The 72,089-nt window shown below is 39.0% G+C and overlaps 1 protein-coding gene across 1 annotated transcript; it reads left to right on the top strand.

The window, feature by feature from the left end:
• The first annotated feature begins 33,565 nt into the window (after nt 1-33,565).
• On the top strand, nt 33,566-36,853 carry LOC132607922 (uncharacterized). Its single transcript, XM_060322003.1, has 6 exons — nt 33,566-33,715; nt 33,985-34,185; nt 35,204-35,649; nt 35,913-36,056; nt 36,244-36,376; nt 36,704-36,853. The coding sequence occupies exons 1-6, from the start codon at nt 33,566-33,568 to the stop codon at nt 36,851-36,853; spliced, it is 1,224 nt and encodes a 407-aa protein (XP_060177986.1).
• Nucleotides 36,854-72,089: the final 35,236 nt, after the last annotated feature.

Genomic DNA, 72,089 nt, shown 5'->3' with positions numbered 1-72,089 from the left:
GTTAGTGATTCTTGGAGAAATCATGTTACGCCTTCGGGTATGAAGTTGAGATGGATTACCTAGGTTGGTGTTGTTGTTTGATTATGGGCTTGTTGCGTTATTGTGATCTATTGGCTAGTTTCCAGGTGTTTGATACTAGACTTGGTACTTAGTTGCTTTATCATGATTGTGAAACTGCTATCCCTCACTTATTGGGTATTATCTTGGATAGAGGAAAAAACTTGACTTATTATTGATACTGAGGTATGTGTCCATGTGTAGCGCGATTGATTTTGATATGTTATCATTCGACATTGATATTTTACATAGCACTCTCTCTCATCTTTCATGATACACTGATATGAGCTGAGACTTGATACTGATGATGATGAGAGAGATGAGAGGCCGAAGCCCGAGGTCTGTATTGGGATAAAGAGAGTGTCCGATGCCCGAGGTCTTTATCGAGATCGCAAGAGTGGTACATGGACTTCTTGGGTCCCCCATGGGTCATGACTGACGAGGCGTGGAGTTATTCACCGGAGCATATGTGTACGTAGATTACATTGGCCATTTCATATCATTGCATTGCATATGCATTCATTATTACATTTACTTACTTGTTGGATTCGGACTTGATATTTCTGTACTTGAGTTGTTATTCTTGGACTGTGTTGTGTTTATACTTGAATGTGAGCATGTCTATTCTTCAGTCTTTTCCTTTATATATGTTAGCTAACTGTTGTCGGCGTATGATACCTACTAGTACATAGTGTTTATACTGATACTGTTACACCCCGCGTTTTCAGAGCAGGAGTATGACATTTACCTCACCGTAGTAAGGGAGTGTCGGAGACGTCCCATAATGTTTTGAAAAGCACAAGCCATGGAAAGTACGTAACAACGAAGAAAGAGGGTGAATTACAATCTTGTAAGTCGTAATCGGGAAAGAGTAGTTTGAAACACGAGAACAAGATCATTATTAGTATAACAAGTGATAAATATCATGTATGGAGAGTTTCGGAATATTTCGAGATCGAGCAAATTGAAGAAAATAAGTTCGATGAAAAATTTGAGAAATGCTGGAAGGATTTTTATTCAACTTTGGAGGGGTATATCTCCATGTATAGTTGGGGTTTTAAGGCGTTTCAAAAGCCAAAAATGCAGTTCGTCGAGTCTAGTTTATAATGTAACAAACCGCTCGTTGATAGGACCTCGGAGGAGAGAATTATAGACGTTACAAACTGAACTGTCACGCAGAAACAGCACTGCTACAGTACCGCTACAGTACTGCAGCAGTTCTGTAGCTACAGTACGCCGACCCAATTTAATATAAAAGGGGCAAAACCCATTTTTTCTTCATCAAAAACCCCTGAAAAATTCCAGAAAGTTCAGCCATCAAAGGGCTCTCAAATCTCATACAAAATCAAAGATTTTGAGCAAAATTTCAAGCTACAAGTACTAATCGAAGTCCGGGCAACGCATAGTCACAAATATAATTTCATTTTGGAGTTGGAGGAGCTTGGGAGCAAGTGAAAAATTGAAGATTTTGTTACTTTGGTAAATACAAGGTATGAATCGTTAAATTTCTTTCTTTATCAACATGGATTAAGAAATAATTGCAAGAATAAGGTGATAGTTTGTTGTATTGATGTTGTTGAATTATGGATTGAGGTTTGAAGAAAATTTTGGATAAAATATGTATATAATCAACTTGTAGAATGTTGAAGATGTTGTTATTGATGTGTTGGCATTAATTTCAACTTCCTTACGAAAGTAAAGATTATTAAATAGTTGTATCACAAGTGGGTTGGTTGAGAAATTTGGAAAATAGTGTGTGGGTTGTTTTATGGCATATGTAGTCGTGTATATGTGTTGAATTGTTGAAGAATAATGAGCAAGTTATATTTAGTGTTTTAGTTGTTGTGTTGTAGATTGCATATAGCAAGTAAAGACTTGATAAGTGTGGTAAAGTATTGGTAATCAGAAGATTATGTATATTGAAGAATAATGTTCTTGCATGGATAGTATGTAATGATATTGGTATGATGTCGTTGGAATATATACTATAAGGTTGTTATCGTGTTCATTGGAGTCGGAAGGTTTTGAAGAAGGTAATAAATTGAAATCATGCATCTTGGATGAAATATGTGAATTGCTAGTGCGATTGTTGATTATGTTAATAGTTTGGCCGGGTTTGAATTCCCGGATTGTGTTGGTTGAGAATTTGGCTATGTTGAATGTTGAGGATGGTATATTTACAGAGGAAATGCTGCCGAAATTTCGGTAGCCAAGTGTTTCCTTAAGATTTCAACTCTAAGTATACTAATGAGAGTTTTGGTAAAAACGACCAATTTGCAGATTTTGACGAAATTGTGACGTGAATTCGGAATAGCAAAAGGAGCGGAAAGAGGTATGTAAGGCTTCACCCTTCTTTCTATGGCATGTCTTAGGTGTAATAAGTCGGGTACGAGCCTCGGGGACAACTCTGTTCCCCGGAATCCGCACCTAAAGTTTTCTCCTTTTTGTTCAATAGAATTGAATTAGAAAGTGTGCCAATTGTGGGAAAAACCTCCTAAACCCTTAGCACTTGTATAAATGGGACCCGATTACCCTAAGATCCTCACAAGTAACGCTATGACACGTAATATATGTAAATCGTATACGCTACCTCATCCGGCCCGAGGTGGGCCCGTTACTCTCGGATTTTCCTTATAGTCTTGCTTGACTTACTTGAAGTGAATCTAAAGGGAAACTTTAATCCCGATTTCGTTACCAAATGATAAGTACTATGACTCCTCTAACGAGGATACTTCCATGACGATAATGATAACAATGATGTTAGATAAGAGGATATGCCTATGATACGTACTACCAGAACGACTCTATGACTAAGATGACTAAGCTAAGTATCTTATGTAAACATGAAAATGATAAACTAATTTTCGAATCCTATTTATATTCCCTAGCTATGACTTCACTTTCTAAAGACTTCCAATCCTATGAACTGTCATCTATGACGCCCACGATTTAATTCTACGTTTACTTTAATACTATTCTCCGTTGACCATCTCACCTTAAAATATTTGTCCCTTCGAGGTGAGACAAGAGCGATCATGAGTATTCCATAATGTACTCGGAGGTCACCGACCTTACGTCACTCCGATGGCTACATGATTTTCCCTTGGGCTCCCTTGTGTGCTTATATGATGTATATTTATATAAAACACGTATATTTATATAAGATATGTATGTATATATATATATATATAAAACATGTATATGTATATAAGATATATATATATAAGTATATAAAATATGTATATGTATATAAGATAAGTAAATGTATATAAGACATGTATATGTATACAAGCTATGTATATGAATACAAAAATATGTGTACGTACATAAGATGTGTATATGCATACAAAGTACATATATGCAAGCTATGTATATGAACCTGGGCTGGGGGGAAGGGATACATGGGGGAATGGGAAGGGAAACATGTTTCATTGCTACCTGATCAGCTGGCTTATCATCCCGGACGCGGGGTGCCCGGACGCAGGATATATGGGTGAGCCGGTGTATATCGGCGCTATGTGGGTGAGCCGACATTGCTCGGCGCTATGATATGACCTACCATGTCATGACCAGACATGCCTTGATAAGATATGCTATGGTAAGCTATACTATGACATGATATGCTATGATCTACCACGACAGGACATGATATGACAAGCTATGCTATGCTATGATACGCTATGACATGCTATGGTGAGACATGCTATGACACGCTATGCTATGACACGACACGCTATAACATGCTATGCTATGATATGATGAACTATGATATGATATACTATATCCTGACATACTATGACACGATATATTATAACGCGATATGCTACGACAAGACAAGATAAGATATGATACGATATGATAATACATGACATGGTATAAGTTCTATTTTCTATGTCCTATGACTCCATGACATTATTAATTATACACTATGTTATTGCTTGTCCTATCTTCCATGTCTTACATACTCGGTACACTATTCGTACTGACGTCCCTTCTTGTGGACGCTGCGTTTCATGCCGCGCAGGTCGGCAGACAGGTGGACTTGATCCTTAGGAGCTCTACCAGCGGTACTCTACAGCGCTCCAGTTGTTCCGGAGCCTCACTTCAGTGGTACTATTTTGTGTATGTATTCTTGGGCACGACAGTACTCGACCCTTTCTATGTATAAGCGTACTATTTCTAGAGGCTCGTAGACAGATATGTACAGTCAGTCAGGTACAGTTAGATATATGGTGTTTTAGCATGTTAATGTTGTTGTATAAAGTGATAACGAAGTTTACTAGTCTATGTTCATAATGACGCTGCTAATGTTAATGTTCAAAAAAACAAAATATATATATATATGGCACCGTTCATACGGCTTGCTAAGAGGTAAAGGCAAAACGATAGACAAAGGGGTGCTCGGTACAAGTATCGGGTACTCGTCACGGCCCCTAGTTGGGTCGTGACAGATACTACCTTGCTGCATTCTTTTATGAGCGCAGAGTACATGACGAGCTCCACATCCATTCCTCGCGACTGATCCCAGGGACTTGCTGTCGGGTGTCTATGTTACACCACATAGTTTTGTATGTTGAAATTCATAGGTGTTGGCTGTTTTAAGTATGGACATTGGAGTTATCCCCAAGGATACATATATTAGATGCACTTATCTTATGTTTATGAGGGTTTAAGTTCGTATAATAAGCTACGGAAGGATCGGAGAGCAAGTGAATCAAGGAAATTAAGTTTATTGAATTTTAGACAAAGTTTGAGGGGGCAATTTAGGCCCTACGTGAGGAAAGGATATCTTTTAGTAGATGAGGAGTTTTGGAGTGAAACAAAAGCCTAAATTGAAGTTCGGGAAGTCTAGCTTCCAATGCAACAACCGCATGTCGATCCGACATCGGAATAGAGAATTATGAGCATTTTAAGACGGACTGCCAGTACAGGGCTTAACGTTGTGCGAACGAGCCAACAAGTGGCGCGAATGCCTAGAGTAGAACTGGCCAACACTGCGCGAACGCCCCCCAGGGCAGCGCGAAAGCGCAGAAGGATTTTAGAGTCGGTGCTAACCGACTCTAATCCACTATATAAGGGTTAAAACCCCCATTTTCCTCCATAATAATTTGCTACAATATTCTATAAAGCTCAGCAAACATATGAGAGCTCATATACAACAACAAAGTGAGGATTTTGAATAATTTCAAGTGACAGAATACTAATGGAGGTCCGGGTAACGAATAGCCGTGTTATAGTTTTGTTTTATGTTGGGGTTGGCTTGGTTTCAAAGAAAATATTGCAGATCTTCCTATTCTATTAAAGGTAAGGTATGAATCTCTCTTTATTAACATTGATTTAAGAATATTTATGAGAATAAGAGTTATAGTTTGTTGTGTTGGTATTATTGGCTTGTGGATTGGGGTTTGAAGAAAGTTTTGGATGGAATTGAAGTTTTGGATGGAATTGTACATATTTATCATGTAGGATCTTGATGATATTGTTGTTGATGTTGTTGGTATTGTTGGGAGGTGTTTTGACAGTTAGAGGAAGTAGATAATATAGGGGACATGCTGCCCAAATTTTTGTAACCCAAATTAGTCTGCGATAACTAGTACGAATAAGTGGATGGGAAGGTGTGATTAAAAATTTATTTCTCATTATATAGGTTCGGGAGAAGGACGAGCATCGGGGTAAACGATTCCTTGAGTGGCAGCTTGGCGAATAAGGTATGTAAGGTGTTCGTTTCTCTCTTTCTTTGGCACGAATCCAACTAGAATATGAACATGAGCGTTCCATAACAAATTCACTCCACTCCTATGCTTTGTATTTCCAATCTTAATTCCTTAATTATTTGATGATTCTGGAAATGTTATCATGTCTATCGTCATTAAGTTATTTCTTTGATGTGACACAAATTCCATAACTTGTTCGGAGGTTACCGACCTTATGTCACTCCGAAAGGCCGTTGTTACTTCATTGGTTCATTATGCATTATCTATCTATCTATCTATCTATATATATATATATATATGCACTATTTTACTACACCGAGCCGCGCTATAGTCGGCCGTCGGGTACAACACCTATTGTGCAACCACTGATCAGTTGGTATTACACACCGAGTCCTGAAAAGGCCGGGTACGTTACACACCGAGTCCCGAAAGGGCCGGGTACGGGTCACACCGAGTCCCGAAAAGGCCGGATGTGTTACACACTGAGGCTTGAAAGGGCCGGGTATGTTACACACCGAGTGTTGAAACGGCCGGGTACGTTATAATGATGATACTATTTATATATATATATATATATATATATATATATATATATATATGTATATACTTGCATATGTTTTTTAAACTCATGCATTGTATATGGTACGTTCTCAGATGGCAGGTTACCTCTATTCTCTTTATATCTCCATCCTACTTATGTTATTGATTCCAGCCTTACATTCTCAGTACTTTTACCCGTACAGACGTCCCATTGCACGAGACGCTGCATTTCGAGTTGCAGGGTCTGACAGAGTTATTGGAGTGAAACCGTAGTAGGACTTCCAGCTTCAGCGGTTTCAGTAAGTGCCACTACTGCGAACTTGCTATCTTTGGTATTTTTCTGCTAGCGTATTATATGTTCATATGAACAATCTTAGAGACTCATAGACATAGTGGGGTATGTAAGTATTGTGTATGGTCATATTGGCATTGTTTTGGTCTATGATATTTTCTGTTAGCCTTGTCGGCTTTATGATACTCGGGATGTTGTAGCGACCTTGTCGGTTCGCATATGTTTATATGTGTGGGATTATCGGATATTTCTATGTTGGGCCTTTGTTGCGTGCAGGTATTCTTTGAGTTACTATATAAATGTTTAAAGTAACTATTAAGTTAAGTGGTTCCCGGCTACAGATCGGAGCCCATCATACTCCTTGCCGGGGTGTGACAAATTGGTATCAGAGCAATTCAGTCCTAGAGATGTCTATGAGCCGTGTCCAGTAGAGTCCTGGTTATCGGTATGTCGTGCACCATATCTGTAGCTAAGAGGCTACAGGGCATTTAGGAACACTCATTTCTTCATGATCTAGATCGTGTGATAGAGCTAAGTAAGGATGACATTATCTAATCTTTTTGATGATATTATCTAATCTTTTCCTGTTTAAATTTCAGCGATGCCTCAAAGAAAGAAGAAGGACAGCAAAATACGGGGCGTCGCGGGGTAAGGCCCGAGCCGAGTATCCCTAGCCGAGTTAGGGCATAGTGAGGGCCAGATCGCTACCCTCTCGCATGCTACCTCTACTCCATTAGTTGCTAAAGAGCATGATAGAGCTCCAAACCCTCCGGCTTCTCAGCCTCCAGCTCCTCCCCCTAATGTTCCCGATCAAGACTTGCGAGATACAGTCCAGTTATTAACTAGATTGCTGGTTACTAAGACTTTCACACCCCTACCAAGAGTATGAGGGCTCCGACCCGTAGGCCGGGAACCACCTGACTTATCCATTACTTTGAACATTATAAACCATAACTCAAAGAACACCTGCATGCAGAAAAGGCCCAACATAGGAATATCCGATCATTCAGGACATATGTTCATATGCGAACCGACAAGGTCAACACAACATAACGTATATCGTAAAGCCCGGAAGGCTAACAGTAAAGTATCAAGGCTTAAAATAAGGCTGACAAGGCCACCAATATATTATACAACAATATGAACCGGTAGAGCTATAAAACATCTAACTGTACATACACGTCTACGAGCATCTACATATAATACAAATGATCATAAAGACAATACCAAATAGGCTGCAGCTCCGAAATAAGTGGGGTGCTCCTGAGAATCCGCTGATACAACACCTACAGGTCTGATCCATCTCCCTGCCTACCTGCGGGAATGAGCGCAACGTCCACAAGAAGGGACGTCAGTACGAATAATGTACTGAGTATGTAAGGCATGAGTAAAAACATAATATAGATATGAAAGGTAACATGGAATAAGAAAGATAACCTGTACATCACGATGCCTTATAAGGCGGATGTCATACATGCTAGCCTTTTAAAAATAAACATTTTTATACATATATATAGTACCATGCCCGGCTATTAAGGCTCGGTGTTGTATATATAGTATCATGCCTGGCCATTAAGGCTCGGTGTTATATATATGGTATCATACCCGGCCATTAAGGCTCGGCGTTATTATCACTAGCCCACGTCCGGGCCTCCGTCGTCCAAGGTGATATCATAACATGCCCACTGCAGTGGTGTACATATCTACGTGCCATGCCCGGCCGACTATAGCGCGGTGGGGTGTGAGAGCCAAATAAAAGCTACGACTCTATAAGAGTGACGTAAGGTCAGTAACTTCCTATTTATATTATGGATCAATCATCATCGCTATATCTCACCTTGAAGGAACAATTATTATAAGGTGAGATCAACAACAATGAATAAAATCGAGATAATCATGAAATAAGATCAATAATCTCATAATAGCATTAAAATCATAAGCTTTGGAATTTCTATAATTAAGTTCCTCATCATCATGTTCATCATAGAAAACATCTCATCTTTAGTATGATAAGAAGCTTTTAAGAATCATGAGCTTCTAACTTTTGGAAGTAAGAAGGTGATGAAAACATATATGGAATCATAAAATAGGAATCATGCCTTTTGAGCAAAATCATAAGATGAGATCAACATCAACAAACATAATCAAAATCTTGAAACCAGCTCAGTAATCTCATAATGACATTAAAACAATAACTTTGGAATCTCCAGAAATGGGATCATCATAATCCTCATCATGGTCCTTATAGAAAACATTCGTCTTTAGCATCGTAAGGATTTTGAGAATCATGAACTGCTAGTATTTTCAGAAATAAGGTATTATGGAAGGCGTGTATGCGTTCATAGGAAATGAATCATGCCTTTAAAAGAAAGAAGAATAGCCTTAACATACCTTTTGGTCTCCTTAACTACTCAACGTTTATCCTTCCAAGCTCGTAAATCTTAATGTAAACCATTCATACTATTGTTAGGATCATTGTCATATGCTTATCTTAAGCCTTCAATTTAAATCCATTTAGAATCTGCCGAAATTCGGGCAGTATCTCCCCTGTTTATATGTCTAGCCCGAAATCACAATCCAATGACCAAAAATAATACCAACATGACAATAACATTATCAACACCAACAAGCACCATAAAACATCCCACACGATGTTTTCCAATTTTCTCAACTATCCAACTTGTTATACGACTATTTAATAACTTTATCTCCGTAAATAAACTTGAATTAATATTAATAAGGAGAGATTCATACCTTATTCTTGCTAGAGCAGCAATATCTTCAATATTTACTTTGAAGCAAAAAACTATAATCGCGATTACACGTTACCCGGACCTCGATTAACACTCCGTCTCTTGAAATTACTCAAAATCCTCACTTTTATGTTATGTGCATGCTCTCATTTGGCGGCTGATCTCTCAAGAACATTTGGGGGAATTATTATGGAGAAAAAATGGGGTTTTAAACCTTATATTGGGTGTCCAAGTCAGTGGCACTGTAGCAGCACTGTAGTAGTATTGTAGCAGCGCGCCCTGCTCTGCCCGCCTAACTTGTAACGTCCATAATTCTCTATTCTGACGTCGTATCGATGAGCGAGTTGTTGCGTTGGAAACTAGACTCGACGAACTTCATTTTAGGATTTTTAAACACCTTTAAACTCCCCATATACCTGGAGATATACCCCTCTATAGTTGACCCAAAATTCTGTCCTTAATTCTGCCAACTTATTCCAAATTTTCGACAAACTTATTTTCTTCGATTTGATTGATCCCAAAATCTGCCGAAACTCTTCATACATGATATTTATCACTAATAATACTTGATAATGGTCATGTCCTTTGGTTCCAAGGTTGTCCTTCCTGGTTGCGACTTACAAGATCATGATTCATCCTTTACTTAAACAACATACTTAATAATGCTTCATTCCTCACACTCAAAAGTTGTTTTACCTAGCCATAACTCGACCTACTTACATTCAAATTTAACCGGTGCTTCTCCAAGGTACGGGGTGTAACACTGAAATTGCGGGGTGTAGCATTCTCCCCCCCCCCCCCCCCCCCCTCTTCAAAAACATTCATCCTCGAATGTTGAGGTAGAGTTCGCTTTGAGGTAGATGTCCATGTTCTTACCTATATTTGTTGGTATTTACTTTACTTACTTGCAGTATTACTTGCTCATTTAAAACTGAACTTATCTGAATTACGCAGTTTATCCTTCTTCTTTTGTGGCCAAAAATTACGCCCGTACTCAAGGTCGTCTCTTTTCTTATTATGTGTCTGTCTACTAATTCTTTAAGCTTTATTGTTCTCACTCTCTCTTCAGCCTTCGTTGTTTACATTCTTGTATACCCTTTCGTCCAGTACTTACCACACACTTTTATCCAATTTTTGATCCCATCTTTTTTTTTATTTAGAAATTCTTGTTCTCTTCTATCTCCATGTGCCTTTCTTACGTTTTACAGATGTCCCAGGCCTTTGTCTTCGTGGAGTTTACTTATTCTTATTCTTCCTCCCCTAAAGATAACCTCAAAACTGGTCACATTTTAGCATCCTTTTCTTTCCATAGCAATCGAATTAATCTTTGCGGTACTTTATCTTTCAACTAGTTTAACACCGAAATGTCTCACTTAATTTATCTTTCCTTCAATTGGACTTCTGGCACTTGGCTACCTAACGGTTATTCTTGTACTTATATCAAAAACATCTCAAATCTCTTTTTTAATGATTCGTTTCCTTCAATATACTCTTAAATTTTCTGATCCTTAGTTCGGCTAATAACTTAGGGGTGAATTCAAAAGTTTGTCAAAGAATAACCAAGATTCCTAGTCATGCAGCGAATTCGAATATTTTCATTTTTTCCTTTGTCTGTAACCTTCATTCATTCCTTTTCAGATAAGAGCCATCATGTTGCTTGTTCCACGAGGTTTCATTCTCACCCGATTGTTCTAATCAAACGCGATATCCTTTGATCATTTCCTTTGGGGTTCTCCTTCTACTTTTAACCTTTGACCAACTCTCACTTAATAAGTCTTTTCCATAGTCTGACGCACTTATCTGTCATTTCGGTTTATTATTCAAGCGGATCTCTTGATTCTTTAAATATCTATATCTTTTATTTATATCCTTGAATCCTTTTCCTGCAATCTTATCTTCATCTACTTCCATGACTTCACCATCCGTTGACTTAGTCCCTCCTATTTCGCAGCCCTCTATTTCTCTACTAGTGGACAACTTTCTTATTTAGATGTGGCACTTTTCCTTACTTGATTCTCTAGTGCTAATTTAGATTATCTCTCTTAGTACTAATCGATTGTACATACATATCATCTCATCTCCTTGTATATTCTTTTGTCGGACTCCTTAATTCCTTGCATTGTCATCATAGTTCCACCTATGGTAGCACCCATATGGTTTGTCATAGCATTTCCTGTCTAATGGCTTATTATTCTCATTAATTACTCTACTTCGGATTACTCATCTAATGCATCGAAAATACCATAGCCAAGGGAGTTATATTCAAATGGGACTCAATTCAACCCATACAACAACCTCAGCGCCACCCCTTATATACTTGTATACAACATTTTCTTATCATCATTGGTATCCCTCATAACAAAATTATACTCACAACATACTAATGATCATATCTCAAGCAAATTTACTATTCAAAATATCTTCAAATCCATGGTTGAATCTTTCCTCCAATTTCCTCTCATCTAATCTTAACATCATTACAAAATAACTTATAAGCATGAGACTAAAATAAAATATTACTTAACCACAACTTTCTTTCAATACGAGTGTTCTTCCCTCTTTAAGCCCTTGGCTCTCCTATACCAATGACTAATTGAGACTTAACTAGTTTCCATTCTTCTTCAAATATTTTTTGTCATCCCCACACCATTTTACTAGCCATTTCATCAGGACAATTATTTATATGGTCCTATGACATATGCTCTCGCAATTGAATATAAACGGTGACTGATGATTTCACGACGCAAGAGGTATTTTCTAGTCTCAGGCAGTACTGCTGTCGTGCTATCCATAGGCATACTGTCTTCCTTTATTTTAATGATCATTGAAATTCCTAACATATTCCTCTTTTAAAACCCCTACCAGGAATATGACGGGCTCCAACCCGTAGGCCGGGAACCACATGACTTATCCGTTACTTTGAACATTATAAACAATAACTCAAAGAACACCTGCACGCAGAAAAGGCCCAACATAGAAATATCCAATCATTCAGCACATATGTTCATATGCGGACCGACAAGGTCGCCACAACATAACGTATATCATAAAACCGGCAAGGCTAACAGTAAAGTTTCAAGAGCTCAAAATAAGGCCGACAAGGCCACCAATATATTATACAACAATATGAACCGATGGAGCTATAAAACATCTAACTGTACACACACGTCTACGAGCCTCTACATAGAATACAAACGATCATAAGGACAATGCCAAATAGACTGCAGCTCCGAAGTAAGTGAAGTGCTCCTGAGAATTAGCTGATAGAACACCTACGAGTCTGATCCTTCTCCCTGCCTACCTGTGAGCATGAGCGCAACGTCCACAAGAAGGGAAGTCAGTACGAATAAAGTACTGAGTATGTAAGGCATGAATAACAACATAATATAGATATGAAAGGTAACATGGAATATGAGAGATAACCTTTACATCTGGATGCCTCATAAGGCGGTGTCATGCATGCTTAGCCTTTAAAAAAAAATATTTTTATACATATATATAGTACCATGCCGGTCCATTGAGGCTCGGTGTCATATATATAGTATCATGCCCTGCCCTTAAGGCTCGGTGTCATATATGTAGTATCATGCCCGACCATTACGACTCGGTGTTATCATCATTAGCCTGCGTCCGGGGCAATATCATAACCTGCCCACTGCAGTGGTGTGCACATTTACGTGTCATGCTAGGCCGACTATAGACCTGCGCGGTGTGAGAAAATACATACATATATGTAAAGCATGCATAAGAGCCCAATCAAAAGCCACAACTATATCTGAGTGACGTAAGGTCGATAGCCTCTGATTATATTATGGATCAATCATCATCGTTTATCCCACCTTGAAGGAAAAAGTGTCATAAGGTGAGATTACCAACAATGAAGGAAATTAAGAAATTGCAAATTAAGCTCAATCACCTTATAATAATATAAATATCATGTACTTGGAAATCTCTATGAATAAAATCATCTCATAATAACATGAAATTCATACGCCTTGGAGCTCTGATAAATAAACCCCTCATAATCATCATCTTGGTTATCATAAAAACAATTATTCATCTTTAGCACCATAAAAACATTAAGAGTCATGAATCTCTAACATTCTTGGAAATGAGGATTTTTATATAATTCATGTATGGATTGGTAGGAAAAGAATCATGCCTTTAAAAGAAAGAGGAATAGCCTTAACATACTTGGAAGGTAATTTCTCGACTTCCAACTTACTTCCTGTCTTGCAATTCACTTAAGATCATTCGTAGCCTCGTAATATACATATAGGACCATTCATACTATTGTTAGGCTCATCGTCATACTCTCGTCTTAAACCCTTAATTTAAACCCATTTAGAATCTGCCGAAATTCGGGCAGCATATCCCCTGTTTATATGCCTAGCCCGAAATCATAATCCAATAACCAACAACAATAACAACAATACCAACATCAAAAACAATAATATCAACACCAAGATGCTCCATAAACATCCCACACAATGTTTATTCAATTTCTCCATCAACAGTTCATTATACGATAATTTAATAACTCTATCTCCGTAAATAAACTGAAATTAATATTAATAAGGAGAGATTCATACCTTATTCTTTCTAGAGCAGAAATATATTCAATATTCACCTTGAATCCAAGCCAATTCCACCGCAAGACAATACTATAATCGCAATTGCACGTTACCCGGACCTCGATTAATACTCCGTCACTTGAAATTACTCAAAATCCTCACTTTTGTGATGTATATTTGCGCTCTTATGTTGCTGAATTTTATGGAATATTTGGGAAATTATTATGGTGAAAAAATGGGGTTTAACCCTTTTATAGGGTGTCCAAGTCGGTGATACTGTAGCAGCACTGTAGCAGCGCGCCCTGCTCTGCCCGCCTAACTTGTAACATCCATAATTCTCTATTCCGGCGTCGTATCAATGAGTGATTTGTTGCGTTGGAAATTAGAATTGACGAACTTCATTTTAGGATTTTCAAATACCTTAAAACGCCCCATATACCTAGAGATATACCCCTCCAAAGTTGACTAAAAATCTACCCAAAATCCTGCCAACTTTTTTCCAAATTTTCGTCAAACTTATTTTATTCGATTTGCTTGATCCCAAAATCTTCTGAAACTCTCCATACATGATATTTATCACTATTCGTACTTGATAATGGTCATGTCCTTTGGTTCCAAGGTTGTCCTTCCCGGTTACGACTTACAAGATCATAATTCATCCTTTAGTTAAACAATATACTTAATAATGCTTCGTTCCTCACACTCCAAAGTTGTTTTACCTAGCCATAGCTTGACATACTTACATTCAAATTTAACCAGTGCTTCTACGAGGTACGGGGTGTAACACACAAAGTGCGGGGTGTAACATTCTGCCCCCCCTTAAAAAACATTCGTCCTCGAATGTTGAGGTAGAGGGGGAGAAGAATGTTACACCTTGCACTTTCTCATACTTCTGTCCTCAAGGTCCTCCTTGATTTCCTTTGCTCTTAAAGTGCTCTTTCCCATTTTCAGCTTAATAATATCTACCTGGAAGTTTGCAGAACATTCCACTATATATATATATATATATATATATATATATATATATATATATAGGGTGAAACTTTCCCGTACTCGTTAACTTCCTTTCCCATATCAATATCTCTTTGTTATCACTTACTAACCAATCTAATCTATAAATCGTAATATTGTATTTGAGTTCATAATGTCAACTTTTTTTATTTTTCTAATAGGTCCCAATCCTCCGAAATCTCGGATGCAACTCATCCCAGTTTCTTAACTACTAAACATTTTTCTGTCCAGGGTTCCTCCTTTAAATTAAATTAAAATCACTCTAAAACTTATCTTTGAAAGTGTCTCATAGTTGTCCCTTCAATCATGACTTACTAAACCGCTGATGGTCATATTTTCCCTTTACTCTTTCTCTATAGACATGCAAATAATTCAATTTGTAAAAATTTCAATAGAGTTTCCTCTATAATTCATACTACCACATTCCTGCACACAACCCAGAAAACACATCCAATGCCCCATAGAGGAATCAGAAATACCCATAATATCTTGCTCAAGTTCTTATATCAACGTCTATCCATATTAATAAAATAGGAAACATACATTTCGAATGCACAACTTCAATTCTCAACAGTTAGCTCGTAGCGGCATAATCAACTGCCTATCCATGATCAAAACATTTGGGGTTAGAATCAGGGACATCATATCCTATGATTTAGCTCTATGGTACGATCTAAGATAAGAAAGAAAGGTTAATGGTTCCCAAATGACCTGCAACCTCTTTTTTATAAGTATGGCGCGCTTCACACCCATAAACAAGACTGTACTGGGCATGGCTCGTAGACATTCCCTAGGACGAACTGCTCTGATACCACTTTGTCACACCCCTACCGGGACTATAAGGGGCTCCGACCTGTAGGCCAGGAACCACCTGACTTATCTGTTACTTTGAACATTATAAACTATAACTCAAAGAACACCTGCACCCAGAAAAGGCCTAACATAGGAATATTCGATCATTCAGTACATATGTTCATATGCGGACCAACAAGGTCGCCATAACATAACGTATATCATAAAGCCAGCAAGGCTAACAATAAAGTTTTAAGAGCTCAAAATAAGGCCGACAAGGCCACCAATATATTATACAACAATATGAACCGGTGGAGTTATAAAACATCTAACTGTACATACACGTCTACGAGCCTCTACATAGAATACAAATGATCATAAGGACAATACCAAATAGACTGCAGCTCCGAAGTAAGTGGAGTGCTCCTGTGAATCCGCTGAGAGAATACCTACGGGTCTTATCCGTCTCCCTGCCTACCTGCGGGCATGAGCGCAACGTCCACAAGAAGAGACGTCAGTACGAATAATGTACTGAGTATGTAAGGCATGAATAACAGCATAATATGGATATTAAAGGTAACATGGAATATGACATATAACCTGTACATCTGGATACGTCATAAGGCGGTGTCATGCATGCATAGCCTTCTAAAAAAAATATTCTTATACATATATATAGTACCATGCCCGACCATTAAGGCTCGGTGTCATATATATAGTATCATGCCCGGCCATTAAGGCTCGGTGTCATATACATAGTATCATGCCCAATCATTAAGGCTCGGTGTTATCTTTCACGCCCCGAACCATGGCCTGGGCGTAACACGACACTCGGACCTTGCTTGCATGTGTCCGAGCGAACCTCATGGCTTGCTTGTCAACATGGGCATCAAAACAATATAATCTATATGATGCAATTTAAATGAATCATGAAAATGTAATTTGCGGAATAAAGTCTTGAAATTATCTCATAGCATGAAATATCATGAAAACATAATAGTCTGCAAACATGAAAGCACAACTGACTCTGTGAACTAACATCTGTCTATGAAACCTCTAAAACATGTCTGAATACTAACTACCAGGACATGGCCCTGGACTACCATAAACTGAATACTAATGCAGACTCTATGTTGCACCCCGAGAGGAGTGGGGCTCATCAATAAGCTGATAACCAGAGTGATCCTACTGCGCAGATGTATGCTCCTGAAAACCGGTATCTGCACCGTGAAGTGCAAGCCCCGGGCAAAAGGGACGTTAGTACATGGTGAACAGTACTAGTATGTAAAACTTGCTGAAATCAAGAACATGGCACAACATAGGTATAGGACATGAACTGAAATTTAATGTAACTTGAACATGAGCATGAAACGTGAGTAAAGTTTGAAAACAGTAAATCAATGGAAATAGATGTATGTAAAACTGCTTGTAACGTGGGGAACACTATAGTATAACTGACAACATGATCTGGTACTTGCGTCCTACCAGGAGAACACTCACACCTTGCCAAGGGTATGAGATTTAAGTGATAATAAACATGTAAGGATCCAAACTGCATAATGAAGGTGTTGCCTCCTTGCTGACAACCCTTATCCTACGGTGGCAACGTAGTTTCAGGCTATCTGAGCCTTCTCGGTTAACTAAGCAATTCCCAAAAACATGAACATGATATAGTTGGCTAAGAAGCCCATGATTTTCATGAAATAACTTGTAATCATGATTTCACGAAATAACTTGTAACATGGTTTCATGAAATATCTTGTAATATGGTTTCATGAGATAACTTGTCATAGTCTTGCAAACATATTCTTGATTCATGAGTAATAACAATAGTTCATAATTATATATATAGATAATTGACTTGAAAACATGCTTGTAACTTGCTAGATAAAATCATAAAGTTTCATATAAACATAATGAGAACACATGAGGAAGAATTTATGATTCATGGATTAAGCTAGGGTTCCTACTAACCGTAATGGAAGATTAGGAATACAATAACGAATATAGATACAAAATTCATGTACATAAATACATAAATACGGGCTACCAATATGTTGGGTTTAATGCCCTAGGGTTTGAACTTCATGGATATCAAGAAACGGAGCATGAGGAAGAACGTAGAGATTCCCACATGTAGATGGAAGTTCTACATACCTTAATTGCTCCAAAACTTGAATTAGAGATTTGAGGTTTGAAGAAGATTTCCTAAATCTTGATTCTTGAACCTTAAGATGGGTTTTCTTGAAAACCCTAGATTAGGAACAATAATTTCTTGCTTAGATTATTAGAATATATGTTAGAATTGAGTTGGAATAATTAGAGTGGGCTTACCTTGGTGTTCTTGATGATGGAGGAGGGTAGGAGGTCGTTCTAGGGCTTGAAGGAATGAAAAATAATGATTTGAACTGATATGGACAAATATATACTGTTCTGGAAAAATTAAATTTTCGGCCCAGTTAAATACTGGCCGTATTTTGACCATATGACATCCAACTGCCAAATTCCAGAATGCTCAAAAATCCTTGGTAACAGTTTACGACTTGAATTACGGGCCGTATACTGAAATACGGTCACTGTTAATGGGCGTAAACCACCATCTTACAACTGAAGAGGAAATTTCCAATTCCCACATTCTTTATCTGGTTTTCTAAGTCTAGGATCATGGTCAAAGCTTAGGTTAAAGGTATGGGGTGTTACATTATCATCATTAGCCCGATTCCAAGGCAATATCATAACATGCCCACTACAGTGGTGTGCACTTCTACGTGCCATGCCTGGCCGACTATAGCGCGGCGCGGTGTGAGAAAATACATACATATATATAAAGCATCCATGAGAGCCCAATCAAAAGCCACAACTATATCGGAGTGACGTAAGGTCAGTAGCCTCCGATTATATTATGAATCAATCATCATCATTTATCCCACCTTAAAGGAACAATTATTATACGGTGAGATCAACAACAATGAATAAAATTGAGAAAGTCATGAAATAAGCTCAATAATCTCATAATAGCATTAAAATCATAAACTTTAGACTTTCTAGAATTAAGATCTTGATTATCATGTTCATCATAGAAAGCATCTCATCTTAAGTATCAGAAGAAGTTTTTAAGAATCATGAACTTCTAACTTTTAGAAGTAAGAAAGTTATCGAAAAATATATGGAATCATAAAATAGAAATCATGCCTTTTGAGCAAAATCATAAGATGAGATCAATATCAACAAACATAATCAAAATCTTGAAACCAGCTCAGTAATCTCATAATGACATTAAAACCATAACTTTGGAATCTCCAGAAATGGGATCATCATAATCCTCATCATGGTCCTTATAGAAAACATTCGTCTTTAGCATCATAAGGATTTTGAGAATTGTGAACTGCTAGTGTTTTCAGAAATAAGGTATTATGAAAGGTGTGTATGCGTTCATAGGAAATGAATCATGCCTTTAAAAGAAAGAGGAATAGCCTTAACATACCTGGAAGATAATTTCTCGACTTTCAACTTACTTCCTATCTTGCAGTTCACTTAAGATCATTCGTAGCCTCGTAATCTACATATACAACCATTCATACTATTGTTTGGCTCATCGACATACGCTCATCTTAAACCCTTAATTTAAATCCATTTAGAATCTACCGAAATTCGGGCAGCATCTCCCCTGTTTATATGCCTAGCCCGAAATCATAATATTAACAACCAATCAACAACAACAATAACAACATCATCAACACCATTATCCATACCAATATAATTCCTAAGCATCCCACACGATGTTTTTCAAATTTCTCAACTAACCAACTTGTAATACGACTATTTAATAACATTATCTCCATAAATAAACTGAAATTAATATTAATGATAAAAGATTCATACCTTATTATTGTTAAAAGAACAATATCTTCAATATCTACCTTGAATCCAAGCCCAAAATCCACCACAAAATAATTCTATAACTGTAACTATGCGTTACCCGAGCCTTGATTAGCCAAAGATCACTTCAAACCCTCACTTTTTATGACATATTTGCCCCTATATGTGTGCTGGGCTCAAGGATCTGTTTTTAGAGCTGAAAAATGGGGTCTTGAGCCTTTTATAGGTGGGTAAAGTCGGTGGCCCTGTAGCAGTACTGTAACACGCGTTTCTACTTTGTTGGCCGAACTTGTAAGGTCCATAATTCTCTACTCCGATGTCCTATCGATGAGAAGTTTGTTGCGTTGGAAACTAGACTCGATGAAATTCATTTTAGAATTTTAAAAAACCTTAAAACTACTCATATACCTGGATATATACCCCTCCAAAGTTGACCCAAAATTTTGTCCTTAATTCTGCCAACTTTTTCCAAATTTTCGACAAATTTATTTTCTTTGATTTGTTTGGTCCCGGAATCTTCCAAAACTCCCCCTACATACTATTTATCATTTATTATACTTGATAATGGGCATGTTCTCATGTTTCAAGATTGTCCTTCCCGGTTACGGCTTACGAGATCGCAATTCATCCTTTACTCCATTGTTACGTACTTCTCATGGCTTGTACCTTTCAAAACTTCATGGGAAGTCTCCAATAATTCATTACAACGGTGAAGTACGTGGCATGCTCATGCTATGAAAGTGCGGGGTGTAACATTCTCCCCCCCCCCCCCCCCCCTCTTCAAAAACATTCGTCCTCGAATGCTAAGGTAGATTGTCGGTATTTAATTTACTTACTTGCAGTCTTGATTGATCATTTAAAACTGAACTTATCCGAATTACGCAGTTTATCCTTCATCTTTTGTAGTTGAAATTTATGCCTGTACTTAAGGTCGTCCCTTTTCTTATTATCTGTCTGTCTACTAACTCTTCATGCTTTATCGTTCTCATTGTCTCTTTAGCCTTCATCGTTTACATTTTTATATGCTCTTTTATCAAGTACTTACCATATACTTTATCCAATTTTTATCCCATCTTCTTTTTATTCAAAAATTCTTGTTCTCTTCAATTTCTACGTACCTTTCTTACGTTTTACAGATGTCCCAAGCCTTTGTCTTTTTGGAGTTTACTTATTGTTATTCTTCCTCCCTTAAAGATAAACTCAAGACTGGTCACATTTTAGCATCCTTTGCTTTCTATAACAGTCGAATTAATCTTTTCCGTACTTTATCTTTCAACTAGTTTAACACCGAAATGACTCTCTTAATTTCCCTTTCCTTCAATCGGACTTCTGGACCTTGGCTAACTAACAATAATTCCTGTACTTATATCAAGAACATCTCAAATATTTTCTTTAATGATTCCTTTCCTTCAATTTACTCTTAAAGTTTCTGATCCTCAGTTCGGCTTATAACATAGGGGTGAATTCAGAAATTTGTCGAAGAATAACGAAGATTCTTATTCATGCAGCGAATTCGAATCTTTTAATTCTTTCCTTTGTCTTTAACCTTCATTTTTCCATTTCCAATAAACCATCATGTTTCTTGTTCCACGAGGTTTCATTGTCACCCGATTGTTTTAGTCAAACGCGATATCCTTTGATCCTCTCACTTAATAAGTCTTTCCCATAGTCAGACGCACTTATCTGTCATTTCGGTTTATTAATCAAGAGGATCTCTCGATTCTTTAAATGTCCATCTCATTTATTTACATCCTTGAATCCTTTTCTGCGATCTTATCTTCGTCTATTTCCATGACTTCACCTTCCGTTGACTTAGTCCCTCCTGTTTTGCAGCCCTCTATTTCTCTGCTAATGGAAAACTTTCTTATTCGGTTGTGGCACTTTTCCTTGCTCGCTTCTCTAGTGCTACTTTAGATTATCCCTCTTAGCACTAATCGCACTTTTCGTTGCTCACTTCTCTAGTGCTACTTTAGATTATCCCTCTTAGTACTAATCGATTTTACATACATATCATCTCATTTCCTTTTTAATTATTTGGTCAAACTCCTTAATTCCTTGCATTGTCATCATAGTTCCACCTATGGTAGTGCCCAAATGGTTTGCAATAGTATTTCCTTGCTAAAGACTTATTATTCTCATTAATTACTCTACTTCAGATTACTAATCCAATGCGTCAAAAATACCATAGCCAAGGGATTTATATTCAAATGGGACTCAATTCAACCCATACAACAACCTCAGCACCACCCCTTATACACTTGTATACAACATTTTCTTATCATCATTATTATCCCTCATAACAAGATTATACTTACAACATACTAATGATCATATCTCCAGCTAATCTACTTATTCAAAATATCTTCAAATCTATGTTTGAATCTTTCCTCCAATTTCCTCTCCTTTAATCTTAACATCATTACAAAGTAACTCATAAGTAGGAGACTAAAACAAAATCTTATTTAATCACAACTTCCTTTCAATACGAGTGTGCTTCCCTCTTTAAGTCCTTGGTTCTCCTAAACCAGTGACTAATTGAAACTTAACTAGCTTCCATTCTTCTTCAAATATTTATTGTCGTCCCTATACCATTTTACTAGCCATTTCATCAGGACGATTATTTATATGGTCCTATGACATATACTCTTCACGATATAATATAAATGATTACTTATGATTTCACGACGCATAAGGTATTTCTAGTCACAGGCAGTACTGCTGTCGCGCTATCCATAGGCATACTGTTTTTCTTTCTTTTGATGATCATTGAAATTCCTATAAATTTTCCTTTTTTTAAACTCTCATCTCTTCCAGTGCTACGATTTCTCTTTACTAATCTCGACTGTCCTTGATACTTATCCTTGGTCACTTGTAGACCTTCTCACTTCTTCTGTTACCTTTTTATGGTACATTGGCTACATATTTAATTGCAATAAAAAATTTCTCTGGTACGAGCGATTTGAATCGTAGCCCGGAACACAACGTATTGCATTGACAAAACTTATTCCCTTTGATTTGCTAAACCTCTTATCTTGTCATGCCTCCTTTCCCATGTTTGTCTCATAATATACTTTCATTTAGTCCATTTCCACTTTTCTTTAGCACATCCTTGCTATATTAGTTCATCTCGAATTTCGACTCCTTCAAGCCAGTACATTTCCATCTTCTATACTTGGGAATATTCTAATTCATCTAAGAATGTTCTCATATACCAGTAACATTCGAGTATTGATCGTCTTTGGTAGTCATTTGGCTGACCCTAGCGATCCTTCAACTCCTCTAGTCCATATAATGCCGGAGTTACTTCCATCGCATGGGTTGATTTATTTCTCTTTTGCTAACTGGATTCTTGTATCAAGTCATCCATGCATATTGGACACAACTCAAACAACTTCCTTCCTTCATGCCTAATAGTCCCCTAGGTTAATGAATTAATGGTAACATCGGAATTCGTTAGGCTCCTTATAGAATGCCTGACTATACCATGCTCATTCAGCCGCAATTTTCCTTCATTCCCATCCTTTCACCAGTACCCTTGAGATTCTTCTTACTCTTGGTTCCCGATTTCGAGTGGGGTTTATACCGTACTAGTAAAAGTCGATACGCTCTCTCATTCATTCTCACAATTCGTCATTTCCTTAATTTAGCTCATAGTGTCCCATAGTTTCTCTTAACTAATTGTTTGTATCATAATCATACGTCATAATCCTTCTAATGTCCCGTCGATTCTTGTTCTCACCATGAAATTTTAGTAAAATACACCCTTTTCTTTCTTCCTTCGTTCATTTCTTATTTCCCTTTACGATACCATAGCTTGCTCGTATGTATGTCTATTCCTCGTATATTCGTCCTCTTTCCTTTGTAATCGTATCTCCATTCCAAGTCCACTGTCGTATGCCATCGCTGTCTACCTTTGGCCAGCCTTACTAATTTATTAAACTTCCTCTTATCGTCGACGATCACGTAACTTCCTCTAATCAATTCATAACTGCACTTTCTCGTACTTCTGTCCTTAAGGTTCTCCTTGGTTTTTCTTGCTCTTAAAGTGCTCATTTACCATTTTCCACTTAATAATATCTATCTAGATGTTTGCAGAACATTCCACTATGAGTACAAACCCATCTTGATCTCGTATATATATATATATATATATATATGGAACTTTCCCGTACTCGTTAAATTCCTTTCCCATATCAATATCTCTTTGTTATCACTAACTAACTAATCTAATCTATAAATCGTAATACTGTATTTGAGTTCCTAATGTCAACTTTCTTAATGTTTCCAATAGGTCCCAATCCTCCGAAATCTCAGATACAACTCATTCCAGTTTCCTTAACTACTAGTCATTTTTCTCTCCGGGGTTCCTCCTTTAAATTAAATTAAGATCATTCTAAAACTTCTCTTTGAAAGCGTCGCATAGTTGTTCCTTCAATCATGACTTACCAACAGCTGATGGTCACGTTTTCACTTTACTCTTTCTCTATAGACATGCAAACAATTCAATTTGTAAAAATTTCGGCAAAGTTTCCTCTATAATTCATACTACCTCATTCCTGCACACAACCTAGAAAACACATCCAAGGCCTCACAGAGCAATCACAAATACCCATAATATCTTGTTCAAGTTCTTATCTCAACATCTATCCATATTAATAAAAAAGGAAACATACCTTTCGAATAAACAACTTCAATTCTCAGCAATTACCTCGTAGCGGCATAATCAACTGCTTATCCATGATTAAAACATTTGGGGTTAGAATCAGGGACATCATATCCTATGATTTAGCTTTATGGCACGATCTAAGATAAGAAAGAAAGGCCAATGGTTCCTAAATGCCCTGCAGCCTCTCGTTTATAAGCGTGGCGCGCTTCACACCCATAAACAAGACTCTACTGGACACGACACGTAGACATTCCCTAAGACGAACTGCTTGTAAGAGCCATCATGTTGCTTGTTCCACGAGGTCTCATTGTCACCCGCTTGTTCCAATCAAACGTGATATCCTTTGACCATTTCCTTTGGGGTTCTCCTTCTACTTTTAACCTTTGCCCGATTCTCACTTAATAAGTCTTTCGCATAGTTTGACGCAATTATCTGTCATTTCAGTTTATCAATCAAGCGGATCTCTTAATTCCTTAAATGTCCATATCCTTTATTTATATCCTTGAATCCTTTTCCTGCGATCTTATCTTCATCTACTTCCTTGACTGCACCTTCCGTTGACTTGGTCCCTCGTGTTTCGCATCCCTCTATTTCTCTACTAGTGGACAACTTTCTTATTTGGCTGTGGCACTTTTCCTTGGTTGCTTCTCTAGTGCAACTTTAGATTATCCCTCTTAGTACTAATCTATTTTACATATCATTCCATTTTCTTTTTAATCCTTTTGTCGAACTCCTTAATTCCTTACAACGTCATCATAGTTCCACCTATGGTAGCGCCCAGATGGCTTGCAATAGCATTTCCTTGATAATTGTTTATTATTCTCATTAACTACTTTACTTCAGATTACTCATCTAGTACGTCAAACATACTATAGCCAAGGGATTTATATTCAAATGGGACTCAATTCAACCCATACAACAACCTTATCATCATCCCTTATACACTTTGTCACACCCCTACCAAGAGTATGACGGACTCCGACCCATAGGCCGGGAACCACCTGATTTATCCATTACTTTGAACATTATAAACCTTAACTCAAAGAACACCTGCACGCAGAAAAAGCCCAACATAGGAATACCCGATCATTCAGCACATATGTTCATATGCGGACCGACAAGGTCCCCACAACATAACGTATATTATAAAGTATCAAAAGCTCAAAATAAGGCCGATAAGGCCAACAATATATTATACAACAATATGAACCGGTGGAGCTATAAAACATCTAACTGTACGCACACGTCTACGAGCCTCTACATAGAATACAAATGATCATAAGGAAAATACCAAATAGACTGCAGCTCCGAAGTAAGTGGAGCGCTCCTGAGAATTCGCTGATAGAACACCTACGGGTCTGATCCGTCTCCCTACTTACCGCATGAGCGCAGCGTCCACAAGAAGGCTTATCAGTACGAATAATGTACTGAATATGTAAGACATGAATAACAACATAATATAGATATGAAAGGTAACATGGAATATGAGAGATAACCTGTACATCTGGATGCCTCATAAGGTTGTGTCATGCATGCTTAGCCTTTTAAAAAAATATATTTTTACACATATATATAGTACCATGCCCGGTCATTAAGGCTCGATGTCATATATATAGTGTCATGCCCGGCCATTAAGGCTCGGTGTCATATTTATACTATCATGCCCGGCCATTAAGGCTCAGTGTTATCATCATTAGCCCGCGTCCGGGCCTCCTATGTCTGGGGTTGTATCATAACATGCCCACTGCAGTTGTGTGCACATCTACGTGCCATGCCCAGCCGACTATAGTGCGGTGCGGTGTGATAAAATATATACATATAAATAAAGCATGCATGAGATCTCAATCAAAAGCCACAACTATATCGGAGTGACGTAAGGTCGGTAGCCTCTGATTATATTATGGATCAATCATCATCGTTTATCCCACCTTGAAGGAACAAGGGTCATAAGGTAAGATTACCAACAATGAAGGAAATTAAGAAATTGCAAAGTAAGCTCAATCACCTTATAATAATATAAAGCTCATGTACTTGGAAATATCTATGAATAAAATCATCTCATAATATCATGAAATTCGTATGCCTTAGAGCTTTGATAACTAAATCCCTCATAATCATCGTCATAGTTATCATAAAAAAAAATTATTCATCTTTAGCACCATAAACACTTTGAGAGTCCTGAATCTTTAACATTCTTGGAAATGAGGATTTTTATGGAATTCATGCATGGGTTGGTACGAAAAGAATCATGCCTTTAAAGGAAAGAGGAATAGCCTTAACATACCTTGGAGCTTAATTCTCTACTTCTCCAACTCACTTCCCATCTTGTAATTTACTTAAGTTTGCTCGTAGTCTAGTAATCTACATATAAAACAATTTACACTGTTGTTAGGCTCATCCTCATATGCTCGTCTTAAGCCTTCAATTTAAATCCATTTAGAATCTGCTGAAATTCGGGCAGCATCTCCCCTGTTTATATGCCTAGCCCGAAATCACAATCCAACAACAACAACAACAATACCAACATCACAACAAAATTATCAACACCAAGATGTGCCATAAAACAGCCCACACTCTGTTTTCCAACTTCCATAGCTAACCAACTTACTATACAATTACTTAACGACTTTATCTCGGAGAATAAACTGGTACTAACGTAAATAAAAAGAGATTCATACCTTATTCTTGTTAAAACAGCTATATCTCCAATATCCACTTGAATCCACGCTAAAATCCACCGCAAAACAATACTAGAATCACAACCATGCATTATCCAGGCCTCGATTAAGCAAAATCACTTGAATTGATCTTAGACCTTCATGAATTTGGTAGAAAGAGTTTTGAGGAAGTGTAGAGAGAATTTAAGGAGAAAAGGTGGTAGAAAATGAGTGAAAAAAATCATATTTTCGTTTTTAAATTTCTGATTTTTACTGTTCACACTGAGTACTGTAGCAGTAATGTATCAGGTCAGTTATTGTGGCAGTTACTGTAGCACGCGTTTCTGCTCTGTCAGCCTAACTTGTAATGTCCATAAGTCTCTACTCTGATGTCGTATCGATGGGCGGGTTATTGCGTTGGAAACTAGACTCGACGAACTTCATTTTAGGCTTTTGACACATCTTAAAACTCCTAATATACTAGGAGATATACCCCTCCAAAGTTGACCAAAAATCTGCCCAAAATCCTGCCAACGTTTTTCAAATTTTCGTCAAACTTATTTTCTTCGATTTGCTTGATCCCGAAATCTTCCCAAACTCTCCATACATGATATTTATCACTAATCATACTTGATAATGGTCATGTCCTTCGGTTCCAAGGTTGTCCTTCCCGGTTACGACTTACAAGATCATAATTCATCCTTTACTTAAACAATATACTAAACAATGCTTCGTTCCTTACACTCCAAAGTGGTTTTACCGAGCCATAGCTCAACATACTTACATTCAAATTTAACCAGTGCTTCTGTGAGGTACGGGGTGTAACACTGAAAATGCGAGGTGTAACATTTCCACCCCTTCAAAAACATTCGTCCTCGAATGTTGAGGTAGAGTTCGCTCTGAGGTAGCTGTCATGTTCTTTCCTGTATTTATCGGTATTTACTTTACTTATTTGCAATCTTACTTGCTCATTTAAAACTGAACTTATCCGAATTACGCAGTTTATCTTTCTTCTTTTGTGGCCAAAATTTACGCCGGTACTCAAGGTTGTCTCTTTTCTTATTTTCTGTTTGTCTACTAACTCTTTATGCTTTATCGTTCTCATTGTTTCTTTAGCTTTCGTTGTTTACATTCTTGTATGCCCTATCATCCAGTACTTATCACATACTGTTATCCAATTTTGATCCCATCTTCTTTTTATTCAGAAATCCTTGTTCTCTTTGATCTCTACATATCTTTCTTACGTTTTACAGATGTCCCAGGTCTTTGTCTTCTTGGAGTTTACTTATTGTTATTCTTCCTCCCTTAAAGATAAACTCAAGACTGGTCACCTTTTAGCATCCTTTGCTTTCTATAGCAGTCGAATTAATCCTTACGGTACTTTATCTTTCAACTAGTTTAACACCGAAATGTTTCTCTTAATTTATCTTTCCTTCAATTGGACTTCTGGCCCTTGGCTAACTAACGATAATTCCTGTACTTATATCAAGAACATCTCAAATATTTTCTTTAATGATTCCTTTCCTTCAATTTACTCTTAAAGTTTCTGATCCTTAGTTCGGCTAATAACTTAGGGGTGAATTCAGAAATTTGTTGAAGAATAACCAAGATTCCTAGTCATGCAGCGAATTCGAATCTTTTCATTCTTTCCTTTGTCTGTAACCTTCATTCATCCCTTTTTCCAATAAGAGCCATCATGTTTCTTGTTCCTCGAGGTTCCATTATCACCCGATTGTTCTAATCAAACGCGATATCCTTTGATCATTTCCATTGGGGTTTTCCTTCTACTTTTAACTTTTGCCCGATTCTCACTTAATAAGTCTTTTCCATAGTTGGACGCAACTATCTGTCATTTCGGTTTATCACTCAAGAGGATCTCTTAATTATTTAAATGTCCATCTCCTTTATTTATATCCTTGAATCCTTTTCCCGCGATCTCATCTTCATCTACTTCCATAACTTCACCTTTCGTTTACTTAGTCCCTCCTGTTTCGCAGCCCTTTATTTCTCTATTAGTGGACAACTTTCTTATTTGGCTGTGACACTTTTCCTTGCTTGATTTTCTAGTGCTACGTTAGATTATCCCTCATAGTACTAATCGATTTTATACATATCATTTCATCTCCTTTTTAATGATTTTGTAGAACTCCTTAATTCCTTACAGATGGCTTGCAATTGCATTTCCTTGCTAATGGCTTATTATTCTCATTAATTACTTTACTTCAGATTACTCATCCAATGCGTCAAAATTACTATAGACAAGGGATTTATATTCAAATAGGACTCAATTCGACTTATACAACAACCTCAGCATCATCCTTTATACACTTGTATGCAGCATTTCTTATCACCGTCGTTACCCCTCATCACAAGATTATACTTACAAGTTACAACATACTAAGTACATATCTATATTATGTTATTATTCATGCCTTACATACTCAGTACATTATTAATACTGACGTCCCTTCTTGTGGACGTTGTGCTCATGCCCGCAGGTAAGCAGGGAGACGGGCCATCATGGCTCAGTGTCATATATATAGTATCATGCCCGGCCATTAAGGCTCGGTGTCATATATATAGTATCATGCCCTGCCATTAAGGCGCGGTGTCATATATAGTATCATGACCGGCCATTAAGGCTCGGTGCTATCATCATTAGCCCGCGTCCGGACCTCTCACGTCTGGAGCAATATCATAACATGCCCACTGCAGTGGTGTGCACATCTACGTGCCCTGCCTGGCCGACTATAGCGCGGCGCGGTGTGAGAAAATACATACATATGTATAAAACTATTTTTTTTAAAGGCTAAGCATGCATGACACCGCCTTATGAGGCATCCAGATGTACAGGTTATCTCTCATATTCCATATTACCTTTGATATCTATATTATGTTGTTATTCATACCTTACATACTCAGTATATTATAGTTACTGACGTCCCTTCTTGTGGACGTTGTGCTCATGCTCGCAGGTAGGCAGGGATACGGATCAGACCCGTTAGGTGTTCTATCACCGAATTTACAGGAGCACTCCACTTACTTTGGAGCTACAGTCTATTTGGTATTGTCCTTATGATCATTTGTTTTCTATGTAGAGGCTCGTAGATGTGTGTGTACAGTTAGAAGTTTTATAGCTTCACCAGTTCATATTGTTGTATAATATATTGGTAGCCCTGTCGGCCTTATTTTGAGCTCTTGATACTTTACTGTTAGCCTTGCCAGCTTTAGGATATACGTTATGTTGTAGTGACCTTGTCGGTCCGCATATGAACATATGTGCTGAATGATCGGATATTCCTATATTGGGCCTTTTTTGCGTGCAAGTGTTCTTTGAGTTATGGTTGATAATGTTCAAAGTAATGGATAAGTCAGGTGGTTCCTGGCCTACGAGTCGGAGCCCATCATACTCCTAGTAGGGGTGTGACAAAGATATATATGGCATCATTCCCGACCATTAAGGCTTGGTGTTATCATTATTAGCCCGCGTCTGGGGCGATGTCATAACATGCCCACTACAGTGGTGTGCACATCTACGTGCCATGCCCGGCCGACTATAGCGCGGCGCAGTGTGAGAAAATACATACATATATATATATATATATATATATAAAGCATGCGTGAGAGCCAAAATAAATGCTACGACTCTATCAGAGTGACGTAAGGTCAGTAACCTCCTATTTATATTATGGATCAATCATCATCGCTATATCTCACCTTGAAGGAATAATTATTATAAGGTGAGACCAACAACAATGAATAAAATTGAGATAATCATGAAATAAGATCAATAATCTCATAATAGCATTAAAATCATAAGCTTTGAAATTTCTAGAATTAAGTTCATCATCATCATGTTCATCATAGAAAACATCTCATCTTTAGTATCATAAGAAGCTTTTATGAATCATGAGCTTCTAACTTTTGGAAGAAAGAAGGTTACGAAAACATATATGGAATCATAAAATAGGAATCATGCCTTTTGAGAAAAATCATAAGATGAGATCAACATCAACAAACATAATTAAAATCTTGAAACTAGCTCAGTAATCTCATAATGACATTAAAACTATAACTTTGGAATCTCCAGAAATGGGATCATCATAATCCTCATCATATGCCTTATAGAAAACATTCGTCTTTAGCATCATAAGGATTTTTAGAATCATGAACTGGTAGTATGTTTTCAGAAATAAGGTATTATGGAAGGCGTGTATGCGTTCATAGGAAATAAATCATGCCTTTAAAAGAAAGAAGAATAGCCTTAACATACCTTTTGGTCTCCTTAACTATTCAACGTTTATCGTTCAAAGCTCGTAAATCTACATGTAAACCATTCATACTATTGTTAGGCTCATTGTCATATGCTTATCTTAAGCCTTCAATTTAAATCCATTTAGAATCTGCCGAAATTCGGGCAACATCTTCCCTGTTTATATGCCTAGCCCGAAATCACAATCCAATGACCAACAACAATACAAACATCACAACAACATTATCAACACCAATAGGCTCCATAAAATATCCCACATGATGTTTTCCAAGTTTCTCAACTATCCAACTTGTTATACGACTATTTAATAACTTTATCTCCGTAAATAAACTGAAATTAATATTAATAAGGAGAGATCCATACCTTATTCTTGCTAGAGCATCAATATCTTCAATATTTTCATTGAATCACAAAACTATAATCGTGACTACACGTTACCCGGACCTCGATTAATAATCCGTCACTTGAAATTACTCAAAATCCTCACTTTTCTGTTGTGTGCATGCTCTCATATGGTGGTTGATCTCTCTAGAACATTTGGGGGAATTATTATGGAGAAAAAAAATGGGGTTTTAACCCTTATATATGGTGTCCAAGTCGGTGGCACTGTAGCAGCAATGTAGCAGCGCGCCGTGCTCTGCCCGCCTAACTTGTAACGTCCATAATTCTCTATTCCGACATATCGATGAGCGGGTTGTTGCATTGGAAACTAGACTCGAAGAACTTCATTTTAGGCTTTTGAAAAACCTTAAAACTACCCATATACCTGGAGATATACCCCTCCAAAGTTGACTAAAAATTTTGTCCTTAATTTTGCCAACTTATTCCAAATTTTTGACAAACTTATTTTCTTCGATTTGCTTGATCCCGAAATCTTTCGAAACTCTACATACATGATATTTATCACTAATCATACTTGATAATGGTCATGTCCTTTGGTTCCAAGGTTGTCCTTCCCGGTTACGACTTACAAGATCATGATTCATCCTTTACTTAAACAATATACTTAATAATGCTTCGTTCCTCACACTCCAAAGTTGTTTTACCTAGACATAACTCGACATGCTTACATTCAAATTTAACCAGTGCTTCTCTGAGGTACGGGGTATAACACTGAAAGTGCGGGGTGTAACACAGACTCAGCGGCAGGCTGGCCTTCCAGATAGGGCTATTAGTTCCCGTGTGCGTGATTTTCTTACTTTGGACCCTCCGTTGTTCACGGGGACAAACCCAAAGGATAACCCTTAGAACTTTATGGATCGAATGGGCCGTGCCTTGAGGGTAATGTATGCTTCCGATACAGAGTCAGTGGAGCTAGCTTTTTATAGACTGTAGGATATGGCTGTAGTATGGTATGAGTCCTGGCAACAGTTGAGAGGGCAGAATGCACCTCCAGCAATATGGTCCGAATTCACCAGGGCCTTTTGTATCATTATCTGCCCGCTGAGGTTCACGGGGCTAGGGCTGATGAGTTTCTAATGCTTCGCCTTGAACAATATGAGCGTCCGAGAATATAGTTTGAAGTTTAACTCCTTGGCTTGATATGCTCTGATGATGGTAGCTGAAATAGAAGACAGGGTACACCGTTTCGTGACTAGACTTGGAACTCACTTGATTAAGGATTGTATGATGGCTTCATTACAAGATGGGATGGATATTGCTCGTATCCAGGCGTATGCTCAGAATTTAGAGGACCTTGAATGCCAACAGCAGACTGAGCAAGACCCGAATAGGGGCCGTTATAAGCGGGCCAGATCCGCAAGTTATTTCGGTGCTTATCAGGAAGGTTATAGGCCTATTCTTATAGAATATCAGCTTCTTCAATAGTTAGTGCACCTTCCCGGTTCCAGAGGCAACGTTATGATCGACCCACTTATTCTGGATCGAGTTAGAGTTCGAGGGCACCAACCCCTTTTTATAAGGGAGAATCTAGCCAGGAGAGGCCCCCACTGCCCACTGCACCGTTGTGATCAGTGCGGTAAGGGCCACTTTAGCCAGTACCGCCAAGGTATGAGGGTGCGTTATTCTTGTGGGCAGCCTTGTCATGTTATGGGAAACTGTCCATCTCACGGTCGAGGAGGCCCGACTCATTCGACGGCTCGATCGCACGCTTTTCATCTTATGTTCGCCCTCCTAGGCAAGATTCTTCTTTAGTTCCAGTCGGTAGAGGTAGGGGAAGAGGTCAGGTTTCTAGTTCCGGCAGCAGCCAAAACCGTATTTATGCACTTACAGGGCGGCAGGATCTTGAGTCTTCCCCAGATGTTGTGACAGGTATTTTATCCATTTGTTCCTATGATGTTTATGTGTTGATTGACCCAGGTTCCACCCTATCTTATATCACTCCTTTTAATACTGAAATGTTTGGTATTAAGCCTGAATCTTTGCCCAAGCCTTTCTTAGTTTCTACTTCGGTTGGGGAACCTGTTGTTGCGAGACAAATTTATCGTAAGTGTGTGATTACAATATCTGGTCGTGAGACTTTTGCTGATTTAGTGAAATTAGAAATGGTAGATTTTGATGCTATTATGGGTATGGAATGGCTAGCCTCTTGTTATGCCAATGTTGAATGTTGGTCATAAACTGTGAATTTCAATTTCCGGGTGAGTCGGTTCTCAAATGGAAGGGTAATACTCCGGCTCCAAAAGGTAGGTTTATTTCCTACCTTAAGGCATGGAAAATGATTTCCAAAGGCTATATTTATCATTTGGTTCGAGTTAGGAGTGCTGAAGCCGAACCGCCAACTTTCCAATCTGTTCCTGTAGTCAATGAATTTCAGGATGTATTCCCCGATAAATTACCAGGCCTCCCTCCCGAAAGGGAAACTGAATTTGCTATTGATGTGTATCCTGAATCTGAACCCATCTTTATTACCCCTTATCGTATGTCCCCTACTGGACTGTGGGAATTAAAGGTGCAATTGCAGGACTTGGTGAATAAGGGCTTCATCAGGCCCAGCACGTCTCCGTGGGGAGCAACAGTATTATTTGTGCGCAAGAAAGATGGCTCACTAAGAATGTGTATTGACTATCGGCTATTGAATAAGGTGACTATCAAGGAACAATATTCGTTGCCTAGAATTGATGATTTGTTCGACCAGCTATAGGGTGTCAAATTCTTTTCGAAGATTGACTTAAGGTCAGGGTATCATCAACTATGAGTAAAAGGGGAAGACATTCCAAAAAAAGCTTTCCAAACGAGATATGGGCATTTCGAATTCTTAGTTATGTCTTTCGGATTGACAAATGCTCTTGCGGCATTTATGGCATGAATGAACACATTATTTTGGCCCTTCTTGGATGTTTTTGTTATAGTATTCATTGACAATATCTTGGTATATTCTCGTTCGGAGACAGAACATGCTGATCACCTCCGACAGGTGTTGCAAACATTGCGGGATCAAAGGATGTATGCCAAATTTTCCAAATGTGAATTTTGGATAACCTCAGAAGCTTTTCTGGGCTATATATTGTGTCCGATGAAGGTATTAAAGTTGATGGTCGGAAGATCGAAGCCGTTAAGTACTAGCCCCGACCAACAACTACTTCGGAAGTTCAAAGTTTCTTAGGTCTTGCTGGATATTATCGGAGAGTTGTGGAGGGATTTTCTTCTATAGTAGCTCCCCTTACAAAATTAACTCAGAAGAGGGGGGGGGGGGGGGGGGGGGCAAGTTTCAATGGTCAGAAGCGTGCGAGCGGAGTTTCCAGAAATTGAAAGATAAGTTGACATCCGCTCTGGTTCTTACCCTTTCGGAAGGCATCGAGGATTACACTGTATACGGCGATGCGTCACGCATAGGATTGGGGTGTGTACTGATCCAAAATGGTAAGGTGATCGCTTATGCCTCCCGACAGTTACGAAAACATGAGCAAAATTATCCAACCCGTGATCTGGTATTGGCCGCAGTGATTCACGCACTGAAGATATGGCGGCATTACTTATATGGAGTCCATGTTGCTGTCTATACAGACCATAAAAGGCTTCAATATATATTCAAGAAAAAGGAACTGAACTTGAGGCAACGAAGGTGGCTCGAATTGCTCAAGGACTACAATGCGGAGATTTTATACCACTCTGGCAAAGCTAATGTTGTAGCTGATGCTCTAAGTCGTAAATCAATAGGTAGCCTATTGTATATGCCAGTTGTAAAATTAGAAATGACCAGAGAGCTTTACCGCTTGGCAAATCTGGGAGTTCGCCTGCCAAATTTAGAAGACACTGGGATTACCTCACAGAATATATCCCAATTGACTCTTGCCTCGGATGTAAAGACTCAACATAATGAAGATCCAGTTTTAGCTAGCATTAAGGAAGGAGTGCAACAAAATCGGATCTCAGCCTTTCAACAGGATTCCGATGGTTTTCTCAAATATCGAGGTTGTTTGTGCGTTCCAAATGTAATTGAGCTTCGAGACAGGATTATGTCAGAATTTTATTACTCCCGGTATTCAATTCATCCCGGATCGACCAAGGTGTATCATGACCTCAAGGGCTTTTATTGGTGGAATGGTATGAAGAAAGATATTGCTAACTTTGTAGCTCGATGCCCCACTTTCCAGCAAGTACAGATCGAATACAAGAAACATAGTGGCTTATTACAAGAAATGGAGATCCACGCGTGGAAATAGGGAGTGATTAACATGGATTTCATTACGGGATTGCCCCGTTCTCATTGCAAATCGATTCTATTTAGGTGATCGTTGATAGGTTAACCAAATCAGACTGTTTCTTGCCTGTAAGGACTACCTATGCTGCTGAAGACTATGCTAAATTGTATCTTAAGGATATTGTGCATCTTCACAGCATTCCTATGTCTATTATTTCTGACAGAGGCGCTCAGTTCACGGCAAAGTTCTGGAAGTCTTTTTAGGAAAGTCTTAGTACTCGAGTAAACCTTAGTACGGCTTTCCATCCGCAGCCAGACGGGCAAGCTGAGCGGACCATTCAGACTTTGAAAGATATGTTACGAGCCTGTATACGATTTCCAAGGAAGTTGGGATGATCATTTGCCTCTAATAGAGTTTGCTTATAACAACAGCTATCATGCCAATATCAAAAGGGCTCCGTATGAGGCTTTATATGGCAGGAAGTGTAGGTCTCCTGCTAGATGGTTTGAAGTCAGAGAAGCAAACGTATTCGGGCCAAATCTTGTTCATCAGGCTATTGAAAAGGTAAAGCTTATTCAGGAACGGTTACGCACAGCTCAGAATCGCCAGAAATCTTATGCATATGTACGACGACGAGAATTGGAGTTTTAGGTAGGTAATTAGGTGTTTATGAAAATATCACATATGAAGAGCGTGATACGATTTGCTAAGAAAGGGAAGCTCAATCCCCGATATATCGAACCTTATAGGATCGTCCGGAAGGTAGCCCAGGTAGCTTATGAACTGGAGTTACCATTAGAACTACAAGCAGTACATTCAGTTTTTCATGTATCCATGTTGAGAAAAGGTATTGGAGATCCCTCCAGAATCGTACCAGTTAACGACATATAGGTTACAAGAAATCTGACATACGAGGAAGAACTAATTGCTATTCTCGACAGACAAGTCCGCAGACTCAGAAACAAAGAGGTGGCTTCAGTAAAGGTTCTATGGAAGAGTAAAGATAAGGAAAAGATGACGTGGAAGCTGAAGCAGAAATAAAGTCCAAGTATCCCCATTTATTCCCTGCCACAGATGATACTATTTCGCAGGAATCCTTGCAAGATTCTGCTTTACCCGCAATTCAATTATAAGGTAAAAGTCATATTTAACCCCTTGAGAGTCAATGTGATGGCAAAACCTATTCTAATTATTACACGTTTATGTGTCGTTAAGCACGGTAAACATATCAATTGGAAGTTGGGGTAGGTAGGAAATTAGCAATGCTCCAATTGCAAAAGATACTTTACTAAAGTTTCGTAGAATTTGAAATGTATGATTATACCTTAAGTATTCCAACATTCAAGGACGAATATTTCTAAAAGGGGGGAGAATGTTACACCCCGTAGTTTTGTATGTTGAAATCCATAGGTGTTGGTTGTTTTAAATATGGACATTGGAGTTATTTCTAATGATACATGAGATTACATGCGCTTATCTTATGTTTATGAGGGTTTAAGTTCATAAAATAAGCTACGGAAGGATCGGAGAGCAAGTGAATCAAGGAAATTAAGTTTGTTGAATTTTAGAGAAACTTTGAGGGGCAATTTTGTCCCTATTTGAGGAAAGGATATCTTTTAGTATATGAGGAGTTTTGGAGTAAAACGAAAGCCTAAATTGAAGTTTGGGAAGTATAGTTTCTAACGCAACAAACCAAGAGTCGATCCGACATCGGAATAGAGAATTATGAGCATTTTAAGACGGACTACCAGTATAGAGCTTAACGCTGTGCGAACGCGCCAACAGGTGGCGCGAGCGTGCAGAGTAGCACTGACTAACTCTGCGCGAACGCACAGAAGGATTTTAGAGTCGGTGCTAACCGACTCTAATTCACTATACAAGGGTTAAAACCCCCATTTTCCTCCATAATAATTTGCTAAAATATTCTAGAAAGCTTAGCAAACATATGAGAGCTCATATGCAACACAAAAGTGAAGATTTTGAATAATTTCAAGTGACGGAATACTAATCGAGGTCCGGGTAACGTATAGCCGGGATTATACTTTTTTTTTGTGTTGGAGTTGTCTTGGTTTGAAAGCAAATATTGAAGATCTTCTTATTCTAGTAAAGGTAAGGTATGAATCTCTGTTTATTAACATTGAGTTAAGAACATTTACGAGAATAAGAGTTATAGTTTGTTGGGTTGGTATTGTTGGCTTGTGGATTGGGGTTTGAAGATAGTTTTGGATGGAATTTTACATATTTATAATGTAGGATCTTGATGATATTGTTTTTGATGTTGTTAGTATTGTTGGGAGTTGTTTTGGCAGTTGGAGGAAGTAGATAATATAGGGAAAATGCTGCCCAAATTTTTGTAACCCAAATTAGTCTGCGATAACTAGTACGAATAACTGGATAGGAAGGTATGATTAAAAATGTATTTCTCATTATATAGGTTCGGGTGTGTTACACCTCAGAAAAGTCCCCGTACATGTACAATGAATAGACCAACGAAGGGCATGAGTGTGCGACGTTTTACTAAGTAGGGAATGACGATTCATGAAGTTTTTGGAAATAAGAAAGTTGTAGAATTTCAATTCAGCCAGTGGTCGTAAAACAGAATACGACCCGTAAAGTGATTTACGGACCATATACTGCCATCGTCCTCCAACGTTCCAAATTTTTTAAATTTATGTCCAAAGCTTAAATGGTAAAATACGACCCAGTTTACGGACCGTAAATTGAAATACGGCCCGTAAACTATGACCGTAAACCATCATGACCTTCAGCAAACCTTTCTGTTTTTGATATGCTTAAATACAACCACGTTATACGGCCCGTAAACTAGTATACGGTCCGTAAACTATGGTTTACGAGCACTGTACACCCCGACTGTTGTTCATTAAAAAATCAGATTTTGAGTTATTAAAAAGGGACCCTAAGCTCATTTTATTTCATTTCTCTTCTCCACTATTCAAGAACACTCTAGAATATTCTCCAAACACTTCATCCAAGAGAATCAAAGGAACATCAAGATCAACAACATTAAATCCATGAAGCCAAGTGTATGAAACTCAAGTGAAGTTCATCCAAACCAAGAAATCTCAAAGGAGGTGAAGTAGGGTTTGGTGAAAGAGGAAGCAATTCCACTCTAGACTTATTCCACCATCATCTAAGGTAAGTTTCATGACTTTATCATGTTGTTTAAAGTATTGGAAAGCTAAGACACTTGAATTGTAGCAAGACATAGAAAATGGACCATTACTGAGTGAATAGTGCCATAATTGGGGGATAGCTAGGCTGGATCATGAATGTTGGTGTGCTATGATTATGAATACGTTATAAATGACGTATAGACCATGGAGTAGGTGTGAAGTATGCGAAATTACGATGATGAGCTAAAACCACTAAAGGTGGAGAAATTGGAGAAAATGGTGGATTTTGCTTAAGGTACATATATGACGATTGTGGATACGATATTGTAAGTGCTGTTGTAAGTGTTTGGGAGTTGAAACGAGACATGAGAAAAGTAGTAGAAACAAAGGAAACGCTGCCCAATTGTCCTTAGAAATAACGACAAGTTTTTATAGGCGATTAACTAATACTCATTCGAATTCTCTCGTGAAGGTAGCGACGTGATATCGAAGGAGATCAAGTGGACGATAGCCTAGCTAAACGACAAAGGTATGTGAGACTAGTCCATTCCTTCTAATGGCATGAATCCTATAGCATAAATTCCTTTCCTCTTCATGAGTTCATGTATTCCGAAGAAAGCTAAAAAGACTATATCTACAAATGTCTATATAAGATAAGAGATATAATTGTTGGAAAATATACACAGCGGAAGCGATTCCTTAATCATACTGCTTACATGAATAACAGATAGCAAACACGAGCATGTGGAATTTACAAATATACTAAAAGTTAACTTGAGAAATACCTCTCAAAGCTTGAACAAATATCCTTCAGCAAGTCCGACTCCAGTTCTGCGGTCTTCTGCAGTGATCCCAAAATAACAGCCGAACTCTCTCAATACTTGGGTGGGCAAGTATTGTTTTATGAAAAAATCCACTTTTAGGTTAGGAGGACCCCAAATATATATAGGGTTTTCCACGTTTTTACCCAGTCCAAAATTAGGACAAAAAAACGTTTTTCTTCCTTTTTCCCCAAGAAACAGGATTCTGAGTCCTAATTAAATATGGGCACAGCAGGGACCACGGAATTAATTACTGAGGCTCCCTATTATAGAAATAATTCAAAAATTAGATTTGAATTATTCTTACCATAATAAATTACAAATCATTCCACTAGAAATTCATAATTGCACTCCTCCATTTATATTTCAAAATTCCTCATTAAACACTTATATAATTCCCCATGTTAAGATTACAGACACTAATCAATAAATTAAATTACTGACGAATTTAATTCAATGATTAATTTCCTTTAGAGCACTCCTTAACATATTTCATGTGTCGGATTCATAATTCCACCGGCCGGGTTTACACATGAAAACTTATAAGTTTTCTCAAAAAGGTGTGTCATCAATCTCTATACCGAGACATGGATTCCATCAACTAACTTATTATTTCACCAATATATATTATTATCATCCAATCTACCGAGCATATTGATCCATCTCAGGATCTCACCTTTTAATAAATCAAAATGACAATTAATATATACAGCTCGTAATAGTTATATCAAGATTAGGAATATAAGTACATTTAATAGTTTAGAGAATATGTTTCTCCCAGTCAGTCTAAAACATCTATCTCTGCTTGGTCCTGTTCAATGCATTCAAAACACACTAGCACGAGAAGCTAGAACTACACCATTCTCATAATTAAGATAAATTACATTTAATCTCGTGCTACAATAATTGTGATGGTTTGTCCAAATTTCCATCTACGATTGTGAACTATAACTTTTAACTTATAAGAACCGGTGATTTAATCTTTTGTGTACAAGCTTAAACTCTATACACTAAATCATCTACTATATAAGTTGAGAACACATATATATGACAAATTGATGTATTTAATTTAACATTTTATTGAATTTAATCAATAAGTAAATAAACAATTGTTCCATAACAAAATACTATATCTAAACGCATGGTTAATAGTATATCCTAACAATCTCCCACTTAGACTCATAACCATGCGTCTACAACTCTAACACTCAATCCTTCTACATGCCTATCAAAAGGCTTTTGTGGTAAGGCTTTTGTAAAAGGGTCTTCCAGGTTGTTCTCTGAAGCAATCTTTGCAACTACCACGTCTCCTCTCTGCACTATATCTCGAATCAAATGGTACTTACACTCGATGTGTTTTGCTTTCTTATGGCTTCGTGGTTCCTTTGAATTTGCAACTGCTCCACTATTATCACAATAGATTATAAGAGGTGCTTCAATCGAAGGGACAACCGCCAAGTCTTTTAGGAAGCTTCTAAGCCATACTGCCTCCTTGACTGCCTCAGAGGCATCCACATACTCGGCTTCCATGGTGGAATCAGCAACACAAGTTTGCTTGATGCTTCTCCAAATAACGGCTGCGCCTCCCAAGGTAAACACACTTCCTGAGGTCGACTTTCTAGAGTCATTGTCAGACTGGAAATCTGAGTCTGTGTACCCTATCGGCACCAACTCATTCGAATGGTAGATTAGCATGTAATCCCTAGTCCTTTTCAGGTACTTAATTATATGCTTAACTGCAGTCCAATGTTCTCGTCCAGGATTAGACTGAAATATGCTGACCATGCCTACGGCAAAACAGATGTCGGGTCTAGTGCACAACATAGCATACATGAGGCTTCCCACAGCTGATGCATAAGGAACCGCCTTCATACTTTCTATCTCTTCATCTGTCTTAAGACATTGATCCTTATATAGAGAGATTCCATGTCTAAAAGGAAGAAATCCTTTCTTGGAATCATGCATGTTGAACCTGGTAAGAATTGTATCAATGTAAAGAGCTTGAGATAAGCCTAACATCCTTTTCTTGCGATCACGCAAGACCTTGATCCCAAGGATGTGAGCAGCTTCTCCCAAATCCTTCATATCAAAATTAGTGGACAACCATTCCTTAACTGAATTCAACAAGCCCACATTATTTCCTATGAGCAAGATGTCATCTACATATAATACCAAAAACACAACTTTATCCCCATTCCACTTTTTGTACACACATGACTCATCAAGACATTGCTCAAAACCGAAAGTCTTAACAGCAATGTCAAAACAAGTGTTCCATGCTCTAGAAGCTTGCTTTAATCCATAAATGGATCTTTTAAGCTTGCACAACATGTGTTCTTTTCCTTTTTCTATGAAACCGTCTGGTTGCCGCATAAAGATGGTTTCATCAAGGCTTCCATTAAGGAAGGCTGTCTTGACATCCATTTGCAAAATCTCATAATCATAGTGTGCAGCAATGGATAAGAGGATTCTAATAGACTTAAGCATGGCTACTGGCGAAAAAGTTTCCTCATAATCGATCCCTTCTTTCTGAGTAAACCCTTTTGCAACAAGCCTAGCTTTATAAGTTTTCACTTTTTCGTCTACTCCTCTCTTTTTCTTATAGATCCACTTGCATCCAATGGGTTTAACTCCATATACAGGTGGTTCTACGAGATCTCAGACTTGATTAGAATACATGGACTCCATTTCTGATTTCATAGCAACAATCCATTTTTCTGCATCTTTATCCTGTAGTGCTTCGTCGTAATTGACGGGCTCGGTATTCAACTCTTCAGGGATTCGATCAAAAGACTCTCCCAAGAGTGCATACCGAGATGGTTTTCTTATCACTCTCCCACTACGACTAGAAACTACAGGTCCAGGTGCAGGGATAGGTACAGGTACAGGGACGGCTGCACTACTATGATCTTGTGATTGAACCACATCATTTATAGGATTTAGAGTCTCTATGTTATCCTCACCGCCTTGCGGTGGAGGGATACCAATGACTTCTTCCTCTAGTGCAATCTGCTCAGTACCACTCCCATTATCTTGATGCAACAGATTGTCAGGAACTTGTACTCGTGGAACTGTATGTCTATTTACATCTCTCCCACTACTAAAATGAAATGGTATGTCAATTCTAACATCAGGGGTTTGGATTTGGTTGTCATTATTATTAGTAGATTGATTTGTTATCTCTTTGCTTAATTCCCGTAAAACTAGTTTGCTTCTGGAATGTGGTTTGTTAAAAAATCCTTTTCTAGAAACTTGGCATTGGTACTTACAACGACCTTCTTTTCTTTAGGATTGTAAAACAACCCACCTTTCGTTCCTTTAGGGTATCCAATAAAAACACATACTTCTGTTCTTGCTTCTAATTTTTCTGCCTTCCCTTTCAGCACATGTGCTGGACATCCCCAAATCTGAACATGTTTTAAACTAGGTTTATGCCCAGTCCACAGTTCCATGGGTGTCATAGGTACAGACTTAGAAGGAACCAAGTTCAAAATATAATTCGCGGTTTCTAGTGTATATCCCCAAAACGAAGAGGCAAATCGGAGTAACTCATCATAGATCTAACCATTTCTAAAAGAGTCTTATTTCTTGTTTCTGCTACACCATTCTGTTGTGGCGTTCTAGGTGCAGATAATTGAGATGTAATTCCTTGTTCTGATAAGTACCTAATGAACTCTATGGAGAGGTATTCGCCACCACGATCAGATCGCAATGACTTGATATATTTTTCATGACGTTTCTCCGTTTCTATCTTAAACTCTTTAAATTTCTCAAAGCATTCAGACTTACAACGCATCAAGTAAATATATCCATATTTCGAGTAATCATCAATGAAAGTCACGAAATACTCATAACCACCTCTTGCTTGCACGTTCATTGGGCCACACAAATCAGAATGAATTAACTCTAATTTATCATTGGCTCTATTTCCTTTTGAGGGAAGGGTCTCTTAGTCATTTTTCCTTCTAAACAAGATTCGCATGTTGGAAGTGGCTCTACTTTTAATGAACCTAAAGGTCCATCTCGAACCAACCTCGAAATCCTAGCTAGATTTATATGACATAGACGTAAGTGCCACAAATAAGTCTCATTATATTCCGAAGAACGTTTTCTTTTATTCGAAAGGTTAACATTATTCAGTTCTATAGGATGCTACAGTTCTGGGGAAACACTAATAATAAAAAGACCATCAATCAATGTACCAGCAGAGATAAAACGTTTATTATAACTAATAACGCAACCATTATCAGAAAAATTAACATCATAACCATCTCTTAAAGCTCTAGAAACTGAAATCAAATTTCTTCTAACAGCAGGTGCATATAATGCGTCTCTCAAAATTAAAATTCTACCACTACCAAACAAAATTCTAATATTTCCTAATGCTAAAGCTGGAGCTGCTGAACCATCCGCTTGAAAAATGTTAACTTCTCCTCTAATCAGCTTGCGTGTTTCCTGAAACCCCTGCAAAGTATTGCAGATGTGATCAGTGGCTCCTGAATCTACACACCATGACGTGGTAGAAACAACCGCTAAAAATGTTTCAACGACAAGTGAAAATGAGTTACCTGGCTTGTTTTTCAGCTTGGCCAGAAAAACCGGACACTGCGCCTTCCAATGGCCTGATTGCTTGCAATGAAAACACTTGCCCTTAGGCTTTTTCACGCCTCCAGTTGGACCTGCAACTACCTTAGTATTTTGAGCTTTTTTCTTCTTCTGTCCACCTTTCAGTTTAGAAGTAGAACCTTTCTCAATTTTGAGTGCCACAACTGGTGCTTGTTGTTTGACAATTGCCTCTGTCGCCTGCAGCTCATTCAACAGTTGCGCCAAAGATAAACTCATCTTGTTCATATTATAGTTTAGGCGAAATTGTTGAAAACTGTCTGGCAGAGACTGCAATATCATCTCAACCTGGGTATCATTGTCAATTTCAGCCCCCAAGACCTCTGGTTCATTCAAAAGCTTTATCATTTTTAGAACATGATCTCTCACTGGGGTACCTTCAGCCATCTTCGTGTTCATAAGATCTCTCATGGAAGTTTGCTTAGCTGAGCGCCCCTGGTAACCAAACATTTGTTTGAGACTCTGTTCACTAATTACCAGATCGAAAAAATCGTTTTCAGCAAAGTTAGGATTTGGTTTCAAAATTTCTGTTCACTAATTCTTATCACATACCATAATTAGAGTACTAATGTACATGAATCAAGAATAAAGAACAAGTTTTGAAATATGCTTTTCATAATAATCAGTACTCGTTTAAAAAAAAACAGCATGGTTTGCAATTTCAGAAACATACATGAAAGAGATTAAACCTATGAAAAAACAGCATGTTATCTATATAGATGCAAGCGTGGCTCTTGATGCCAATTGTTGGAAAATATACACAGCGGAAACGATTCCTTAATCATACTGCTTACATGAATAATAGATAGCAAACACGAGCATGTGGAATTTACAAATATACTGAAAGTTAACTTGAGAAATACCTCTCAAAGCGTGAACAAGTATCCTTCAGCAAGTCCGACTCCAGTTCTGTGGTCTTCTGCAGTGATCCCAAAATAACAGCCGAACTCTCTCAATACTTGGGTGGGCAAGTATTGTTTTATGAAAAAATCCACTTTTAGGTTAGGAGGACCCCAAATATATATAGGGTTTTCCACGTTTTTACCCAGTCCAAAATTAGGACAAAAAAAAATGTTTTTTTCCCTTTTCCCCAAGAAACAGGATTCTGAGTCCTAATTAAATATGGGCACAGCAGGGACCATGAAATTAATTACTGAGGCTCCCTATTATAGAAATAATTCAAAAATCAGATTTGAATTATTCTTACCATAATAAATTACAAATCATTCCACTAGAAATTCGTAATTGCACTCCTCCATTTATATTTCAAAATTCCTCATTAAACACTTATATAATTCCCCATGTTAAGATTACAGACACTAATCAATAAATTAAATTACTGACGAATTTAATTCAATGATTAATTTCCTTTAGAGCACTCCTTAGCTTATTTCATGTGTCGGATTCATAAATCCACCGGCCGGGTTTACACATGCAAACTTATAAGTTTTCTCAAAAAGGTGTGTCATCAATCTCTATACCGAGACATGGATTCCATCAACTAACTTATTATTTCACCAATATATATTATTATCATCCAATCTACCAAGCATATTGATCCATCTCAGGATCTCACCTTTTAATAAATCAAAATGACAATTAATATATACAGCTCGTAATAGTTATATCAAGATTAGGAATATAAGTACATTTAATAGTTTAGAGAATATGTTTCTGCCAGTCAGTCTAAAACATCTATCTCTGCTTGGTCCTGTTCAATGCATTCAAAACGCACTAGCACGAGAAGCTAGAACTACACCATTCTCATAATTAAGATAAATTACATTTAAACTCGTGCTACAATAATTCTGATGGTTTGTCCAAATTTCATTCTACGATTGTGAACTATAACTTTTAACTTATAAGAACCGGTAATTTAATCTTCTGTGTACAAGCTTAAACTCTATACACTAAATCATCTACTATATAAGTTGAGAAAACATATATATGACAAATTGATCTATTTAATTTAACATTTTATTGAATTTAATCAATAAGTAAATAAACAATTGTTCCATAAGAAAATACTATATCTAAACGCATGGTTAATAGTATATCCTAACAATAATACTATGATGCCATAATGATAGAGATGTTATTTATTGCTTACACTCACCTTATGTGCTACTTCCTTCAAGGTGAGGAAGAATGTCGATAATTGCTCCATAATACAATCGGGGGATCACGACCTTACGTCACCCCGATGAAGTATAGTTGATCTTGAACCTTATGCATGTATGATTATATTACTATTACACCGCGCCTATTTGGCCGGGCATTCACCGCCATGGCGGGCAGCTACACGTATACACCATGGCCAGATGGCATGGGCAGACACCACTAGTGGGCAGCATGAGATGGTACCCCGGACGCGGGAGGCCTGGACGCAGGCTATTGTTATTGATTATCACACCGTTCCACTATGGACGGGCAGCTTACATATTATGCATATATGATATGATGATGAGTATGAGTAAGACAGCATGCATTACTTCTCTTATGATTTTCATTCAGATCCAGATGTTTCATATTGATGTTCTCATTATATTATTGTTGTCTTCCTTCATTGTTTATGCCTCTCATACTCAGTACAATATTCGTACTGACGTCTGTTTTCTTTCGACGCTGTGTTTATGCCCACAGGTAGACAGGGAGGTGAGCTTGATCCAGATCCATAGTAGCTGTCAGCTGATTGAGAGCACTCTATTGTTCAGAGGCGCTTGTGATTCTCCTTTCTGTATATATGCATATTTTGGGCACGACGGAGTCTTGTTCCGTCTATATATATACAGTCTGTCAGTAGAGGCTCGTAGATACGCAGTGTGGGTTAGATGGTCTCACAAGATGTTATTATATATATATATATATATATATATATTATTTTGATGGTCGAGAGGCAACTGTATATAAAGCATTTATATTTCTATCTAAAATATGTTTTTCCTATAATTCGTGTATGAAGTTGATAAAAGGGCCTTAAGTGAGTAAGATGAGTGGTAGAGTGAGTGGTGCTCGGTGGCTAGCCCCGGGTACCTGTCGCGGCCCCTAGCTGGGTCGTGACAAAAGTGGTATCAGAGCAGTTCGTCCTAGGAAGTGTCTACGAGCCGTATCTAGTAGAGTCTGGTTTAAGGTGTGTTGCGCGCCACGCTAATAAACAAGAGGCTACAGGGCATTTTGGAAAATGACCATCTTTCTTCTATGAGATCGTGCGATAGAGCCATGTATAAGATCCCATTCTTTCTAAAAGTGTGTTATGATTTCAGAATGCCGCCAAAGGGAAAAGCTACAGCTGCACAGAAGGGCAAAGCTACGACAAAAACACGGGCGGAAAGAGAGCCTCTGATGAATGTAGAAGAGGGCGAATCACAAAATGAGTCCCCGCCCAATATAGAAGAGCAAGGAGGAGCCTTGGTTCCAATTCCTCCAGCGGGTGCTTCGGGTCAACAAGTGACTGAGGCCATACATTTATTGACCCAATTGGTTGCCGCCCAGGCACAACGACAGAATGCGGGCCCGAGTGATCGTTCAGCTAGCACAAGAGCTCGTGATTTTATGACCTTAAATCCTCTGGAGTTCTTTGGGTCGAAACCGGATGAAGATCCACAAAACTTCATTGATGAAATGCTGAGGACCTTAAAGATTATTCATGCCTCCGAGACCGAATCCGTGGAGTTGGCTTCTTATAGACTCCGAGATGTGGTGGTATTATAGTACAACAACTGGGTAGCATCAAGGGGAGAGAACGCGCCTCCTCCGGTTTGGCAAGAATTTGTGGATGCTTTTATTCGTCATTATTTGCCACCCGAGGTCCGCCGAGCTAGAGCGGACAGGTTCTTGAATCTAAAGCAAGGAAGCATGAGTGCTCGGGAATATAACTTGCAATTTAATTCTTTGGCCAGGTATGCCCCGACTATGGTGGCCGACATGGGGGATCGAGTGCACAGGTTTGTGAGTGGTCTGGGACTACATTTATTCAAAGATTGCTTGACAGCCTCATTGCAGGACGGGATGGACATTTCCCGTATACAAGCCCATGCTCAGAATTTAGAGGGACGACAGCCACCGCAAAGAAGTGATCGTGATACTGACAGGAGACAAGGCAAGAGGGCTAGATCTATGGGAGCCAGCAGTGAGTATAGAGGGGGACCGAGACAAACGTATTCTAGGCATTTAGGCCAGTCAGCGACTAGTGCGTCTTCCAGATTTCCAGATAGGAGGTTTGACCATTCTTTCCGGTCAGGACAGGGCCAGAGTTCGAGGGCCTTGGATTTTCAATCCAGAGGGGATTTTAGTCAGAGGGGACCCCAGTACCGCGGTGCAGCCAGTGCGGTAGACTACATTCCGGACAGTGTCGTCAAGGTTCGGACGCCTGCTATGCCTGCGGTCACGTTGGCCATATGATGAGAGATTTTCCCTCAGTAAGAGATAGAGCCGGGACTCAGCCCACAAGTTCAGCAGCGGGTTCTTCTTCGGTACGCCCGACATCACAGATTCCTCAGAATTCAGCAAGTAGAGGTAGAGGCAGAGGGGGAGCATCTACTTCAGGTGTCGTTCAGCCCCGCGCATATGCTTTAGCCGGGTGATAGGATCTTAAGTCTTCCCCAGATGTCGTCCCAGGTACATTAACTATATTTTCCCGTGCTGTATATGCTTTGATCGATCTGGGTTCTACCTTATCTTATGTTACTCCGTATGTTGCTGACTGTATCGGGGCGAAACCCGAGCCAATTAGACCTTTTGAGGTATTCCTTACGGTTGGTGATCCGGTAATTGCGAGGAAAGTGTACAAAAGTTATGTAGTTGTCATATGTGATCGCCGAACAAAAGCTGATTTGATTGAGCTGGAAATGCTTGATTTTGACGTAATTATGGGTATGGATTGGTTGGCCTCGTGCTATGCTAATGTCGATTGTCGGACGAAGATGGTTCGATTTCAATTCCCGGGAGAGCCCGTGCTTGAGTGGAAAGGTAATACAGCTTCTCCAAAAGGTAGGTTTATTTCCTACCTTAAGGCAAGGAAGATGATATCCAAGGGCTACATTTACCATCTAGTTCGAGTTCATGATACCGAGGCAGAGCCACCTACTTTCAATCAGTTCCGGTAGTGAATGAATTCCCAGATGTGTTTCCAGACGAACTTCCAGGTCTTCCTCCAGAAAGAGAGATTGATTTTGCCATCGATGTGTTGTCGGACACCCAGCCTATTTCTATTCCTCCTTATCGAACGGCTCCGGAAAAATTGAAAGAGCTAAAGGCGCAGTTGAAAGACTTACTCGAGAAGGGTATCATTAGGCCTAGTTCATCACCGTGGGGAGCACCGGTATTGTTCGTAAGGAAGAAAGACGGTTCTCTACGAATGTGTATCGATTACAGGCAGTTGAACGAGGTGACGGTGAAGAACAAATATCCTCTTCCAAGGATTGATGACTTATTCGATCAATTGCAAGGTGCCAAATGGTTTTCTAAAATAGATTTGCGATCGGGTTATCATCAGGTGAGAGTTAGAGAAGCGGACATTCCCAAAACAGCTTTCAGGACGAGATATGGCCACTATAAATTCCGAGTGATGTCGTTTGGGTTGACTAACGCTCCGGCAGTGTTCATGAATATAATGAACAATGTGTTCAGGCCACTCTTGGACGTGTTTGTGATAGTGTTTATTGATGATATTCTGGTATATTCTCGCACAGAATCGGAGCATGCAGATCATTTGAGAATTGTTCTTGGCATTCTTCGAGCTCGGGAATTATATGCGAAATTTTCAAAGTGCGAGTTTTGGCTGAATTATGTGACATTTCTAGGCCATGTTATTTCAGGTGATGGCGTCCGAGTCGACACTCAGAAAATTGAAGCTGTGAAGACTTGGCCAAGGCCTACAACGCCTACGGAAGTTCGTAGTTTTCTGGGTTTAGCAGGCTATTATAGAAGATTCGTAGAGGGCTTTTCATCTATTTCAGCTCCATTGACGAAGCTAACCCAGAAGTCGGCGAAATTTCAGTGGAATGACGCTTGCGAGCGTAGTTTTCAAGAGTTGAAAGACAGATTGACTTCAGCTCCAGTGTTAACACTTCCCGAAGGGCCGGATGGCTATGTCGTGTATTGTGATGCCTCCGGTGTGGGACTAGGATGTGTATTAATGCAACATGGGAAGGTTATTGCATATGCTTCGAGACAGTTGCGGAGACATGAACAGAATTATCCAACTCATGATCTCGAATTGGCCGCGGTTATTCATGCGTTGAAGATATGGAGAAATTATTTGTATGGTGTGCACGTTGACATCTATACGGATCACAAAGGCCTCCAACTTATTTTTAAGCAGAAGGAGTTGAACCTGCGGCAGAGGCGGTGGTTAGAATTGTTGAAAGACTATGACGTGAATATTTTGTACCATCCCGGAAAAGCAAACGTAGTAGCCGACGCGCTCAGCCGCCGATTAATGGGCAGTCTATGTGAAATCCCTCCGAAAAAGAAAGAGATGGTTCATGAGCTCCACCAACTAGCTAATCTTGGAGTACGTGTAATGGATTCGGGTGATGCAGGAATTAGCATCAATGATCCCACAGTTTCATCTTTGAATATAGAAGTGAAAGAACAGCAATATGAAGATCCACAAATGTGTCATAGAAGTGAAGGAACGGCAATATGAAGATCCACAGTTTCATCTCTCGTGAAAAAGAGAAGTCTCCATTCGAAGCCTCCGTAGATGGAGTCCTTAGATATCGAGGCAGGCTATGTGTGCCGGATGTAGCAGAATTACGCCAACGGATTCTAGAGGAAGCACACTATTCTCGGTACTCTATTCATCCAGGTGCAACCAAGATGTATCATGATCTCAAATTGCTATATTAGTGGGATGGCATTAAACGAGACATAGCAGAATTTGTAGCCCAATGCTTAAATTGCCAGCAAGTGAAAGCAGAACATCAGAAGCCAGGGGGCTTATTGCAAGCAATGGAAATTCCTACGTGGAAGTGGGAAATCATTAATATGGATTTTATTGTGGGATTACCCCGTTCACGGGGGAAATATGATTCTATATGGGTGATCGTGGACAGACTCACAAAAGCAGCTCATTTCCTCCCAGTTAGAACCACGTATTCGGCAGAAGATTATGCCAGGTTGTATTTAAAGGAAATTGTGCGACTCCATGGAATTCCACTAGCCATTATTACAGACAGAGGGGCACAGTTTACAGCCAAGTTTTGGAAGTATTTTCAAGAAAGTCTAGGTACTCAAGTTAAGCTTAGCATGGCATTTCATCCACAGACCGATGGACAAGCCGAACGCACTATTCAGACTTTGGAGGATATGCTACGAGCATATGTGTTGGATTTTGGCGGTAGTTGGGATGAGCATTTACCTCTTATTGAATTTGCCTACAACAATAGCTACCATTCCGGTATTCAAATGGCTCCATATGAAGCTTTGTATGGAAGGAAATGCAGATCCCCGATTGGATTGGTTTGAAACGGGAGAGGCACAATTAATAGGCCCCGACTTGATTCAACAAGCGGTCGAAAAAGTCAAAATCATTCGAGACCGACTGTTAACAGCCCAGAGTCGTCAAAAGTCCTATGTGGACAACCACCGACGAGACTTGGAATTTCAGGTCAATGATTGGGTATTCTTGAAAGTATCGCCAATGAAACGGGTAATGAGATTCGGCAAAAAGGGGAAGTTGAGCCCACGATATATTGGACCTTATAAAATTATCCGTAAGGTGGGTCGTGTAGCCTACAAATTGGACTTACCTTCAGAGCTTGAGTCAGTGCACCCAGTTTTTCATGTATCGATGCTCCACAAGTGTATTGGAGACCCTACAAGAATAGTTCCGGTTGATGATGTCCAAGTGACAGAACAACTAGCATATGAAGAAGTGCCTGTTGCCATTTTAGATAGGCAGGTACGAAGACTTCGAAATAAAGAAGTCATTTCAGTCAAGGTTCTATGGCGAAACAACAACAGGGAAGAAATGAGTTGGGAAGCGGAGGAGAATATGAAAGCCAAATATCCGCATTTATTCCAATCTCCAGAAGAGGTTCATGATGATACGCCGCGATTATAAGGTATGTATGCTTACTTTTTATGTTCTTGGTCGTGTGTAGCCATAGATGTGTTGATATTGTGATGTAGCCCTATGAGGCGATGATATTGTGGGCTGCTGTGACAGGTTGGTAGTGCCAGATTACAGAAGAAACTCTGGCGAAATTTTCCTAGAATCCCCGCTGACTTAACATTCGAGGACGAATGTTCCAAAAAGGGGGGAAGAATGTTACACCTCAGAAAAGTCCCCGTACTTGTACAATGAATAGACCAACGAAGGGCATGAGTGTGCGACGTTTTACTAAGTAGGGAATGACGATTCATGAAGTTTTTGAAAATAAGAAAGTTGTAGAATTTCAATTCAGCCAGTGGTCGTAAAACAGAATACGGCCCGTAAAGTGATTTACGGCCCGTATACTGCCATCGTCCTCCAACGTTCCAAAAATTTCAACTTTCTGTCCAAAGCTTAAATGATAAAATACGACCCAGTTTACGGACCGTAAACTGAAATACGGCCCGTAAACTATGGCCGTAAACCATCATGACCTTTAGCAAACCTTTCTGTTTTTTATATGCTTAAATACGACCACGTTATACGGCCCGTAAACTAGTATACGGTCCATAAACTGTGGTTTATGACCACTGTACACCCCGACTGTTGTTCAATAAAAAATCTGATTTTGAGTTATTAAAAAGGGACCCTAAGCTCATTTTATTTCATTTCTCATCTCCACTATTCAAGAACACTCTAGAATATTCTCCAAACACTTCATCCAAGAGAATCAAAGGAACATCAAGATCAACAACATTAAATCCATGAAGCCAAGTGTATGAAACTCAAGTGAAGTTCGTCCAAACCAAGAAATCTCAATGGAGGTGAAGTAGGGTTTGGTGAAAGAGGAAGGAATTCCACTCTAGACTTATTCCACCATCATCTAAGGTAAGTTTCATGACTTAATCATGTTGTTTAAAGTATTGGAAAGCTAAGACACTTGAATTGTAGCAAGACATATAAAATGGACCATTACTGAGTGAATAATGTCATAATTGGGTGATAGCTAGGCTGGATCATGGATGTTGGTGTGCTATGATTATGAATACGTTATAAATGACGTATAGATCATGGAGTAGGTGTGAAGTATGCGAAATTACGATGATGAGCTAAAACCACTAAAGGTGGAGAAATTGGAGAAAATGGTGGATTTTGCTTAAGGTACATATATGACGATTGTGCATACGATATTGTAAGTGCTATTGTAAGTGTTTGGGAGTTGAAACGAGACATGAGAAAAGTAGTAGAAACAAAGGAAACGCTACCCAATTGTCCTTAGAAATAACGACACGTTTTTATAGTCGATTATCTAATACTAATTCGAATTCTCTCGTGAAGGTAGTGACGTGATATCGAAGGAGATCAAGTGGACGATAGCCTAGCTAAACGACAAAGGTATGTGAGGCTAGTCCTTTCCTTCTAATGGCATGAATCCTATAGCATAAATTCCTTTCCTCTTCATGAGTTCATGTATTCCGAAGAAAGCTAAAAAGCCTATATCTACAAATGTCTATATAAGATAAGAGATATAATACTATGATACCATAATGATAGAGATGTTATTTATTGCTTACACTCGCCTTATGTGCTACTTCCTTCAAGGTGAGGCAGAATGTCGATAATTGCTCCATAATACAATTGGGGGATCACGACCTTACGTCACCCCAATAAAGTATAGTTGATCTTGAACCTTATGCATGTATGATTATATTAATATTACACCGCGCCTATTTGGCCGGGCATTCACCGCCACGGCGGGCAGTTACACGTATACACCATGGCCAGATGGCATGGGCAGACACCACTAGTGGGCGGCATGAGATGGTACCCCGGACGCGGGAGGCCTGGACGCTGGCTATTGTTATTGATTATCACACCGTTCCAATATGGACGGGCAGCTTACATATTATGCATATATGATATGATGATGAGTATGAGTAAGACAGCATGCATTACTTCTCTTATGATTGTCATTCAGATCCAGATGTTTCATATTGATGTTCTCATTATATTATTGTTGTCTTCCTTCATTGTTTATGCCTCTCATACTCAGTACAATATTCGTACTGACGTCTGTTTTCTTTCGACGCTGTGTTTATGCCCACAGGTAGACAGGGAGGTGAGCTTGATCCAGATCCATAGTAGCTGTCAGCTGATTGAGAGCACTCCATTGTTCGAAGGTGCTTGTGATTCTCCTTTTCGTATATATGCATATTTTGGGCACGACGGAGTCTTGTTCCGTCTATATATATATACAGTCTGTCAGTAGAGGCTCGTAGATACGCAGTGTGGGTTAGATGGTCTCACAAGATGTTATTATATGTATATATTATTTTGATGGCCGAGAGGAAAATGTATATAAAGCATTTATATTTCTATCTAAAATATGTTTTTCCTATAATTCGTGTGTGAAGTTGATAAAAGGGCCTTAAGTGAGTAAGATGAGTGGTAGAGTGAGTGGTGCTCGGTGGCTAGCCCCAGGTACCCGTCGCGGCCCCTAGCTGGGTCGTGACAGGGTGAATGGCGAGCATCAGGGTAAAGGATTCCTTGAGTGGAAGCTTGGTGAATAAGGTATGTAAGGTGTTCGTTTCTCTTTTTTTTTGGCACGAATCCAACTAGAATATGAACATGAACGTTCCATAACAAATTCACTCCACTCCTATGCTTTGTATTTCCAATTTTAATGCCTTAATTATTTGATGATTTTGGAAATGTTATCATGTCTATCTTCATTAAGTTATTTCTTTGATCTGACACAAATTCCATCAATTGTTCGGAGGTTACCGACCTTATGTCACTCTGAAAGTCCGTTGTTACTTCATTGGCTCATTATGCATTGTGTGTCTATGTGTATATGTATATATGTGTGTGTGTGTGTGTGCGGGTGTGTGTGTGTGCGTGTGTGTGTGTGTGCGCGCACTATTTTACTACACTGAGCCGCGCTATAATCGACCGGGAACGTCACCTATTATGCAAACACTGATCAGTTGGTATTACATACCGAGTCCCGAAAGGGCCAGGTACGTTACACTGAGTCCCGAAAGGGCCGGGTTCGTTACACACCGATCCCCAAAAGGGCCGGGTACGTTACACACCGAATCCCGAAAAGGCTGGGTGCGTTACACACCGAGTCCCGAAAGGGCCGGGTACGTTACAAACCGAGTTCTGAAAAGGCCGGGTACGTTATAATGATGATACTATATATAGTATGATTTTTTAACTCATGCATTGTATGTGGTACGTTCTCAGATGGCAGGTTACGTCTGTTCTCATTATATCTCCGTCCTACTTATGTTATTGATTCCAGCCTCACATGCTCAGTACTTTTACCCGTACTAACGTCCCATTGCACGGGACGCTGCATTTCGTGCCGCAGGCTCTGACAGAGTTATTGGAGAGCATCCGCAGTAGGACTTCCAGCTTCAGTGGTGTCAGCAAGTGCCACCACTTCGGACTTGGTATCTTTGGTGCTTTTTTGCTAGCATAATATATGTTCATATGTACACTCTTAGATGCTCATAGACATAGTGGAGTATGTAAGTATTGTGTATGGTCATGTTGGCATTGTTTTGGTCTGTGATACTTTCCTGTTAGCCTTGCCGGCTTTATGATACTCGGGATGTTGTAGCGACCTCATCGGTTTGCATATATTTATATGTGTGGTATTATCGAATATTTCTATGTTGGGCCTTTTCTGCGTGCAGGTATTCTTTGAGTTACGATATAAAATGCTCAAAGTAACTGTTAAGTCAAGTGGTTCCCAACCTATGGATCGGAGCCCATCATACTCTTTGCCGGGGTGTGACTGTCTAGGGTGAGCACATTAATGAATCCGTAGCCCGAAGACTCTTCACTATTAATTGTCTTATCTTGTTATTTTGAGACAGTATTCGTATTTTGAGACTTTGTATTATTCCGGACTTGTAGTTAATTAGTAGTGGCTCTTGTACTGTATTCATACAAGTTCCTTGGGGTTGTATTAGTGTTGTATTCCGCACTTGTTTATATTTACGTTTGATACTTATATTTCTATTATCTTATTAACTTTAATGTTGTTGAATTAATTATTAAGGGACGAGTTCGCCTACCAAGGTGAGAAATGGTATGTGCTCTCACGACTAAGTGATTTTGGGTCGTGACACTGTAACGACCCGTTAGGTCGTTGTATGTGTTTTGACCATTTTACCTCTGTGAGTTCATTTCCGAGACTAGGAGCGAGTCTAGTGAGAACTTAAAGAGTTAGAATTCTAAAAACTGAGGCATTTGATTATATGTTGTGTATTGTTTGGAAACTAGTTTTATTCCCGTTGGGGGGTGACTTAGTAAATGAGACCTCTGCTTGGAATTCCAAGGCCACAGGTGAGTTCGTAGCACGTTTTTACTTATGTATGCATGTTTGGTTTGTGTCGGTAGGGCCTCATATTGATGTTGGGATTTTGGGTGAAAATCTAGTGAAAAACCAGAGGTTACTGGTCGGACGCGGCCGCTGCAGCGAGTCCTCCACAGCAGACGGATGTTCGCCGCCGCGGGGTTAGAGGAGTTAATGAGGTCCGTTTGGAGTAGTGGGTCAGACTGCTGCAGCAAACATAGTGACTGCTGCAGCGGTCGACGGGAGACGGAAACCCACTTTTATATTGCAAATATCGAAGTCATTTGCCACAAAACCCCAAAAGCTCTTTCTAAGATAGAAAGAGGCGAATTTATTCCATTGTTTGGTGAAAGCATATTTGAGGGTAAGTCCTAACCTTTATTTGTTCCTTTACCTTTCTTCTTTAAGTTATTTTAAGGTCCGTTAATGGTGGGTGAATATCCTAGAACCCTAGAATTTGTAGACTCTGAATAATTGATGGATTTTTATTTTATTGTTGTTCAATCATCTAGAAGTGTAGGTTATCGCTTTCTAGGATGAGAATTGCTTGGTTATTGTGAGAATTATATGTTGAGACTTGAGACATAGGGTTCCACCCAAAGTGGGGGTTTTGCCTAAAATTTGATTTAAAAAGTTAAGGTGATTAGAAACCTTTAAATTCAAAGATTATGATTGTTGGGATTGAGGTTATGATAAATTTACCATCTAATGATGGTTTCACCGTTCGAAAAGGGTAGAAGTAATTGGGTCATCTTCCCCAATGTTGTCCCTATATGTATTAGAAATTCTATTTCTTACTTAGCATTATATTGCTAGACTTTGATTGTTCTGAGATGCTTCGAAAATAGAAGACTCGTGTGGAGTAGTTCGTGGCTCCTTTTCTACATTTGAGGTAGGTTACGGCTTACTTTAGTTAGACTTTGATTAGCAAAATGTATATATTGTATAGAATTGGTGGGAGAGAGCATGATTAGGTCTTCGGACATGGTGTTTGGTTTTATATTGTCTAGGTTAGTATGATTTCTGATTATGTGGGCTTGTCCCCATTACTTTATGTACATATCCTTGCTGTTGTTGAGTGATTTATCTGAGTCTTGTTATGACTTGTGGCATGGTGCCTTGTATTAATTGACCTTGATATTATTGGTTGATCATGTTCCATATTGACTGTTGAATTGGAAATATGTTGAGATTCATATTGTGATCAGATAATGAGATTAGGCTTGAATTGGATATGTACTTGTGATAAGCAACGAATGAGATCTTGATTATGATTTGTTGATGGTAACGAAGTTATGCAAGATTGTATACAACTTATGGTGTTTGTGATCTTCATAGCATATTCATTTGCATTCATTGCACTGATTCCTCATTCCTGCATTCATACATTCATGCATGATGGAAATGGTCTGGAAAGGACTGATGAAAGACTTATGGAAACTATGAAAGAAAATGGAACACTTTGGTGATGTAAGACTTAGTTGTGAGGGGTACTTGCTATATGTAGAAGTAAAGGGTGTCATAGACTCTTATGTTGATCGAGAGGATTTATATGATTCATTCCAAGGTTAGGCTGATTATTCTATGTCCTGATATGATTATGGCATTGTGACTTGCACTTTCATTGGTATTTGATTTCATTGATTGATCATGCTTACTTTGAGTTGATGTTTCATCTTGAGGTTCTATACTTGAACCATATTTTGAATACTCATTTTGCATGCAACATATATATAAAGGCACATCTAACAGGGGGTGAGGATGTGGCCTATTTGTGAACTCGTGATCCGAGGTCTGTTCCGGAGCGAGAGGTACATGGACTTCGCGGGTCTCCATGGGTCATGACTATTGGGTAAATAATACTATTAGCATGTGTGTACAGGTTTGAGGTATTTGGCCAGTGCATTGCATTGCATAGCACTGCACATCATTACATTTTATTTTGCATCATCATATAGCTCTTATTTCTGATTTGGTATGGTCTATTAGTATCATTGTGGTGGCATTGATTGAATTTTGGACTGGTTCAGGTTGCGGAGTAGTGGCTCTGCCAGGTTCAGGACTTGGATTCGCGATTATCGATTGAGATTATGGAGACTCGACAGACTTGTGGTATTAGAACCTTCCTATAAGGTTGTGATTCAGTTATGGGATATTTTGTGACCTTGGATTGGGTATTATGTGCCTATTTTCTTATCTTGTTGATTTTATGCTTGTATGCGTGAACTAATCTTAGTCGGCCTATGATGCTTAGTCAGTACGTGTTGTTTGTATTGATACTACTCTTGCTGTAATCTTCTTTTGAGTGCTGAGTCTGTTACTAGTTCCAGTTCCTATCATCGACAGTGATCCGAGTCTATGTGATAGAGATTCTAGAGATTTCAGGGTGAGATTTTTGGACTAGATCCACAAGCCGAAGACTCTGCCTTGTAATTAAATGTCTTCATTGTATTCTTGAGACAGTATTGATATTTGCAATTTGTATTTACTTTCTATCAAACTTATATCTATGTAATAGTGGCTCTTGTACTAGTCCAAACCAGATTTTGGGGTTGTTATCACTTCCGCGTTTATCATTCAAATAATTTGAGTCTGTTAGCTTAATTATTATTTATTTCTGCATAATTATCATAAATGACTAAAATGATTGAGAATGGTTCTCCCACCTGGGGGTACAATGTAGGTACCATCACGATTCACGCATTGGGTCATGACAGACAAGTACCCCGACGCTGGGCCTGAGCGGCCACTAATTGAGTCAATAACCGAATAACATCCCGCATCTCCTGGCCAAGTGTATCATGTGGAGGAACTGGGGTTGTTCTAGCTGCAGCCCCTCTGGAACAGAAGGGTTCTGAGAAGGCTTAGATGGGACCTCACTTTGGGACTCACCCTAGCCCGCATCTATCGGTGGCACCCGACTGGTACCCTCATCTATCATAATCTTGCCTCTCAAGCCAGCTGAAGCTCTCCTCGTCACAGGCATCGCTGAAATCAGAACTCTTTATTAGAAAAGGAATCCTGATGATACGACTTTAACGCACGATCTAAGATGAGAAACAAGGACAACCATCCTAAATTCCCTGCAGCCTCCTGTTTATAAGTGTCGTGCGCAACACAACATAAACAAGACTATGCTAGACACGGCTTTTAGACAACCTGTTACATCTCGGAAAATTTCCCGTTGATGCAAAGTGAATAGAATAACGAAGGGCACCAAGTATGCGATGTTTCAATAAGTAAGAAATAACATTTGATGATCCTAATTAAGATTTCAAAGACATTCGAAGTAAGAGAAGAAAGTTTGCCAAGAAAGGCAAGGTATACGTTATGTATCGAGAAAGATTTACGAGTACCGAGTTAATGATGACCTAATGATGTTTTGGAGAAGAATTATAATGTCCCTTAGATTGGTAATGGGGTGTTAAACAAGTGACAAAGAAGGTTTCATAAGGATTTGAGAACAAACGAACGATGGAAATCACCTCAGAGAAATGGGGTTATACGACCGACTTATACCGTCCGTATAACATTATACAGTCCGTATAAGGGTCCATATAACACCCAACAGAAATGGTGTCTTGGCTAATGTGAACCATGGACACTTATACAGACCGTACAATCTTATACGGACCGTATAATGCCCGCCGGGCTGATTAGTTGCAAGTATAATGCGTCGATTGACTTGGGTCCTACACTGTCATATGTTACTCCCGATGTGATGATTGTGTTGAGGTGAAAAATCTGAGCCAATCCAACAATTTGAGATGACTATATTTATTAGTGACCTAGTGATGGCCAGAATCGTGATTTACGAGTAAGTTGTTTGACAGTGAGTGAACATAAATAATATGTGTATGTATATATATTGGAATTCTAGATCGAGTGTGCAGGCACAACTTATGAGACAAGCTCTATTATTTATATCCTTTAATGGTAAGTGATCTTGTGTTGCTGAGTTGCATATTATGTGTGTCCCGATATATGTCTTATTGAGGCATCGGACGTGTTTTCTGGGCTATGTGCAGGTTTGGGATTGTTATGTTTACAAGAGAAACTCTGCCGAAATTCTCCCAAGAATCCAAAGGAAATTGTGGGAATTGTAGACAGAATTGCCGTGAAAAGAAAAGAAGGCCAGCAACGAGTGATGAAGGACGGAGCTAGTGACCAAAATGTGGGATAAACATAGCAAGTATGTATTATACTAAGGAAAGGATGAATAAGTTAGGATGGAATAAAGAACATGGGAAGGGAGAATGGTGTGCTTGAGGTAGAAAGAATTTTATATACTAAGGAGAATTAAAGGGATAAGCACTCCAGAAGAAGTTGTAAGTTAGAAAGTTTGGCCAGTTCCCTTCGCCTTTGGGAAGCATTAAGTTATGAGATAAACTTGATGTGTGTGTGTAAGCCGATGCACGATGCGCTGAATCAGATTATAAAGCTATGCTTTGCCTAAGGAATAGAGTGGGAGAGACTTTCATGTCACTATAAACTAACCTTAATGACCTCGGCGATACTTTGAGGAAATACACTAGAACAAATGTGTTCACAAAGCTCTTCATCTGGTAATTGGTTGACCTTGTGATCGCGGTTGTGTTCCGTGTTATAGTTTAAGTTATACCTCCAGGAATCTGTTCAGACGATATTACGGCCGGGATTGCTAGTATAGGTATGAGGAAAAGCGAAAATAAGATAAAAGTGATCGGCGAAACAAAAAGATGATAAGTGATGAATGCTTAGCACATGTGATGCACGGGGTAGAGGTGTTAGAAACAAAGAAGGAAGGGTAGGAGCAAGTCAAATAAGAGGGACGCCCACTAGAGCAGTAACTTGATAGACGGAGGGTGGAAAAGAACCAAACCTTGCGGATCTTCTAATACCACGAGGAGATGTTAATGAGTGTCGTGAAGCGATTGAAACTTTTAATCAAGCCATGAGAGTGGTGTGGCTAATTAAATTATGACCCGATGTATGGAACCAACTATCGAGTAAGATATCCTGTTTGTGGAGGGAGGGCGAGTTTACACAACATCTTTTCAGAAAATTCTAAAAGGACCATGTATTACCCTGTCATTAATATGTTGAGGTGGTAGAGGATAGTACTTCTATGGCAGTGTGAATTGATCAGAGGAGATTATGGAAAGAGCGACGTTGAATCTTAAGTTGCAGCTTTATCAAAAGGGAGTCAATGATACTCAATGTTTAGGTCTATTGTCCTATCAACGAAATCATTTGAGAAAAAGAATGAGAATTAAGACAAAAGACGAAACAAGGTTTGATTGTGAATGATCAATGAACTGAATTTATATATATATATATATATATATATATATCAAGACAGCAACAAATAGAGTCGCGTCCTCGGTGAGTTATGCAGTGAAAGTCTTAAAGAAATATTTTTGAGGAAAAGGTGAGTTAAGAGAGGTTGAGGACGATACGGTATAGAGAGTATAGAGTGAATATGAGTTATATTAGTGGAAATGGCGAGCATACAAGATGGTCTATGGGTGTTGATAGAAGTAATGAAAGAAACATAGGGCTAAAGGCAATGCCCTTATAGTTGATAGTGGTGGCAATAAGCGGGTAACCAATAGAGACCATCAAAGAAGTAGCCTCCAACTACCCGAGGCAATGTGACCGCCGAAGGCGTAAGAATGAGATGACACAGGATATGGGCCATAGAATGTAAGACGAGCGGAGAATCCAACATGGCAGTCGTACAATAATAAATAAATTATGGGGTAAAGTTAACAGATGTGCATATGACGGAAGAGCAGCATTAATCCCAAAGAGATACATCGCGTGAGTATCGCGGCTTCAGCTCAAGCGTAAGGTAGATAGGAATAAACTAGTGTTTCCATTTAATAAGAGCTCATACGAATGATTTTATAGCGAGGAGTTACAAGTGACGAGGGTAAGATTCGGACTAAAATGGGGGGAAGTGAATGATGGATTAAGATGGGAAGTCAAGTGCAATAGTCACCGCGAGCAAGTTACATAGATGCGAAGTTTCAATGTCGCATAACAATTTAGGAAATATTGTATAGTGAAAGCCTTAAAGGCGGAGTGCTTGACTCAAAATTTAGTAATGCCTTTGCCAACGGAAAGGTGCGGCGCTAGAAATAAGAGTGGGTCGAAATGGAAATGAATTATTTAAAAGTGTGTAAATACGATACGGTAGCAACCTACATTCAAAGGAAAAGATATGTATGGTCATTTAGAAGAAAAATTTGATGGATTATGCAAGAATTTCAAGCTCAAGGTACTCAAACGCAAGGAAAATTAAGACCGCATAGCACAGTAAATGTAGTAAGATAGATTTAGACGAGAAACTGGAAGCGAGCAGTGGGAATGAAGAAGGAAATAAGGAGTAAACTTGTGTGAGGCAATTCCGCGGTACTGGCCAAGGATGAAAATGGATTTAGAACTTAAATAAGCGTGGCAGTGTGAGGAATCATATAAGCTACCTATGAAAATTTGTCAAAATGCTTGGTTCTCTACTAGCACCTAAAGGCCGATACATTCGAAGGAATTGGAGAAGATTCTTGAAAGATTTTATGAGAATTTTTGGTTGTTTTTAGATGGGTTAAAGTGGAAAGAGAAGAACTAATGTAACCTTGATGAAGATATTAGAAAAGAACGTCAAAGTAGAAGAGATGCACTGGGAAATGAAATAGGGTACGAAGCCCAAGCAGACGCATCTATCTCCACCCCCGGAAGAGATTCAAGATGAGACGTCAACATTTTGAGGTATGTATGCTTTCTCTTCTTGTTTTGGTCGTGTGTGGCCATAATTTATTGCTATGATGTTGTGGCCCTGTGAGGCATTGTTATTATGGGCTGTTGTGACAGGATGATAGTGCCACATTACAGGGAAAACTCTGGCGAATTTTTCATAGAATTCCCGAGCGCTTAACATTCGAGGACGAATGTTCTAAAAGGGGGGAAGAATGTTACACCTCGAAAAATTTCCCGTTGATGCACAGTGAATAGAATAACGAAGGGCACCAAGTATTCCACGTTTCAATAAGTAAGAAATAGCATTTGATGATCCTAATTGAGATTTCAAAGACATTCGAAGTAAGAGAAGAAAGTTTCCCAAGAAAGGCAAGGTATACGTTATGTATCGAGAAAGATTTACGAGTACCGAGTTAATGATGACCTAATGATGTTTTGGAGAAGAATTATAATGTCCCTTAGATTGGTAATGAGGTGTTAAACAAGTGACAAAGAAGGTTCCATAAGGATTGGAGAACAAACGAACGATGGAAATCACTTCAGCGGAATGGGGATATACGACCGACTTATACGGTCCGTATAAGGGTCCGTATAACACCCAACAGAAATAGTGTCTTGGCTAATTGTGAACCACGGACACTTATATGGACCGTACAATCTTAGACGGACCATATAAGTGGTCCGTATTGTCACGACCCGACTAGGGGCCATGACGGGTACCCGGGGCTAACCACCGAGCACTACTCATTCTATTACTCATCATACTCATTAAGCGTACTTTCGTTAATCTTATCATATCTCAACATCACCATACATTCATCATTAATCCTACATTAGAACTTGGAGGTAACCATGGCTATGTCGGGGTGACATAAGGTCGTGAACCCCCGATTATATTATGGAGTAATCATCATCATCATCATATCTCACCTTGAAGGGACTAACATGTAAGGTGAGTGTACACAACGAAAATCATCAATGAAACTATACTTAGGATCATTAGTTTCATGGACATCTTATATTACTCTAGGATTCTTCATACTTGTATTCATCATCATCGTTAGCATGCTCATATCTTGTCTCCTTTCTTTATCATGTGCACAAGTAGCTTTCTATAGTCATGGACTCATAATCTCCGTTATTTAGGAAGATTGTGGAAAATTAAGAAGATTCATGCCTTAAAAAGAAAGTATTAGCCTTACATATCTCTTTCGTTTAGCTATTCTATCGTTTGACCGTTCTTCTTCGTTGTTTGCGTTTCTACCTTCAAGAAAGTTCGTGCTCAAATTAGATAATCGATAACCTAAGCGTGTTTGAACTAAAGCTAGAGAAAATTGAGCAGCATCTCATTTGTTTCTATTACTTTCTCCATATCATATATCAATTCCCAATCATCCATAACAACATTCACAATATTATAAATAACAATCATCATTCATCTACATTATCCACATTTCACAATTTCACTTCAATTCCTCCATAATCATGGTCATGGTTCGCTATTGCGTTTTCTCACATATAATACTTACCCCATGTTCTAAATGTCATTTATATCTTACTTATAATCACCACATATCAATATTCATGATTCATTCCAAAATACTACTAAAAAATGGCACTATTCCCACTTTTATGACCCATTTCCTATACACTTCCCCAATCCAAGTGTTTCAACTTTTCAACACCTTAAATAACATGTAAATACCATAAAAATTACCTTAGATGGTGTGGGAATGAAATTTAAGTGGAAATACTTCACTTGAGCAACACCCTAGTTCCACTTCCCATGGAATTTCTTAACTTGGATAAACTTTGATGTGTTTCTCACACTTAGTTTTGTTGATTTGATGAAGTTGATCATCAATTTCTCATGAGTTCTTGTATATGGAGTGTGTGGAAGGTTCTAGAGAATTCTTGAGTTGTAGAGATGAAAAATGAAATGAAATAAATGAACTTGGGATATTCTTTTATAAATTAAAATTTGTCCCGACATCATTATACGGACACTTATACGGTTCGTATAAATTTATACGGTCCGTATAAGTGACAGTGAAATTTCTTGAGCAACCATCCCTTTCTGTGTCAATTATACGGCACATTATATGGTCCGTATAATTTTATACGGTCCGTATAAGTGACCGTGAAATCACCCCATCAACAAATCATTCTGTGACCATTAAACGGCACATTATACGGTCTGTATAATTTTATACGGTCCGTATAAGTGACCGTATAATCCCATCAGTGAGGGATATTCACTGTGATGATTTTGCGGACCATTATACGGACCGTATAATTGGTCGTATAATCTGTCTCTTTTCCAATTTTGTTCTCGTCACTTAGTTTGATCTCAAATCCTTATAGAACCGTCTTGGTACTTGTTTCACACCTCGTTAACCATCTAAGGGACATTATAGCTCTTCTCTAAAACATCATTAAGTTATCATTAATTCGATGCTCGTAAATCAACACACAACAGGTACCTTGTTTTCCTTAACAACTTTTGTCTCCTACTTCCCATGTCTTTGAAATCTCATTTAGAACCATCAATTTTTATTTCTTACTTATCGAAACATCGTATACGTTGTGCCCTTCATTAGTCTACTCGTTGTACGTTAACAAAAAATTTCCGGGGTGTAACATTCTCCCCCCCCCCCCCCCCCCCCTTTTGGAACATTCGTCCTCGAATGTTAAGCACTCGGGAATTCTATGAAATTTTTTCCAGAGTTTTCCCTATAATATGGCACTACCATTCTGTCACAACAACCCATAATAACATTGCCTCACAGGGCTACAACATAATATCAATATTTTTATGGCCACACACGACCAAAAACATGAAAAGGAAGCATGCATATCTCATAATGTTAATGTTTTATCTTGGATCTATTCTGGGGGTTGGAATAAGTACGGGTACTTGGACTTCATACTCTCTTTTCCTTCCCAAGTCATTTCCTGTCGGTTGTTGTTTTGCCATAAGACTTTAACTGAGGCCACTTCCTTATTTCGAAGTCTTCGTACTTGCCTGTCTAATATGGTAATGGGCACTTCTTCATATGCTAGCTTTTCTGTCACTTGAACATCATTTATTGAGACAATTCTCATAGGATCTCCAACACACTTGCGGAGCATTGAGACATGGAAAACTGGATGGACTGATTCAAGTTCTGGAGGCAAGTCTAACTCATAAGCTACTTGACCCACCTTGCGGATAATCTTATAGGGTCCAATGTATCGAGGACTTAACTTTCCTTTCTTGCCAAATCTCATCACACCTGTCATTAGTGACACCCTTAAGAATACCCAATCATCAACTTAAAATTCTAAGTCTCTCCGACAGTTATCCGCATAAGATTTTTGGCGACTTTGGGCTGTCAATAATCGGTCTCGAATCACCTTGCCTTTCTCTACTGCTTGTTGAATCAACTCAGGGCCTATTAGTTGTACTTTTCCTATTTCAAACCATCCAATTGGGGATCTGCACTTCCTTCCATATAAAGCTTCATACGGAGACATTTGGATACTGGAATGGTAGCTATTGTTATATGGAAACTCAATAAGAGGTAAGTGGTCATCCCAACTACCACCAAAATCTAGAACGCATGCTCTTAGTATATCCTCCAAGGTCTGAATGGTACGTTCGGCTTGCCCATCAGTCTGCAGATGGAATGTCGTGCTGAGCTTCAATTGAGTACCTAGACATTTTTGGAAGGATTTCCAGAACTTGGCTTTAAATTGCACTCCTCTGTCTGTGATGATGGATATCGGAATACCATGGAGTCGCACAATCTCCTTGAGGTACAACCTCGCATAATCTTCTGCTGAGTATGTGGTTCTGACTGGAAGAAAATGAGCTGCTTTTGTCAATCTGTCCACAATCACCCATATAGAATCATACTTGCCTCGGGAATGAGGTAACCCCATAATAAAATCCATGTTGATCACTTACCATTTCCAAGTAGGGATTTCCATTACTTTCAATAATCCTCCTGGCTTTTAATGTTCGATTTTCACTTGCTGGCAATTTGGATATTTCGCTACAATTCTACTATGTCTCGCTTCATGCCATCCCACCTATATATCAATTTGAGATCATGATACATCTTCATTGCACCTGGGTGAATGGAATACCGAGAATAATGAGCTTCTTATAGAATTCGACTGCGCAGTTCCGCAACATTCGGAACACATAGCCTGCCTCGATATCTAAGAATTCCATCCATAGAAGTGCGTCTCTATAATGGCTCAAATGAGGATCTTCATATTGACGCTCTCTTACTTCCATATTCAGGGACGAAACTGTGGGATCATTAATACCAATCCCTGCACTACCTGAATCAACCACACGTACTCCAAGATTAGCTAGTTGGTGTAGCTCATGAATTAATTCTTTCTTATCCGGAGGAACTTCACATAGGCTGCCCATTGATCGGCGGCTAAGTGCATCAGCTACTACATTTGCCTTTCCGGGGTGGTATAAAATGCTCACATCATAATCTTTCAATAATTCTAACCACCGCCTCTGCCGCAGATTTAACTCCTTCTGTTTGGAAATGTATTGAAGACTCTTGTGATCTGTATAGATATCAACATGCACACCATACAAGTAATGTCTCCACATTTTTAATGCATGAATAACTGCAGCCAATTCGAGATCATGAGTTGGGTAGTTCTTTTCATGTTTCTGCAGTTGTCTTGAAGCATAAGTAATGACTTTACCGTGCTGCATTAGCACACATCCTAACCCAACACCGGAACCATCACAATTACAACATAGCCATCTGGCCCTTCTGGGAATGTCAAGACTGGGGCTGAGGTCAATATATCCTTCAGCTCTTGGAAGCTGCGTTCACAATCATCATTCCACTGAAATTTAGTTGACTTCTAGGTTAGCTTCGTCAATGGGGATGAAATAGAGGAAAATCCTCCTACGAACCTTCTGTAGTATCCTGCCAATCCTAGAAAACTACGGACTTCTGTAGGCGTCATAGGTCTATGCCAAGTCTTCACAGCTTCGATTTTCTGAGTGTCAACTCGAATGCCATCATCTGAAATAACATGGCCCAAAAATGTCACAGAATTCAGCCAAAACTCGCACTTTGAAAATTTTGCATACAATTCTTGAGTTCGAAGGATTCCAAGAACAATACGTAAATGATCTGCATGTTCTGATTCTGTGCGAGAGTATACCAGAATGTCGTCAATGAACACTATTACGAATAAATCCAAGAGAGGCCTGAATACATTATTCATCAAATTCTTAAACACTGTCGGAGCATTAGTAAACCCAAACGACATCACCCGGAATCACAATGGTCATATCTCATTCTGAAAGCTGTTTTGGGAATATCTTCTTCTTTAACTCTCACTTGGTGATAACCGGACCTCAAGTCTATTTTGGAAAACCACTTGGCACCCTGTAGTTGATTAAACAAATCATCAATTCTCGAAAGAGGATATTTATTCTTTAACGACACATTATTCAACTGCCTATAATCGATACACATTCGTAGGGAACCATCTTTCTTTCTCACGAATAGGACTGGTGCTCCCCACGGTGATGAACTGGGTCTAATAAACCCTTTCTCAAGGAAATCTTTCAACTGTGCCGTTTATTCTTTCAATTCTGCCGGAGCCATTCGGTAAGGAGGAATAGAAATAGGCTTGGTGTCCGGCAACACGTCAATAGCGAAATCAATTTCTCTTTCCGGAGGAAGGCCTGGAAGTCATCTGGAAATTCATTCACTATCGAAACGGATTGGAAAATTGGTGACTTTGCTTCGGTGTCATGTACCCGGACTAAGTGATAAATGTAGTCCTTAGCTATCATCTTTCTTGCCTTAAGGTAGGAAATAAACCTACCTTTTGGAGAGGTTGTATTACCCTTCAATTCAAACACGGGCTCTCCCAGAAATTGAAATCGAACTACTTTGATTCGGCAATCAACACTAGCATAACATGAGGCCAATCAATCCATACCCATAATCACATCGAAATCTAACATTTCCAGCTCAATTAAATCAGCTTTAGTCTGGCGGTCGCATATCACAACTACACAATTTTTATACACTTGCCTAGCTATCACGGGATCACCAACCAGAGTAGATACCTCAAAAGGTTTAATTGGCTCAGGTTGCACCCCAATATGACCAGCAATATACGGAGTAATATAAGATAGGGTAGAACCCGGATCTATCAATGCATACACATCATGGGAAAATATGGATAATATACCTGTAACCACATCTGGGGAGGACTCAAGATCCTGTCGTCCGGCTAAAGCATACATACGGGGCTGAGTGGCCCCTGAAGTAGATGCTCCCCCTCTGCCTCTACCTCTACCTCGACCTGCTGGAATCTGGGGAGTCTGCCCTACCGGACGCACTAAAGAGGAACCAGTCGCTAAGCCCCACCTCTACCATACCTCGAAGGACAATCCCGCATCAAGTGCCCAGTCTGTCCACAAACATAGCAAGCATCTGTACCCTGGCGACATAACCCTGAATGTAATTTTCCGCACTGACTACATCGCGGCACTGGTGGTCTCCTCTGACTATGATCACCCCCAAACTGAGAACCTGAATCTCTCGAACTCTGACCCTGTCCTAAAAGGAAAGGAGCGATCAAATCTCCTATCTGCAAATCGTGGAGGCGCACTAGTCGCCGACTGGCCTGAATGTCTAGGATATGTCTGCCTCGATCCCCCTCTCTAATCACTACCTGCCCCCATAGATCTAGCCCTCTTGCTTTGCCTTCTATCAATATCACGATCACCCCTTTGCGGATGTTGTTGTCCTTCTAAATTCTGGGCATGGGCTTGAATTCAGGAAATATCCATCCCACCTTGCAACGTAGTCATCAAACAATCCTTAAACAAATGTGGCACTAAGCCACTCACAAATCAAGGCACTCTATCTTCCATGTCAGCCACCATAGTCGGGGCATATCTGGCCAATGAACTAAACTGAAGGCTATACTCTCGAGCACTCATATTCCCTTGTTTCAAATTTAAAAATCTATCAGCTCTAGCTCGGCGGACCTCGGGTGGCAAATAATGGCGGATGAAGGCATCTACAAATTCTTGCCAAACGGGAGGAGACGCATTCTCTTTTCTTGACGATATCCAATTATTATACCATAATACCGCCACATCTCGAAGTCTTTAAGATGCCAACTCCACATATTCAGTTTCGGAGGCATGAATAATCTTCAACGTCCTCAACATTCATCAATAAAACTTTACGGGTCTTCATTCGGCTTTGACCCGAAAAATTCTAGAGGATTCAAACTCATGAAATCATGGGCTCTAGCACTAGCTGCCCGATCACTTGGACTCGCATTCTGCCGTTGTGCCTGGGCGGCAACTAACTGCGTCAATAGATGAATAGCCTCGGTCACTTGTTGACCTGAAGTAACCGGTGGAGGAACTAGAGCTGAAGCTCCTCCTTGTTCTTCTACATTGGGCGGGGTGGAGGAAGTATTAGATGGGGCCTCATTATGTGACTCGCCCTCTTCTACATTCATTGGCGGCTCTCTTTCTACCCGTCTTTTCATCGAAATCTTGCCCGCTTGGGGGGCTGTAGCTTTTCCCTTTGGCGGCATTTCTGAAATCATAACACACTATTAAGGAGGAGATAATCTTATAACACAGCTCTACCGCACGATCTCTTAAGATGAAAGATGTTCATTTTCCTACATGCCCTGTAGCCTCCTATTTATTAGTGTGGTGCACAACACACCATAAACAAGACTCTACTAGACACGGCTCGTAGACACTTCCTAGGACTGAACTGCTCTGATACCACTTTTGTCACGACCCGACAAGGGGCCATGACGGGTACCGGGGGCTAACCACCGAGCACCACTCATTCTATTACTCATCATACTCATTAAGCGTACTTTCGTTAATCTTATCATATCTCAACATCACCATACATTCATCATTAATCCTACATTAGAACTTGGAGGTAACCATGGCTATGTCGGGGTGACATAAGGTCATGAACCCCCGATTATATTATGGAGTAATCATCATCATCAAATCTCACCTTGAAGGGACTAACATGTAAGGTGAGTGTACACAACGAAAATCATCAATGAAACTATACTTACGATCATTAGCTTCATGGACATCTTATATTACTCTAGGATTCTTCATACTTATATTCATCATCATCGTTAACATGCTCATATCGTGTCTCCATTCTTTATCATGTGCATAAGTAGCTTTCTATAGTCATGGACTCATAATCTCCGTTATATAGGATGATTGTGGAAAATTAGGAAGATTCATACCTTAAAAGGAAAGGATTAGCCTTACATACCTCTTTCATTTAGCTATTCCATCGTTTGATCATTCTTCTTCGTTGTTCGCGTTTCTACCTTCAAGAGAGTTCGTGCTCAAATTAGATAATCGATAACATAAGCGTGTTTGAACTAAAGCTAGAGAAAATTGAGCAGCATCTCCTTTGTTATATTAATTTCTGCATATCAT

This window comes from Lycium barbarum, chromosome 8 (genome assembly GCF_019175385.1).
Source record: "Lycium barbarum isolate Lr01 chromosome 8, ASM1917538v2, whole genome shotgun sequence".
Lineage (NCBI taxonomy): Eukaryota > Viridiplantae > Streptophyta > Magnoliopsida > Solanales > Solanaceae > Lycium > Lycium barbarum.
Note: the sequence above shows the minus strand (reverse complement) of the source record. Positions and strands in the feature narration are given on the sequence as shown.

Bases quoted from the DNA above. Each gene is read 5' to 3' on its own strand.
- LOC132607922 (XM_060322003.1), top strand. From the start codon at position 33,566: ATGTTTGGTATTAAGCCTGAATCTTTGCCCAAGCCTTTCTTAGTTTCT. The intron at 34,186-35,203 runs GTATTATTTGTG...TATATATTCAAG, and splicing joins CGTCTCCGTGGGGAGCAACA to AAAAAGGAACTGAACTTGAG. The intron at 36,057-36,243 runs GTTCTGGAAGTC...TTATAACAACAG, and splicing joins GGCGCTCAGTTCACGGCAAA to CTATCATGCCAATATCAAAA.